Consider the following 60948-nt stretch of genomic DNA (forward strand, 5'->3'; position numbering starts at 1 on the left):
TTTCTCTTTCAACCAATAAATTCATCACTAATTTTTCTAAAGAAAGATCCAAGAAAAGATTTTTCAGCTTAGTTTGTACTCTCTCAAAAGGTAATTCATTTAAAAAAGAATGATTTTAATTTAATGTAATATGGTTTTTAAATGAAAGGGATATATATATAATCATATTTGAGAGTTTTAACAAATTAGAAGACCTTTAATTGTTTAAAACAAAATCTTCAAAGAAAGCAATCAAAATTTTTATAGGCTAAATCTATGTTTTAATATGTTACTATCACTTATAAGTGAAATTAATAAATTAACTTATCGTTTTAACAAACTAAAAGAAAATGATCTAATATGTAAAATAAGTTAAGTGATTTTAACTGGTAAAAACTTGATTTAACATATTAAAAGAGATGGTTCAGAACATATTATAGTTTGAAGCGATTCTAATTGATTAAAATGATAATCTAATTGATTAAAATGTTTCTAGTAATAATTCAAGACCAGTCAATAATATTTTAAATAACTAAAAACACCTTTTAATAAATTAAAATATTGTCTATCACCAAGAAAAACTCAAATATATTTATATATGATAAAAAAAAGAGAAAACTTATAATGATATCCTAATAATAAGCTAAATCAGCCTAAAACCATCCAAGTCTTCACGAGTCATTTCAAATCTTCAAAAATTTCAAAGAGAATTCAAATGAATTCCAAAAAAAAAAAAATAGTTGGATTCATCAAATATTTAAACTACAGATTCGACCAAAAACTACGCCATACAATGGAAAAATATATCTTTAAAAATTCTAAAAGTTCTTTCAATAAGTTTCTAAGTGAAAAATATCTATGTATAATAATTATTTTGATATTTGTAACCTTCTATAGGAATAATTTTACAAATAATAATACAAAAGTTTATTTAGTTTGACTAAACCTAGATTTGGCATAAAGGCTACATCTCTAATATAACATTTTTCTATATCTTTGAGTCAGACATATTAATTACACATGTGACAAGAAATTCTAAATTATAACAATAATGTATATTACTTAACATTAATTAAATATATTCTTCAAAATTTTAATGAATATTTTTTATTCAAAACATATTTTAAAATTATAGAATTAATGTTTCATTCTCATAGGTTAAATATGTGTAAAAAATCACTATATATTAGTTTTGGTATCTTTATACGAGTATGTGTTTCATTATTACTCTATTGAAAATTCTTAAAAACACATTTCAATATATTAGTTAATTTCACAACTATATAAGTCACATCAAATAAGTATAACTTGTTAAATTAATTAGTATTTTACCTTAAAAAAGAAGTTCAAAATATGCTATTATTAAAAACATTCACATCATCTTGTAATTTTAAAAACAAATTGCAAAAATATTGAAAATAACAAATATACATGTAGTAAAAATATCTAGACCATTCTGTATTACCTAAAAGAATATATTCAAAGATTATGATGAAATTATAACTTATAAATTTCTTAACTTAGATATATTATAAAAGTAACCATTTAAATATCATTTAAAAAACAAAAGTGTGATTATTAGAGAACCTAACTTAGTTAGCTGACATATTTCTCATATTGAATTTGAAATATAGGAAAGCAAATGCACAATGGAGTGAAATTACTTATTCACTTAGTTTTAGACCAAATTTAAACAAGAACTCTTAGGAGTAACTACTTAGTTAATAAACAAAAATATAGTATTATGATCATTGAGTAAAATAAACAAAGAACAACTATCCCATGTTTCTTTAGTATGTAGTTTAGTACAATTTTGTTCATATAATTTTAAACAATAATAGACTAATTTAATAAATAACAATGTACTTTCGATCAAGTCGATAATAATTTAATTTTAATAATATTAACATATACATCGACAATTATTTAAACATGGTAATAATGTGATGATTAAGAGTGATCTAAATTTAAACCAAAAAAACTAAAAATAAAAATGTAAAACTAAGATTAGTTTTTTAAATTTGGAGAATACAATATTCTTGTATATCATTTCTTTATACAGACTCTCATACTCTTTTTTTCACATTTCACAACCCTACTTCTATACCTTGCCGAACTACACTAAACCATTGTACCCACCCATTTTTCTCCTCATTCTCTCCTTTCTCAATCTCTATTGAATCAAAAGGAAAAGAAACATGAATGAATGTGTTCCAGTTTTGATAAAGTTAAGATACTCTCATTGGTCATTACAATTTCTTTTGAGAAATTTCTTCTGTGGAGGCTGAAATCCATATATTGGATGTGGCAGAAAGAGGTGTAAAGAGGGTATCACAAAATTTCCTGGGACAAACACAATAAAAAATGTATTGCTCACAGTAACAGGTGTTGGAACATCCCAAGACAACCTTAACTTGCCATCATATTCTTTCATGTGGACTGTAGCAGAGAAAATTACCCTTCTGCCCTTCTCAACCGGACCAATAACAGCACATTCGATAACCCACTAGAGATAAATTAGAAAAGAAAAAAAAATAAAAAAGAAAGGAAAGAAAGAAACAAACAAAGAAACTGGTGTTTGTCAGCGAGAGAGATCAGAGAGAGAAAGTAAAAGTCAAATAAAAAGCAGTATATGGACCAGTCAATGCTGGTGACTCACTTCCCAAGGCACCAATCTCCAGTCTCATTCTCCACACGTCGCCTCACCATCCTGTGACGTTATCATTCTCCCTGCCCGCACTGCCCGTTCTGCCCGACCCCTATTAGGTAAGTACCCAAGTACACCCTTCACCCCCTTTACCCACACGCTTTCTCTCACTCTCTCTCTTCCATCTTCTTTCTCTCTCTAGATTGTCGCATTTTCCCCCTTCCCACATCCAAAGGCGGCTCCCAATTCGTTCCTTCCTTCTCTCCATCGATTGTTCCTCTTTTGCATTTTTCTTCGGCTGGATCCGATTCTCCTAATTTCAATTTTCAGAACTCAGTCCTTTTTAGGGTTTCGTGGGAGCATGGTGGTAGAGTTAGGGTTTTGCACGGATCTAGGGTTTCGGTGGTTCTGAGGGCTTCGGGTGTGGAATTTGGAGGGGATTTGATGGTACGTGTTGGGGAAAATGCAAGGCTATGCATGGACGTGGAGGTGAGAAGGGCACTCGGCACATGTGGAAAGCCCCCGCACTTGGCAACTCGTCTCTGAACGCCGATGTTTCTTCGTCTTCTTCTTCATCGTCAGTGAAGTCTTTCTTTAAGGTATTGTAGTTGTAGTTGGGTCAGGATTGCGTGTTAGGTTTCGGTTTCTTCTGTGTAAGGAAAAGCTGTACATGATTATGTATGTCTGACAGCACATATGTGTCTTAATATGGAAATAAAGTGTAGCTTTTTTTGAGTGTGTTCTGTGTAAGTATGTGTCTAAGGTAGGATTAAGATGGAAAGTGCTGAATTTGGAACCAAAACGTGTTTAACCCTTTTCTAATAATCAAGAATTTATGATTATATTTTTATTTATTTATTGGAGGATGAGTACTTTTCAATTAGTATCTTTAAATGGAATGGATCATTTTTCTTGTCATTACTACAAGAGGTTAATTTTAATTGTTCTAATCTCTAATGGAATAGATCATATTTCTTGCAATTTTTAATTTTTAATTGTAGCAAGCTTATGTGATTTTGATGTAGTAGTAGTAGGAAGAAAAGAGGTCCAGATATTTTTCTATCCATTGAAAGGACCTACAATGAGTTATGTAGTCAATTGAGGGGCTGATGATTTACAGTTGGGGGGAATGGATGATGTGAGCAAGGCTGGATTTGGGAGGCTGGCTGTGTGTGGGAGTATATAAAGATTTTATAGATTTAGATACAGGTACAAGCTGTGTGAATCAGGATTGTGGTTTGTTAGGCTTATAACTAAGCAGAGAATATATATCCCTGATGAGTTTAGACTTGGGCCTTTTTTGTCACTGTAAAAGCTCTTTGAGCTCCTTTATAAATTTAATGAAATTATCTTAATTGAAATTCCATTCTTGGTTTAGGTGTCATACTGCTGTGCTTTAGTGGTGATTTCTTGGTTCTTTAATTAAATTTATTTTAATTCTAATGCCAAAGAAGAATGTGTACTTGTGAATATTCTTTTTAAGGGAGCAGTTGCCAAATAAGTGTAAAATAAAATATTCAAAATACCTAATATGACTTATTCTAAATGCAAAGCACTTAGGCATTCTGTTTCTGTTGATTGAATTTTAATAGTTCACTAAGGATTCCCTGTCTTCTCAAATCATAGGACCGTCGCAAAATTAGTGTTGGTGAATGTGCTCTCTTCAAACCTTCTGAAGATCGCCCACCATATATTGGTATAATTCGTTATCTGACAATTGGCAAAGATAAAAAATTGAAGTTTGGTGTTAGTTGGCTCTATCGATCAATTGAAGTGAAACTCAGCAAGAGCGTGCCTTTGGAGGCTGCTCCAAACGAAATCTTCTACACCTTCCATAAGGATGAGATTGATGCTGAAGCTCTGCTCCATCCTTGTAAAGTTGCATTTCTTCCTAAGGGGGCAGAACTTCAACCAGGGATTTCTTCATTTTTGTGCAGGAGGGTTTATGACATTGCAAACAAGTGTTTATGGTGGTTAAATGATCAAGATTATATTAATGTAAGTTTCTGCTCTCAGATGTTCCTGTATGTTATGAATTTTTTGTGGTGCTCAGTCTTTTCCCAACTTATTTTGTCCTCATCATCCCAGGATTGTCAAGAAGAAGTAGATAAACTATTATACAGGAATTGTGTAGAAATGCATGCAACAGTGCAGCCAGGTGGCCGTTCTCCTAAGCCTATGAGTAGTCCAACTTCAACATCTCAGTTAAAATCTGCTTCAGATAGTGTCCAGAATAGTACTTCTTCCTTTCCTTCTCACATTAAGGGGAGGAAAAGGGAAAGGGCAGATCAAGGCTCTGAGTCAGCCAAGCGAGAACGATCAATAAAAACTGAGGATGGGGATTCTGGTAATTTCAAGCATGATAACATTTTCAAGACAGAGATTGCAAAAATTACTGAGAAGGGAGGGCTTGTTGATGGTGAAGGAGTTGTAAAATTAGTGCAGCTGATGGTTCCTGATAGAAATGAGAAGAAGATTGATTTAGCTAGCCGGTCATTGCTTGCAGCTGTTGTTGCAGCAACAGATAAGTTAGATTGTCTTAGTCAGTTTGTGCAGCAAAGGGGTTTGCCTGTATTTGATGAATGGCTCCAAGAGGTCCATAAAGGGAAGATTGGCGACAGTGATAAATCTGCTGAGGAATTTCTGTTGGTATTGCTACGGGCACTTGATAAACTTCCAGTAAATCTTCAGGCTTTACAAACATGCAACATTGGAAAATCTGTGAATCATTTGCGAAGTCACAAAAACGCTGAAATTCAGAGGAAAGCAAGAGGTTTAGTTGATACATGGAAGAAACGAGTTGAAGCTGAAATGAATATAAATGATGCAAAGTCTGGTTCAGGTACCAATGTCCACTGGCCTGCCAAATCACGTCCTTCTGATGTTGGTCAAGGTGGGAATAGACACTCAGGTGCATCATCAGATGTTGCCATGAAGAGTTCAGTTACCCAGCTTTCTGCTTCCAAGACCACCTCTGTGAAGATTGTCCAGGGAGAGAATATTACCAGATCTGCATCAACATCTGCATTTCCAGGGCCTGCAAAATCAGTGCCGTCACCTGCAGCTGCTACTGCAAATTTAAAAGATGGGCAGCCTCGTATTGTTGCTGTCAATGGAGGTTCTGATCCTCCCATGGCAAATGCAAGGGATGAGAAAAGTTGTAGTTCTAGTCAATCTCACAACAACAGTCAATCTTGTTCTAGTGACCATGCTAAAACTGGAGGTCACTCAGTAAAGGAAGATGCCAGAAGCTCTACTGCAATGAGTGCCAATAAGATTTCTGGAGGCTCTTCACGGCATCGAAAATCCATTAATGGATTTTCAGGTTCATCTCCATCTGGGGGGCAAAGGGAAACCGGATCAAGCAAGAATTCCTCCTTGCACAAAAATTTAACTTCAGAAAAAATATCTCAACCTGGATTAATGGATAAAGCAGTTGATGGAACTTCTCTTGAGGGCAATATTCCAAAGCTGATTGTTAAAATTCCAAATCAAGGTAGAAGTCCTGCACAAAGTGTCAGCGCTGGTTCTTTTGATGATCCTACAATCATGAATAGTCGAGCTTCATCTCCTGTTCTTCCTGAGAAGCATGATCAGTCTGATCACAGCCCAAATGAAAAGAGCGACCTTTATCGAGTAAATATTGGTTCAGATATTAATACTGAATCTTGGCAGAGTAATGACTTTAAAGAGGTATTGACTGGCTCTGATGAGGGTGATGGATCACCTGCTGCAGTTACTGATGAAGAGCACTGTCGGACTGGCAATGATTGTAAGAAGGCATTGGAAGTATCAAAAGCTGCTTCATCATCATCTGGAAATGAAAATAAAGCTGGCAATTTGCAGGATGCTTCTTACAGCTCAATAAATGCTTTAATTGAAGGTGTTAAGTACTCTGAAGCTGATGATGGTGGAATGAATCTTCTTGCTAGTGTGGCTGCTGGAGAGATATTGAAATCTGAATTGTTAACTCCAACTGGATCTCCAGAAAGAAATACAGCTGCTGTTGAACAGTCATGCACAGACAATGGTGTTAAGTCCTCTGAAGAAAATCTTGTTCGTGATGAATGTCACTCAAATGATGCTCTTGATGTTGAACATAAGAATCTGGCCTCTGTAACAGGTGATCTAGGGGCAAATGGTGAAAGCGATTCTGATTTTCAAGCTTCAGGAGGAAAAACTGCAAGAGAGCTAAATAAGCGTGTTGATGCATGTAATATGGATTTACAACAGGTTGCTGAAACTACTTTGGAAAGCAAAGGAAAATTAAATGAAAAATCTGGACCTACTTCTCTGGGTGGCCTTGCTGAAAATTGTGTACAAGAAGCTGGAGATGGTGATGGAAGCAAGCAACTACAGGAGGTTGTTCAGGGAGTCAATGCTGGCGAAATTCATGATAAAATCAATTGCGTTGCTGAAGTTGAGGCAGAAGCAGCTAAAAAATTGTCACATACAGCTGCGGAAGTGGATGTTCAGAGTGATAACTATACTGCTGAAGGATCAAGTGGCAGTGGACAGACAGTTAAAAATCCTCCTGCTGTACTTGTTCAGTCTGATTTGGCAAGAGGAAAAGATGATAAAGCGCTCCATTCTTCTGGTTATAGTGTTGACAAGGTTCTTAAAGACTTCCCTGAACGGGAATCTGACAAAATTGATGATGTTGATGCTGAGAATCATGTCAATCAGTGTAGAAGTAAAAGAAGTGAGTCTGAAAGTGACACCTTGACCATGCCTGAGAATAGAGGTATATGTTCTATTGTGACTGGTCTTGTTGCTGAACATGTAGAGGAGAATTTAGAAACGAGAGATGTTCGTGACCAACCTTCTAGAGAGGATCTTCCTGAAGACTCACCTAGTGTTCTTTCACAAGAAATCGATAAGCATCTCAATTCTAAAAGGTTGAAATTGACTTCCTCAGAAGCAGAGGAGGCTGAGGAGTGCACCTCTACCACTGCAGATGCTTCTTCCATGTCTGCTGCAGCTGTGTCAGATGCGGATGCAAAGGTTGAATTTGATTTAAATGAAGGGCTCAATGCAGATGATGGAAGATGTGAGTTCAACAGCATTGCCAATTCAGGATGTGCACCTTCTGGTCGATTGATCAGTCCTGTTCCATTTCCTGCTTCATCTATGTCTTGTGGTATTCTTGCCCCAGTCACTGTGGCGTCTGCTGCTAAGGGGCACTTTGTGCCTCCCGAAGATTTATTGAGAAGTAAAGGTGAAATTGGTTGGAAGGGATCAGCTGCCACCAGTGCATTCAGGCCAGCTGAACCCAGGAAAGTTATGGAAATGCCTCTTGGTACATCAACTACCCCTATTCCTGATGCTCCAGCTGGAAAGCAGAGTCGAGCACCATTGGATATTGACTTGAATGTGGCCGATGAAAGAATACTTGATGACATTTCTTGTGCTCGACACACAAATTCTATATCTCTTGCAACTGATAGTCATGATCCTGTATGCAGTAAAATACCTTCACCTGTCCGCAGCTCTGGAGGGCTTGGTCTTGACTTAAACCAAGTGGATGATGCTTCCGACATGGGCATTTGCTTGAACAGTAATCATAAAATTGATGTGCCAATTATGCAGGGGAAATCATCATTGGGTGGTCCACCAATTAGAGAAGTGAATGCCCACAGGGACTTTGATTTGAACAACGGACCTTCTGTGGATGAAATGACCACCGAATCCTCATTGTTCTCTCAGCACTCCCGGAGCAATGTGCCATCTCAATTACCTGTTTCTGGACATAGAATGACTACTGCTGAGCCAGGCAACTTCTCTTGGCTTCCTTCCAGTGGCAACACCTATTCTGCTGTCACAATATCTTCAATTATGCCTGATAGAGGGGATCAGCCCTTTTCAATTGTTGCTCCAAATGGGCCACAAAGGTTGTTGACTCCTGCTGCTGGTGGCAACCCATTTGGACCTGATATTTATAGGGCCCCAGTATTGTCATCTTCTCCTGCAGTGTCATATCCATCTGCTCCATTTGAATATCCCGTCTTCCCCTTTAACTCCAGCTTCCCTCTTCCATCAGCTTCTTTTTCTGCTGGGTCAACTACTTACGTATATCCAACATCAGCCAATCGGCTTTGCTTCCCTGCAGTAAATTCACAGTTAATGGGGCCTGCTGCCACAGTTTCATCTCATTACCCCAGGCCCTATGTTGTTGGTCTTCCAGAAGGTAACAATAGTGGTAGTGCTGAGACCAGTAGAAAATGGACAAGGCAGGGTTTAGATCTTAATGCTGGACCTGGCTGTTCAGACATGGAGGGGAGAGATGAGAGTTTGCCTCTTCCATCTAGGCAACTTTCTGTTGCTAGTTCAAAGGCCTTAGCTGAGGAGCAAGCGAGGATCCAGCTTGCCGGTAGTGTTCGGAAGAGGAAGGAGCCTGATGGTGGGTGGGATGGCTACAACCAATCCTCATGGCAATAGCAATCTATATAATCATACAATCTGATGACCACAAATGCTTGTAAGTGTTTAGTTTTGTATATTCAAATGTTTGCAACACTTGGTCACTTGTGGGAGAAGATCTGAAAATATATCCTGTGTCATGCTGATGTAATTCAGTGGAGGTTGTTACTTTTTTCGTTAAGAAATATATTTAAATGATAATGGAATAAATGCTATTGCAATTTCTCTGTGGGCAGTCTTCTGTCCCATTTTCATTGAGAAATCCTGCTCCGTTTCAGCCTGCTGTGGCTCTCATATATTTCCGTTCTTCTTGCTAGTTTTCTTTTTACTATCTTTTTTATGTTTTCTTAGGTGATCCTCAATTGAATGTTGTCATGCCTCTTAAGTAGTTGTTTGTATGCTAAATGTGTCGTCTTCAGTGATTTGTGGATGGGGGATGGTCAATTTCCATAGAACATCTAACATTTGCTTTTGGGAGAATTGGGTGGTAAGTGGGCGCCTGATTATGTTAGTCGCAGGTCCTCATTCCCTTAGTTTATCATATATATTTTACAGGAATATTTGAAAGGGGAACTAGTTATTTTTCCTTCCTAAAGAGGGGACCATACTTGTTGCATCTATATCTATATCTAGTGGACCATAACTTTCCCTTATCAGCACTTCATGTAGAAATCCTCTTTTTACGTTCAGAAACTAAATTAAAATCTTTTCCTATACACACATACATACATAATAGGGACCAACAAATTTTGGCACCAAGTTGCTTCCTCTGCTGTGATCGATATATGTTTGCTGTGTATCGGATTCCTTCACATTTAACGTTTCTACCTGATTTTGTTGATATTTACAACTAGTCGTGTTTTCATTATCACACTGGCTTTGTTTTTGTATAGAGTCGTGCAAATTTGGCGTTGCTAATTTTTTCACTCGATATGTTAATCAAAGCCAGAACTTTGATACGTTGTCGTTTTCTTGGAACTGTCTAATTCCGTGTCATACAGAGAAATCTCTGTCCACACTCGCCAGTCTGTATATCATTACTTGTTCTTGTAATGTTGTGTGATGGACTAAAAGAATGTTTGGTGGCATTTCGGGGTCGGTGTTAAGTCGGAAAAGGGTATAAGCGGAATAAGGTTGCATGCTTCTGGTTTGTTTAGAAGATGGGATTAGCCTATGTTTTCAATCAAATAATTAAAACAGAAAATTAATTTTAACTGAAAGCTAACAAGTTGGTATGTTTTTATTTGGATAAGTAATTTCAAATAGGGTAGTGAGTTAATGTAACCTGGTTTACATGATTGACTCATCATAAGTTGTTTTCTTGTTTGTGAACTCTGCTTATCACATATTTGTGGGTTAGTAGATTGATTTCATTAATGATATTTTTGCTTTATTTATTTATTTATTTATTTTATATATTTTTTGCAGTAAAATAAAATATATTTGACTTGATTATTTTTAAGTGTTTAAATATTTTATAGTAGTTAAAATTTAAAATTTAAAATTTAAAATGTTAATTTATATAGTTTACAAACATAAGTTAAATATAATCACCTTCAACTTGACTCATTAATTTGTGGATTAAGTCAGTTAACTTACATCTAAAACAATTAATTTTTTTACAATCCATCACAATTCGAATTGGCGGTAAATCGGTTGGTTTATACGGTTGACTTCATTTTGATATCTCTTATTTCGAAGAAATTTTCTTTCAATTTGAATGGACTACAATTATTGGATTTTGATAGTACCGTTTTTATTTGTTTTTGTAAAAGTTGTTCGATTATTAAAATAAACGTGAATTTTCTAATTAGAACTAAAATTATTGGATTTGGAAAGTACCGTTTTTATTTGTTTTTATAAAAGTTGTTCGATTATTAAAATAAACGTGAATTTCCTAATTAAAACTTTTAAATATAAAGGAAAATTAGTGAAGGGAAACTTGAATTAAATTTCTTTTACCGGTGATTTGAATAATTGAGATTGAATATAAAGAAAAATTATTTTCAAAACATTTTAAAAGTAAGATGAATAAATTAATAAAAAGCCATGCGAAGTGAAGTCTTTATGTTGAGTAATGGATTTTTTAATAAATTTATTCGAGTAATTCTTGAAGAGATAAAAATAAAAGATAATATTTACCAATTCAAATTAACTTTTGTACAAACTTAAAAATTAGAAATTTAAAGGAGTTAAATTTCTACAAATCAAATTTTCTTCTAGAAATTAGTTTATATTTATTTTTATTTATAGAAAAACATGCTGATAATCGTAACCTTCGTTCTCTTACCTGATTCAGACAATTGAGCAGCTAAAGTTGGAGAAGGTGAAGGGAGAGGGATGGTGGGATCAAACGTCATATCATTTGAGAAATAAGTACAATAAAAGCATAGGTTTTTCAAATAGTTGCTGATATTGGTCTATTCTGAATAATGAACCACCCAACGAGTCCTTTTATATAGAGATTATGAACAATACAACAATTCAGCACGCTTTAATTAGTAATAATTTGAAAAGCTAGTTTAGTTTGAATATCAGATAATGACACCTCATATCATATATATATATATATATATACACTGAAACTAGATCAAATTCAAATAAAATAATTTAAATAAATGGTAGCTAGCCAACAAACTTCTTTGTGCTTTCTTTACATGCTTATACGGTGCAACTGTTTCATAACATTAAAACCTACCTGAAATCAAATTCAAAACAACCAAATATAAGTAACAACACTGCAAACTCCAGCCAAGTCATTATAATTCAAGTTTCATATTTCTACAATCAAACCTTTGGACGAAATGCTAATGTAGTCTTTCATTTAAGACGAACAATGTTCCTTCCACACAACACGTTTCTGCATTTTCACTGAGATAGATTAAATCCAATAACCAAAAGTCACAGGAACTAATATTATAACATTCAAAACAAGCCAAACTATAGTACAATTTTATCATGTGCATATATATACATATATTTTTTTCACACTTTAACTGCCACCGTGTATTCTCTTTAATAAACTATGGTGGTTTAATGCGAGTTGCCACGTTATTCATTATTGTTTTCCTTAAGTATTGGTAACCTAACCTGACCAGTTATTAACTATTTTATCAGTTCTTGATACACAATAAATTTTGGGTAAGTACAACCAACTACTAAAATATTTGAATACTCAAAGTGGGTAACTTTTCGATAGGGATAATATAAAATTGTTGAAATGAAAACAGTGAGGTGTCAAAGGAAAAGTGTTACCCCAACAGAAAAATATGTATAAAACTGTTAGATATAATATAGAAAAGGTGCACTGACAGGAAACAGCCTCGTGGTTTTTTCTTCCTCTTCTCGTTTTGCTTTTGTGGAGGCTTGATCACCATTCTTATTGCAGCATCAAAAACCCCCTTCACATTCTGCAATAGTATTGCGAAAATAAGTTTGGTTTCAGGCAGAATATTTGTTAAAACATCAAAGTAAGTATCTCCAAAAACTGATGAAAAATATCTGGCATACCAAAATTGAGAGATACCAATAATAGACCCTTTAACAACAAACACATCACATGAGCAAAACCAAATGATATTGCTACATTTCACAATTTTTTACAGCTATGAAAGCATCTCATTGGAGTAATGGTGTATTGGCACCTTTTGGATAATTTAACAAATTTTCACATTCTATGCCAGGCCATCTCCATCCCAACAACTGAATTTTACCTTTTGAGGTTCTTAAATTAATTAAGTGGATTCCATGATTAGATATTAGACAATTTTACCTTTTATAATGTAAACACTTTTCTTCTTTCACTTCACAGTTTTCTTGAACCACTTTCCATGCATTTCAGATCATACAAAATACATTCCAGGATCTGGAAAGCAGGGAAAGTGCTACGGATCAATCGGGTCCGTTAGGTAACTCACTTCTCCAGCCTAACAACTCTAAACTTTATTAACTGGGTCCACAAGTCCCACATCCTTATTTTACATTACATTTAATCATTTTGAAGTCATAATTATTTGATATGTGAAACAAAAAAATAATAAAAACATGGCCCAACTTCATGAATTAGATTTTACTTAAAATTTAGAAAAAAAGTTGTTAAAAAGGCTATATCAGTAAGGCATGAGTAATTTACATTATTGCACATCATCCAAACATGATCCACCTACCATAATTTATTTTATTTTAAATTGCATTCCTCTAAAAGATGAATTATACTGTGTGGTATTTTTTTCATGTACAAACAAACAATTGCAAGAATAAGATGGTACTTAAATATACCTGCTGAGTTTTTGAGCTGCACTCGATATAATAAGTTGCTCCAATCTGTTTACGGAGTTCCTCACCCTAGTAATGAACAGAAAATCCAATACTTCATAAAAATCATTGCATGCGAAACTCTACACATTTGCATACACATTTGGTGATGAAAGATTTGTACTTGCTCAGTAGTCACGGGCATCAAACCTGGATGATCAGCCATATAGTGCTTGTCTTCTCGGAGATCTGCATGCCCATCACACATAATAGCAATGCATGTCATACTACTGCCACCATTAATTGAACATTGATGTCAAAATTGTTTTCCTTTTTCCTTTTACTTTTACAATCTTGTTCTAACACTAACTTGCTGTTGAAATAAAAATATTATCTTGAAATAAAACTTATGCATAAGTAATGTTTTAGGATATGATGAAGTAAAAATTAACAAACTGTTAGAACTAGAGATGGATTATGTCTGCTGTATGAAGCAAGAGACAAAAACTATTTGATCAAAATACTAAATTATGCAAACTGTCAAATGAATCAAGAAAAAGTAAAGGAGATCAAGATTAATGGTTGACTAATGAATTCGTGATTATGTTGCTCGTTATTGTCATAGTTTTTCAAATCTTGAATAAAGCTTTCTTTCATTTAATTCAGTGGTAGTAATATTAGAGTTGATGTGAAGATTATGCATCATGAAGCAATTGTCATGATGCTTACGTATCATGATCCAACTTCTTTATTTTTAAATTCTAAATTTTGGTAAAAAAGATTAGGCATCCTTTTGTGAAGATGATCCAATATTTATTGATCAATTAATAAAAGGGATTAGAACATTTAAACTACACTAAAGAATAGTCTTTAAAGCTTATAGCACTGAGTTCTTTACTTCAATTAAAGTAGATGGCATCAATGATACAATTATGTCATCCTTGCAGTAGAATTTTTTGGTCAAGCAATCTGCATTTGTAATATCTGAATACAATTTCCTAAGTAGATTACCAATAAGTGATGAAGGAGATGTAAACTAAAATGTGTCCTCACTATAGTAGGGATACATGGACAAGTTAGAAGCTGCACATATAAGCCCAACCCATATGAAAGCCAGTCTTCACAAATTTATGATGAATGAGTTTGTTACGTTTAAAATATATACTATGGCACAAAACTTTGTGCATATTCTTTTACTGAATTCTATTGTAAAAGAATTGATACACAGAAGGGTCTATAATTAGAAGACAAATTAGCACGAGACTAAGACAGACATTAACACAAGTGAAGGATGACTTACCCAATTTGGTACCAACCAATACCAATGGGATGCCAGGGGCAAAATGCTGGAGTTCAGGGATCCACTGGAGAGTGCATACAAATTAGAGAACAAAAGAGAAATCTGCAAGACATCAAAATACCAATTCAGAGATACAAGCACTGAAGCATACCTTCTTCAGCACATTCTCATAGCTTGCTCGACTAACTAAAGAAAAAGCCAAGACAAAGACATCTGCCCCCCTGTAGCTCAATGGCCTCAGCCTGTTGTAATCCTCTTGCCCTAAGGAAGGTATTGGAAACAAATACAATATAACAAACTTTGCCTTTCAACATACAAAACCCTCCCTTGGAGCCAATTAGACTTATACCACCAGTGGTTTATTGAAATTGCTTCTGAATCACTACCTTTTTAAGGTTCCAGAAACTCTCCTGTTGGGAGTATTTGGTGTAAATAAAGTGTTTTAGGACAGCAGGTGTCAGTTTAATATACTCTAAATGAAGAAAAAAAAGGAGTATTGTTTGAAATCTCAAGAAACTTTAATTCAATCTTTTCAGTTTTACACGAATCCTTCCCCTCCCCAGATAAAATAAAACAACAAAAAAATTATAACAAGTCTCAGAGGGTATACCAGCTGTATCCCAAAGGCCTAAATTGACAGTTACGCCTTCAACAACTACATTGGCACTGAAATTGTCAAACACAGTGGGAATATAGTCCTGACGATCAACATAGAGGGAAAGCCAAATCAGATGAACTCAATGGTGAAATTTTACAAGATAATAAATGGGTAACCTTCTGTGTCCAACACACACAAACAAAAAAAACATGTTTTAAGCAAATTAAGATGACTTCAACGGAACTGAGCGGAATTCAGGATGCATATGCACACACAGTGAACAATTACAGGATAAGAACATTAAATGGAAGCAATTAAAAAAAATGATCTCTTCAAAGCATAAAGGATTTGGAAGAAAGCATGCACACCGTGGGGAATTTGTTGCTGGTGTAGCAAATGAGCATGCAGGTCTTCCCTACAGCTCCGTCCCCAACGGTCACACACTTGATGAATCTTGGGGCAATAGCAGCCATTGGAAGAAACACAAAGAAGAAGAAACTCTGAGAATAGCTTAACCAAAAGGGAAACAGAAGTGGGTGTTTTGTTGGATTGTAAAAGATTAAAGCTTTTGATTGACCCAGCCACTGATGGAGAGAGAGAAAGAGTGGCGGCACTTCACATGATTCTCACTCATTCCCTCTTTCTTGTACCTGCCAATTGCTTTTCTTTTTTAATCTTAGTCTTTGCAAAAGCAATTTTTTATTATTTTTTCTTTTGTGCTTTTATTTAAAGTCAGGTACAATTTTTTGTCATGGTACGTTGGAAGAGAAGCAAATGACAAAGAAAACCATTTTTTAACTGAAGAGAAAGCAAAAGATAAAAAAAGAAGTTGAATTTAGAAAATTAAATTTTTTATTCTTCTTACTTTTTAATTAAGTTTTTTTTTCCTTAGATTCCTAGTTAGCATTAAAATCTTGGTCTGAGTATTTTTAATTTCTTAATCTGCTCATATAGTTTTTCTACATACACATTAAGATTAATTGGAACAAAAAATATTTGAATTATATTAAACAAATTAAAATTATCTTTGTGAAATTTTATGAAAAAAGTGAAACACTAACATGTACACAACAACTATTTTTTCCTTTCTGTTGATGTCGCACAAAACAATTCCAAATTGGAAGAATTATTTTTTCTCCTAAACTTTAGATTCTGACTCTTTTAATGATCAGTTATAGCAAGATCGTACATCACATGACTTGTATGTATTTATTAACACATTAGTGCCTTTCTTTACACATTTGAGATTCTTTTTTTATTTATAAATTTAAACAAATAAAGATATAGGTTTTGTTTTGTTTAGTATAACTTTATTATTGGCATATTTATATCACTTTTAAATAGCTACCAAATTTAAAGGGATGTCGTAAGTGTTAATAAACCTTTACAAGTCACATGATCGATTTTGATTTGTTCATGGACAAAATGATAGATGTTGAAAAAATGAGAGAAAAAAAAGTAAAAAGTAGTTATCATGAAATGCCCTTAAAGTTTACAAAGAACTTTCTCACATAAATATTTACTGTTGATTATTTTAAAATTAGAAAATTTTAAAGGATATTTTCACACTCTTATTAATTTTTTTTTTCTATAGTGAATTAGGTTGAGTAGCTTTAAACTCATGGGGTGTTGAAGATGAAATTTTTTTCTGATTTGTTTATTGAAATAATAAGTTATAATTCACATCTTATTCCTTTTTAAACGCTTTAAGTCACACACACATATACATATACATATATATATATATATATATATATATATATATATATATATATATATATATATATATAATTTCAGTTCAATTGTTGTATACACAGACTCTTTTCCTAAAGAATTAACTCAATTATATAGAAGATGTTTTTTACTTGAATAATATTTTTTCTTATAAAGGATATAAGTTGTCTTTCAGAAAAAGAAAATTGCCTACCTTCGATATTGTACTTCAAACTTTATTCAACTTATTTAATTAAATTGTTATACAAAGACTTTTATGTTATTATTGCAAGTGTAATTGAAAATAATTCTTTGTATTTTTATTTCACTTTTTAAATAAGATTCACTGACAAATAAGATATATATATTTTAGAAATAAAATTAATAACAAAAATAGTTATACTATTGTTTTATTTCTTTTTAGGCTTAATTAATTATACTATTGGGTGTGAAGCTGGTGCATTAATTATTCTTACGCGTCATGGACCCATGAAAAGGGTGTTTGGTGGTCCAACTCTGTGTAAGCTCTCACCAGCATTTGGTTTGGAGGTAATTTTCGTCCTTGGATTTATCGTTATCTATAACTGTAAATGATACATTTCTTTAATGTCTTTTTTTTTAATTTTATTTTTAGTAATTACTTTTAAAATCTAAATAATTATTTATAATAAAAAATTATCTTTCAATTTTATTATTTTAGTAATTTATTTTTTAATTCAAATAATTATTTATTATAAAAGACTTATTTACTTTTCTTTATCATTTTATAATTAATTTTTCAACTTTAAGTAATTATTCTTAAAAAAAAATTATTTACATAATATTATTTATAATATTTTTTATTTCAATAACAAACTATAATTATATCCGTAATCATATATTTATTTCACGCCTGTGTTTATCTTAGTTATTGTTTAATTTTGAAATATTACTAATATAAAAAGTTTACGTATCATTTAAATAGAAAATATTTAAAATAATTACTTAAATAAAAGTTGTTCATCTCATCATGTATATTAATTTATAATTAAATGAAAATATGTTTTTTATATCATTATTATTATTATATTTTAATTCATTTTACGTAATGTATGGCTGAGTTTTATGGTTGAATCTTTCATGGGATATTATGGGTACGTATCAAAACAGTTAATGAGAGAGATATTTACATGATAATCACTTCGTTTCAAGAATATTTATGTTTATTATCAATTAAAAATATTTTTATTATACACATCTGCACAAAATTTCATAGGATTAATAAAAATTATATATTTTTTAACTTAAATTTAGGTAAGTGTTGAAATAAAGAAGAATTAAACTCATAAGATGAAAATAATTATTGACAAGGAGCTAAACATCAACATTAATGTTGCTTCAAATCTGGTTAATTTGTTTTTACTATGTTTAAATGTTTTTATTAAAATTAATTAATTATTAAAATATGTTAAAATACATGTACCGAAGAATCAGGTTATTAATTAATTGTTAGCTCTATTAAATATGTTAATAAAGAAGTTTGTTTTCTATTTAAATCAATTAAGTTATTATCTAATCGATTAAAATGGTATATATTGTTAAATTTTTTGAAAATGAAAATTAGAAAGCTAAATTTTCTGTTTTAATCCATTAAGTTATTTATTTAATCGATTAACACAATATATATTGTTAAATCTCTTGAAAATAAAAATCAGGAAGCTAAACTCTCTGTATTAATCCATTAAATTATTTATCTAATCGATTAAAACAATATATGTATTGTTAAATCTCTTGAAATTGAAAATTAGGAAGCTAAACTATTTGTTTTAATTGATTAAATTATTTACCTAATTGATTAAAACTAACAGGATTATGTTTTTGCTATATATGAGTTTGGTTTCTTTACAAAAAAAACAAAGAACATTACAATATTGTTGAGAAAGAACATCAATTGAGTGAAATCAAGGCATCAAGTATAGTAGTATAAGTGGAAATGGCTAAAGAGAAACATTTTCTTATTTCTTCTATAATACCTGCACTTGAGGTGTATTAGTTTTTTTTTTTTTTACTTTTCTTGTAAATTCTAATTATTACTATATACAACTGATAATTGAAACACAGATAAACTCTAGAAAGTGAGTTTGAATAGAGTTTAAAACTTTTTCGCAAATAAGTGTTAGACGCTACTGCATGGGTTAAACGGTTTGCAAGCAGTCTTGAAGACTTAGAGTTCTTCAGAAGCATTTAGAAAGCTTTTAAAACGAAAACACGGATGCAGACTTATTTCACACTTGTTTACTTCAAACTGAGTTACATCTAGTTCTCCCTTAAACACACTTAAGGGGTTCTACTAATCTTCAAAAGATTACAAACGAGTTTAACCACTCCTAGTTTTACAAACTAACCCAATTGGTTAGACGAGTTTCATGACTCATTGTTTTACACTAGTTCAACTGACTAGATCGTTTAATTACACAAAGTTAAACTAACAAGTATTTTAATTCACTTTTGAATATACAAAACCACAAAGTGTTTTTTGAATACAAGAACAGATGATGACTCTTGTAGAGAGGATATATTTTCAACATAATGAATATCTGAAAACTTGTAATAAAGTCTTTATTTTTCAAAGAAAAAGTCTAGATGATGTAAGCGAGAGAGAATATTGACAGCGTAAGAGCAATAATAAATTTTGTTCTTGTTGTCTTCTCTTTATGCAATCCTTTTTATATAGACTTCTTCGAAAAAGATCTGTTACTCAGCATTGACTTTCACACAGAGTAGGTAGCCTTTAGGTACGAAGTTAGATGCTATGTTGCTTCTTTTAGCCAATTGTGCTGCTTTTACAAATACGTCAAATATAAAGTATTAAGGAAACATTCCCAAAATATCTTGTTATCTCTTAATGGTCTTGTGATCTAAAGCATAACTTTTGAATAAAGCTATGTATTTTAATGATCTATACGAAAAATAGAGTATAACAAAACAAAAATAAAGTACTATTTCATGCATGCGTTAAAAGTGTTAGACGTTCTTAAGCGTTTAGATATGATACATATAATAACGTTTAGGCAAAGTTTGATTGGAGTAACATTTAACATTTAGGATAATGTTTAACGTGTTTATCCTAGACTGTTCATATTGGATTTAATTTATTTTTCGTTCATATCTGTTCATTTATGTTGATATATTTATATTTTATTTTTATATTTATATTCCATTTTTATATTGTTTTAAACAGTTGTATATATAAATTGTACTTTCTCCTTATCATTGAATAAGATATACAATTTTCATCATTTCTTTTCTCATAACATGCTATCAGAAGAAAATTAATTCTTGATCATGTTCTTCCGCAACCAATTGTGTTACTGTCAAGATCTTCATCTTCTACCTTTCGTTCTTGGCTTTCATACAATTTCTTCTCCTTTTATGGCTACTCCCTCTGTTACTCTCGCATCGTTATGTTTCATGTTTTGACTTTGTTTTTTAGGGTTTTCAATGAGAAATAATTGAGTGATTTAATCACTCGTAGCCCTGGATTGATTTTTGAGGAATCTGGAGGAGTTTTCGGAGATTTAGGTTGTGAAATTTTGTCCAATTTGAGGTTGTGAAATTCAATGGCTTCTGTAGTTGTTCCTTCTTCTAATAACTCTCAAGCACAACCACATTCTTCAGCTCTGGGACTTTCTCAAGAACATATTCATGGTCTATTGACACTTCTTCCTCAATTTAATCCCACAGTCACACATTCTACCGATCTAGTGAGTTCTCATAATGTTTTCACTTCTTCTCAGGATCAAGGTAATATCTATTGCCAATGGATTCTAGACACATGTGTTACTGATCATATATCCAGTTCTTTGTCTCATTTTATTTCTTATCATAAAATCTCACCAATTACAGTATCACTACCCAGCAAGAACTCTTCATTTGCTCATTTTTCTGGCACAATTTCTCTTAGCCCACACCTTACTTTACATAATGTCTTGTTTGTTCCTAATTTTTCAGTCAATCTTATTTCGGTCAAAAAGTTAACTAAATCTCTATCTTGTAAAATTACCATTATGAATTTTTTGTGAAATACAGGACAAGTCAACCCTGCAGATGATTGGAAAAGCTGAAGAAAGAGATGACTTGTATATCATGATAGTTCCTACATCCACACCCTTGGTTCACCAGCTTCTATTGCTCTTGATAATTCTGTTGCTTGTTCTACTATAAGACATAACATATTTGACACTCTAGACTAGGGCATCCTTCTTCTTCTTGTTATATCAAATTACGCAACATGTATGCCACTTTACCTGATACAAAATACTCACTGTGATACTTGTCACTATTCTAAGCAAAGAAAATTTCCTTTTCAATTAAGTACTACTGTTTCAAAAGCTCCTTTTGATTTAATTCATGTTGATATTTGGGGCCCTATTGTACTTCTTCTATTGGTGGTTTCAAATATTTCTTAACTATAGTGGATGATATGTCTAGATACACATGGATGAAATTGATGACAAGTAAATCATATACAAGATCACAATTTATTGGATTTGTTTCTTATATAAAAACACAATTTGGCATTGATGTAAAAGCTGTTAGATCAGATAATGGTAATGAGTTTGCAATGACAAATTTTTATGGACAAAAAGGGATACAACATGAATTATCTTGTGTTGAAACACCTCAACAAAATGGAGTCGTTGAGAGAAAACATCAACACATTCTCAATGTTGCTAGATCTTTAATGTTTCAATCCCATTTACCCATAATTTTCTGGTCTTTTGTTGTTTGTTATGCTGTGTAACTCATTAATATTTTACCTTCCAAAGATTTGGCATATTTTTCTCCATCTTAGCTGTTACACAATGTTAAACTTGACATTACTTACTTACGAGTTTTGGCTCACTTTGCTATGCTTCAAGTCTTGAAGCTCACATAACAAAATTTCAACCTCGTGCAAGAAAATGTGTTTTACTTGGTTTTAAAACAGGAGTGAAAGAATACCTTTTGTTAGATTTCAACTCTAGGGAATTTTTTCTATCAAGGAATGTAGTATTTTATGAAAACATATTTCCTTTTCTTACTAGTGACAGGAACTCACCTATTGATACATAAAATTCTTTGGATTTTGTCACCAAAATTATTTCATCTTCATCACCTCTTTTCTCAAAAGTTACTAATCAACCCTTTTTACCACCTACCTCTCCTCCTTCTATTGTTCCTAACCTTGTTATTTTTTCTTCTCAACTTGTTTCTGTTGAACCTGTCACTGCTACTCCACAAAGGAAATCAACCAGGATAAAACATAAACCATCTTATCTACTGGACTAACATTGCAACATGTTATCTACTTCTCCCGCCACTTAGTCATCCACAGGTACCTTATATCCTACTCTTCATATCTCTCATATGATGCATTATCATCTCTTCATAAATCATATGTCCTTAATCTTTCCCAAGTTAGTGAACCTAAAACCTATAACCAAGCCATCAAACATGATTGTTGGAGAAATGCCATGGATCAAGAAATTGTAGCTTTAAAAAATACCAAAACTTGAGTTTTGACTGATCTACCTTATGGAAAGCAACCTATCAGATGTAAATGGGTATACAAAATAAAGAGGTATGCTGATGGGAGTATTGAACGATACAAGGCAAGGTTAGTAGCCAAAGGCTACACACAACAACAAGGCTTAAATTACTTTGAGACTTTTTCACCTGTTATCAAACTCACAAAGGTAAGATTGGTTCTAGCTTTAGCAGCTACTAAACATTGGTATTTACATCAACTAGATTTAAATAATGTCTTTTTACATGGGGATCTAGATGAAGAAGTATACATGTCTCTTCCTCTTGGCTACAAAACTGAAAAACCAGGGCAAATTTGCAAGTTGTTGAAGTCTTTATATGGACTCAAACAAGCCTCCAGAAAATGGAATTACAAGTTGATGACTAGTTTACTCTCTTTGGGCTACATACAATCAAAATCAGATTATTCATTTTTTGTCAAAAGTGATTATGCCCATATTACCATCTTACTTGTTTATGTAGATGATATAGTCTTGGCAGGTGATGACATCCAAGAAATCCAAACTGTGAAGGCTCTATTGAATGCAAAGTTCAATATTAAAGACCTAGGCCAACTGAAGTATTTTTTGGGCTTAGAAATTGCAAGATCTCAACAAGGCATTAATTTGTCACAAAGGAAGTATGCTCTAGAGTTATTGGAAGATGCAGGATTGTTGGGATGTCAACCTGTTTCTACTCTCATACAGCCAGACACAAAATTTTTCAAGACAGAAGGGAAACCTTATTCAGATGTGCATGCCTATAGAAGACTTCTTGGCAGGTTACTATATCTAACCAACACAAGACCATATTTATGTTTTGTTGTTATTACTCTCAGTCAATTTCTTTCCAATCCTTTGGAAGATCACTATGCAGCAGCAATAAGAATCCTGAGATATATCAAGAACAATCCAGGACAAAGATTATTCTTTCCCTTCAACACATAACATGCTCTCAAGGCTTTTAGTGATTCTGATTGGACTACTTGCCTTAACACTAGAAGGTTTGTGACTGGTTTTAATGTGTTCTATGGTGCATCATTAATCAGCTGGAAATTCAAGAAGCAAAGTACTATATCTAGATCATCAACCGAAGCAAAATATAGAGCCTTAGCTTCCACAACATGTGAATTCAATGGCTTATGTATTTGCTCCATGATTTAAAACAACCTCTACCATAACCAGTTCCTCTGTTTTGTGACAATCAATCTGCTATACAAATTGCACAGAATACAACCATACATGAGAGGATAAAGCATATTGAAATTGATTATCATCTCATAAGGGATAAAGTTCAAGCTAGTGTAATTAAGCTCCTGCCCATTTCTACTTCAGCACAACTTGCAGACATTCATACTAAAGCTTTGCATCCAATACAATTTCAATCTTTGTTGTCCAAGCTGAGCATTAAGGATATATATGTTACAACTTGAGGGGATATTGGATTTAATTTATTTTTCGTTCATATTTGTTCATTTATGTTCATATATTTATATTCAATTTTTATATTTATATTTTGTTTTTATATTGTTTTAAATCGCTGTATATATAAATTGTACTCTCTCCTTATCATGGAATAAGATATACAATTTTCATCCTTTCTTTTCTCATAACAGTTCATTTGATAGACTTTATTTTGTAAACAATTATGTTAAACTTTAAAACAAAGTTTGCTTAAACGATCTTGTCTTAATATTAAAACTGTGAACATTATTTTATATTTTTTTATATAATTAAGAAATTCAATTGGTTTATCATTTTCCAATCCTATAATTTTTTTTAGATATTTAATTTTGAAAGTAAACTCTTGTTTTGATTAATATTTTCTAATTTTCTACCATTTGCTAATGTAAGAGGATATTTAAATCCTATAATTTTCTAATTCAATAATATTTTGCATCCCAAATTTTCACTTGCTAACAAATTTTATCCACTTATTTTGTATATTATGCCAAGGTAATGGTTGTGAATTTCATCATGATTAATTCGACTAATATATTCTTGCATAATTGGATCAAATTCTGCAATCATTTCAATTAGATTTAAAAAATTTCCATTAGTTTCTTGATAAATGTTTTCATAGTTTCCACGGAAGGCCAAGTTATTTTTAACAAGAGTGTTAACAATTGAAATAATTCTCAACAGCACCTTTATGTAATGTTTTCTATCTCTATTTCTTTGTTCTTAAACATATTTGTCTATTGTTTTTTATGTTTTGCAAATCTGATTTCCGAATCAATGTATTCATGTTAGTAATATGCTCATTCATTATTTCATGACTCTTCCCTTAGCATGATTTACTACCTTCATTAGCTAGTTTACTTGAATAAGAAAACATTAAATTGAATAAAAACAAAAGACTTTATTCAAATCTCTAAAATAAATTAGCCATCTTTTTTTAGTGTTTCTCTCTAATGGGTAATATTTGAATATAATTTGATGAAAAAAAATGCCTAGAATATTTATTTTCTGAGAAAGTTTTATTAGTGATTTTAATAGGCCCTTTTTTATTAATAAATCTCTCAAATTTATGTGAATATTCTTCGACTTGCTTGGATCATATATATTTTCATTATGAGTAGAATCATGATCTATCATAAGCGTAAGAATTAGAATTATCCTCGTTACTAACTATTCTCTTTCTCTATTGTTGCTTTGACCTATATCTATATTGTTATTATCTTGTTCTTGTGAATTTTCTAATTGTTTTTCTTATTTATTTTTATAAATTTGTCTATAACTCCTTTTCATCAACTCTTTTCTTCTTCTAGCGTTTTGAATAGTCTGATTCATATATTCTTGTTGACTTATCTATATATTTTCATATGAAATAAAAAATGATGATATATAAAACACTACTAAAGATAGGTATATAAAAAAGAATGAGTTAAAATAATAAATTTTGGTTATGTTTGTTAAGATATTAAACTTGACCGTAGACTCTGATAGAGTTGGTGTAGAGTAATATCTTGAGAGAAAAAGCTAATATCAGTGGAGGTGCAAAACAGAGAATGGAGAAACGATTATTTCTCATTAACGTAAAAACCAGTATATATACAGAGTAGTATAACTGTCATTTTGACAGTTACAGCAGTTACGTAGTTTAGGTTTACATTTTAACATTCCCCTTTAAAGCTAAACTACTAAAAGATCTAACTCCAAGTGAATCTCTCAGCCTCTCAAACCTGTTCTGACGCAGGGCTTTAGTGAAGATATCTGCTGTTTGTTCGTCAGTGCTGCAATATACCAATTCCAGTTTTCCTTTACTGACTTGATCTCTGAGATAATGAAACTTGGTCTCTATGTGCTTGCTTCTACCGTGTGAGATTGGATTCTTAGATAAGTTGATAGCAGATTTGTTGTCTATCATTAAGCGTGTTGGTTTGCGGTGCTCAATTCTTAACTCTTGTAGAATGGCTTCCAACCATGCACACTGGCAAGCAGTTTCAGCCGCAGATATGTATTCTGCTTCACAGGATGATAGCGCTACAACGTTCTGTTTCTTTGAACACCATGATATGGAAGCTCCCATTAGTTTAAACACATACCCAAAAGTGCTCTTTCTATCCACTTGATCGCCACTCCAGTCTGCATCACACCATGCTTCTAAAATATCATTCGTGCAGTCAACTTTCCTGGAAAAATAGAGACCATAATCTGTTGTTCCTTTCAAATAACGTAGAATGTGCTTGGCAGCCGTGAGATGAGAGTGTCTAGGATCGTGCATGTATCTGCTGAGGAGTCCGACTCCGAAACTGATATCTGGTCTGCTGTTGCATATGTACCGGAGGGTTCCTACTATTTGCTTGAACAATGTTGCATCAACTTTGGCTTCTTCTTGTTGACCAGAGAGTTTCAAATTTACCATGACAGGGATGGATGTGCAGTTACAGTTCTTCAAGTTAAATCTTTCCAGGGTCTCTAAAATGTACTTCTGTTGATGCATGAACATTCCATCTCTTGTTTGCATGAATTCCAGTCCGAGGAAGTAGCCTAAGGTGCCAAGATCTGTCATTTCGAATTCAGTCTTCATTTTTGCTTTGAATTCTTCAATCTCCTGTGTGGAGTTTCCTGTAACCAACAAGTCGTCCACGTACAAGCACACTACGAGGGTACCTAGCTGCTCAACAAATTTTATGTAAATTCCATATTCAACAGTACATTTTTTAAAGCCATACCTGATAAGCAGCGCATCAATGTGTTTGTTCCAAGCTCGTGGTGCTTGGCGAAGACCATATAGTGCTTTGTTCAGTCTGTACACTTTCAGCTCTTGTTCCCTTTTGACAAAGCCAGGTGGTTGATTTACGTACACTTCTTCTTCGAGAGGGCCATTCAGGAAAGCAGATTTGACATCCATTTGGTGAATGGTCCAACCATTGAAGTTGGCTATTGCAACAATGAGCCTCACAGTTTCTAATCTTGCAACAGGGGCATAGACATCAGTGAAATCTATCCCAGGTTTCTGCAGGAAACCTTTTGCAACCAACCTAGCTTTTAACTTTGCAATACTTCCATCCGGTTTGTATTTAGTTTTAAACACCCATTTTACCTCTATGGCTCTCTTGTGTTCAGGCAATTCAACCAACTCCCACGTTCTGTTTTTCTCAATAGCTGATAATTCTTCCAACATAGCTTCCCTCCATTGTTTAATCTCAATGGCTTGTTCCCATGTGAGTGTTTCTGCACCTGCCAATAAAGAACAATGGACTAAATCACCTGTATCTGTAACATCACTGTCATTAAACAGTTCATGATCTGCGAGTCTTGTGGAGGGGAATCGCGTTCTCTGTGATCTTCTGATCTCAGCAGTTTCATTAGTATCTGGCTGTTTGATCTCCTTGGTTCTATCTTCCTCGAGCCAGGTAGTCATCTCAGCACTAGATTGTTCCATATGATTATTCCTTGCATCATACCATCTTGGCACAGCTAACTCATCTACTATCACATCCCTGCTAATTGCGATTTGTTTCTTTACTGGATCATATAACCTGTATGCTCCAGTTGGATGATATCCAACGAGGATAAAGGCTTCACTTCTGTCGTCCAGCTTCTTTCTTTTCTCTTCTGGGATGTGTTTATAGCAAACTGAACCAAAAATTTTCAGGTGTTTCACATCAGGTTTCCTCCCTGACCAGGCCTCTTCTGGTGTGCATGTTGGTAGTGCCTTGGTGGGACTCCTATTCAGCAGGTAGGTAGCAGTCGAGACAGCTTCTCCCCATAGGTAGTTTGGTAGATTTTTCCCTTTGATCATACATCTGGTCATGTCCAAGAGCATGCGGTTTCTTCTTTCTGCTAATCCGTTGTGCTGAGGTGTGTAAGGTGCTGTAACCTCATGTACAATTCCTTTGTCATTGCAAAACTTGTTCATTTCTCCAGAGTTGAACTCGCCTCCACCATCAGTTCTGAGGATTCTAACTTGCTGACCCGATTGTCTCTCAGCCATGGAACAAAATTTAACAAAGTGTGTGTAAGTTTCTTTCTTTTCTCTTAGCAAGTATATCCAAATTTTTCTGGAAAATTCGTCTACAAAGAGTAAGAAATACTTGTTACCTCCTAGAGATGGTACGTCAAAAGGGCCACATACATCTGCATGTACCACACTCAACAGCTGTTTTGCTCTCTTGGGTGCGTAACTCTTGAACGATTTTCTTATTTGTTTTCCAGTAACACAACCTTCACATACTTTGTTTGGTATACCAAATGTAGGGATGCCTCTCACAAGATCTTTATCTCTCAGTTGACATAGACTTCTAAAATTGAGATGCCCATATCGAAAGTGCCACAACCATTCATTTTCTTTCTTGTCACTTGTTGCAGTCAAACATTGTATCTCTGTTGCATTCAGATTTACTCTGAATGTTCGATTTCGCGCAAGGGGAGCCTTGAGAACCATCCTCTGTCTTTCATCGAATACCTCAATGTGTTTCTGTTGCATTTTCATGGTATAACCCTTTTCAAGAAGTTGGCCGAGACTGAGGAGATTGCTCTTCATCGCTGGTACATATAGAACGTTGTGCATGAATACAGATCTTCCATCTTTGCGAGTGATTAACACTTTACCTGTGCCTTCAGCTTTAATTGTGCTATTATCTGCAAATCTTACTGTGCTCTTGACACTTGTGTCCAGATCAAGTAACCATTTTCTATTACCTGTCATGTGATTGGAGCAGCCCGTATCCAAATACCACAAGGTTTCTTCCTCTGCATGGTTTGTTTTCCCAGTGAGTGACACGTACTCTGTTTGGTCGGTCTCCTTTGCACTTTTGTCTGTTTTCCACATCTCATATTTTCTATCATGTGCACCAATACTCATCAACAAAACGTGATCTGAGTCTGTTTCCAGTTCTTCTTCTTTTACAAGATTTGCTTCATTGCTCTTTTCTTTCTTGTTGTTTTCATTGTGCCAACACTCAGATGAGTAATGACCATATTTACTGCACGTAAAGCATTGCACATTTCGTTTGTCAACACCTTTTCTGCCTCCTCTTCCTCTGAACCTTCCTCTAGCTTTATTTCCATCTCTGTATTCATTGCTGTTATCATCTTTGGATTGCTCAAAGGTATTCATGAATCTTCCTCCATTTCGGCCTCCACGTCCACCACGTGATCTTCCTCTTCCTCTGCCAGTTCCACGGTTCTTGTAATTTTGATTACTTCTAGCTTGAAGCGCTTGATTTGTGTTTTGCGTTGCATTCTGTTCTGATGTTCTTCTTTCTATCAATCGTTGTTCGTGTGCTTCAAGAGAGTTTTGGAGCTCTTCTACTTTCATTTGCTCCAGATCTTTGCTTTCTTCGATGGCTACGACAATATGATCGTACTGAGGCGTTAACGTTCTCAATATCTTTTCAACTATCTTCTTATCTTTTACTACTTTATCACACGCTCTCATTGCATTAACTACTACCTGTATTCTGCTGATATAATCTTCGATGGTTTCTTGTTCTCCCATACTCAAGAGTTCATATTGTCTCTGCAGTGATTGAAGTTTTACCTTCTTTACTCTCCCTGAGTTTCCATATCCATCTTGTAATATGTCCCAGGCTTCTTTGGCTGTTACTGCTTTAGACACCTTTTGAAATATCGTTGCAGAAATACACTGGTGTAGAAGCATCCGTGCCTTACAATCCAGTCTCTTGTTTTCTTTGTAAGCCTTCTTGACTTCTTCCGTGTCACCTTTTGTAGTTTCTTTAAACCCTTTCTTGACAATTTCATCAACTTCTTGAAATCCCAAGATAGCATCCATCTTTACACACCAATCATCATAATTCTTCCCGTCGAATACCGGCAAACTGCTCTGGATCATTCCTGCCATCACCTTTCAACGTGAGTCCTTCTTCACCAAACAGCTCTTTTTGTCTGTTCGACGCTTTCACCAGGTTCAACAACCTGTAGCTCTGATACCACTGATAGAGTTGGTGTAGAGTAATATCTTGAGAGAAAAAGCTAATATCAGTGGAGGTGCAAAACAGAGAATGGAGAAACGATTATTTCTCATTAACGTAAAAACCAGTATATATACAGAGTAGTATAACTGTCATTTTGACAGTTACAGCAGTTACGTAGTTTAGGTTTACATTTTAACAGACTCGTAATATCTTGAAGTCTTAAGTCTCTTTCACTTTTTTAAGTAAGTGTTTAAATTTAATTTTCAAATTTTAACTTTTTCATAAATCTTCACAGTTTATTTTAAGATGAATCATTAATAAAATAATTAAAAACAAGTTATTTTGAAGATCAATCATGTAGTTGATCAGGTACAAGCTTAATAATTAATATATATATATATATATATATATATATATATATATATATATATATATATATATATATATATATAACTTATTTGTACAATGCAAAATATCATGACATTATATTGAAGATTATTAAATTAACACTTTTTTTAAATAGAAAAGACAATTATAATTTGATAAAAAAAAATACGTAACGAGGGATGACTTAAGGTTGAAACAGGTAAATTAAATGAATAATAGTACTAAAATAAAATTAGCCTTTTACATTATATGACACACTCTCACATTGAAAAAGAAGGAATATCATATAACTTATTCTACAGCTTAAATAGAGACATCGAGACACATACACAACAAATGAGAGATAGAAATAAACTAATAAATTGACTAATTTGTCAAATACTGAAGCAATGCTAAGAAAAATAAAGATTCTAGAAATATAATTAGTAGATGAAAAGTCACATAGAAAGAAAAAAGAAGATAGAAATCAAAATTGATTATTAAGGTAATAGAGATAACTAACCAATCTCTTTTCCCCAAACAAAATTATGATTTATTAAAAACAATTGTTAACTGATTAATTATAACTTTTAACACCAATAAAAATTAACAATCACTCATAATATTTTAATTAAAGTTTATTCTCAAACATAATTTTACAATTAATTTAATATAAGTATATTAGTAATTAAAAATATTTTCTTTTTGGGCATCATTTTGTCTTTTTTTAAGAGTTTTACATGTTTAAACCTTAAGTCGATCATATTTTGACAACATCGATTTAAACATGCAAATTTAAATTATTATGTTCTATATATGTTATAATCATCTATTAGATGTATTTGTGGACAAGTTTTGTAACTTGAAATATTTCACATTTTACAATGCATTGTTAAATAAGTTTTTAAACAAAGTTTAAACACACTCAAATTCATACAAATATAAATAAAATTATAAAAAATAAATATTAAAATCATGTTCAATATAATAAAAGTTCTTTAATTAGTGTTTGGATCAACAACCTCACTCTGTACAATCAATTCTTAAAAAATAAACGAATCAAAATCACTAACAATTACTATTGTTTTTTATTTTTGAACGAAATTTTAAAAAAATTATCAATGTCCTCATCTTGCAATATAAAATTCATTGTTGTCCATTTTTAGTCTTGAAGAGTCCGAAAAGCTTAACAAGTTTATTAAAAATATTTAATTAAAAGTGTTAATTTCATTACCATATATATAAAGGTTTATTGTATTTTGTGTCTTCTTAATATTACATCTTCTTTTAAAACTTCATGTCGTGTTGTTGATTTCTTCATTATGTGACGGATGGAAATATATATCTAACATTAAGAACTGTCTCAATATTTGGAATATCTTACTTGAAAAGTTTGTCTGAAATAAATATATATCTTATTAAATTCGATTTCGTCTACTAACTATTTCTACTCTAAAACAAAGTTGCTAAAAAAGGGACAGGGTGTTTCACTCTATACTTCCAACATTTCATCTACACTTCCAACTTTTTCAAAAATTCTTTTTTAATCTTAGTAAATATTTTATTTTATTTTTTTTCTTTTTTTTATTAAAATAACCTTGTACTCCTTTAATTTTGCACAAAATTTTTTAAAACTTTAATTTTATTTATAATTTAATAATTATTTAATTTAATTTAAGAATATAATATTATTTAATATATTTTCATATTTTAATAATTATTAAAATATAATTTGTACTATTATAATAATTGTATTAAAAAACTTAAAATTAAAATAATTAAAATAAAAGTAATAATAATAAAAATAAAAAGATAGGAATAATAAAAATAAAATACAATAATAATATAAAATCTGATTTAATATATAAATATATTAAATTATATTAAAATATTATTAAATTTTAAATAGTAAACAAAATTTTAAAAAAAAATTATTCATTGGATTTTGGTATCCGTTAACATGTGTTAACGGATTTACAATTCCGATTAACAAAAAAATTTAAAACTTTGTTTTTTTATTTATAATTTAATAATTATTTAATTTAATTTAAAAATTTAATATTATTTAATATGTTTTTATATTTTAGTAATTATTAAAATATAATTTATATTATTATAATAATTAAATTAAAATAATAAAATAAAAATAAAAGTAATTAAAAAATTAAAATGTCATCATTTATTTATAGATTTCGAAATTTGATAATTTTTTTATTATATTTTAAAATTTGATTAAAATACATTTAGATTTTGAAATTTGATGAAAAATAAAATTGGATTTTAATATCTGTTAAATATTTTTTTTGGGATATAATAGGTATTTTAGGAAAATTTGGAAGTGTAGGTTGGAGGTCTTGGAGGTGCTGAAACATCCAAAAAGACAATAGAGAGTTACTCTCCACCACGACACAGTGTTTCTTGGATCTCCTCATTCCTCTTTTACCCTTCAGTATTATTTAAACGGATATAAATATGCATTGGATTCTTAAACCGATATCAACATTTGTTGAAGGGCAAACGGATGTCAATAGATGTTGACATTCGTTGAAGAGAAAACTCATTCCAATTGCATTCCCTAATTTCAATAATCAAATTCATTTCATGTGAAAACTTACCAAAATGAAACCCACGTGACAAAATTTCATGAACTGTTGTACCAGTTCTCCTTTTTTTGAATTTGTGTTATAATATCAACCCAAAGTTCTTAACCATTACCTGGATGATACACTTTTACTTCTTTTTTACCTTAAATTATCAGGGAGATGATGATGATTTTACACATTCTCATAGATGCACCATCTGCTTTGTATAAAAAGACTTTCAAATTTTGATCGATGAAAAAAGTGGCAAACCTTTAGCCTCGGTTTCAACTCATCAAACTCTTTGTCAATCATAATTGGATTTCCAGACACATAGGCCATAGAAGCTTCTAGGAACTTTTGCTCATCAGTACCTGCAATCAACAAATAGAGACACTTGAAAATAGAGTTCTCGTGTTAACACAAATTTAATGATAACAACCGTTTCAACTATTATGGTCGAAGTTGTCTCATACTTAGCATGACAATAGTGCTCCCTTCCCACATGAGTTCTTCCTTAAGATTATGAAATTCTTCATTAGACATGATATAGACTTTTCCTCATAATAGAATGCCTATCGAAGTATTCGAAAACGAAACTAATAAAAAATTTAATTCACATACACGAAAAGACAATTCCTGTTTTCTGTACAATCATCGCCGATCACATGTAAAAACATATAATAACTAATATGACAGAAACAAACTCAGAACTTGTGGGACCATACTTGTAGTGCCTGAAGAAACTCCTGCTCAAGTTCACCAATTGATTTCTCTCTTTTCTATCTATACTTGTAGTGTAGGAAGATTTAGAGTTTTGAAAGTGGTAAATAAAGTTAGATAGTAAAAATTAGGTTTAATACCAATTTTATCCCCAGTTTGGTTGACAAATCTCAATTTAGTTCCTCGTTAGAAAAATGTTTGAAATGGGTCCTTACTTGTAAATTTTTGAGTTAAATTAGTCTCTTCCGTTAAATATAACCAAACGGAGTTGATGGGATGATGATGTGGCAGTAGTTAGTCATTACGTGATGGTTAATTAGAGAATAAAGGATTTTATTAAGAAATTGAATTTTTTTAATTGGGGATAAATTGTCAGCAATGGTGGGTGTTCTTCTTCTCTAAAGTGAATGACACATTCATCAATGACCTCACAGACTTCTCAACAGGGCACCTATAAAACCCTTTGCTCTCATCAATTGTAGTGTACAGAATCTCAGTCTTCTTCTAATTATTCTTTTCAACCTCCACCAACCCCCCTTCTCCAACAAATGCTCAAAAACCAACCCATACATGTAGATCCCGTAAGAGGAAGGGGTGTTGTAGAGTAAATTGTTATCACCGTGGATCTTGAAATCAAGCATCATAGGAGTGAGACCCTGAGCATTCCCAATGAGGTCCTTCCTGATGATCACAATGGTCACACCAGAGGGCCCCACATTCTTTTGGACGTCGACATAGATAACTCTAAACTTTGACACATCCACAAGCTTCGAGCAGAAATTTGATGACATATCAGCAACCAAAACACCACTCTGAGGAACAGGGTACTCCTTGTACTCAACCCCGTGAATAGTCTCATTGGCACAAATATGCAAATACCTGGAACCCGGATTCTGCTGCAAATCGCCAAAAGACGGAAACTTTGTGTACTTTTCGGATTTTCCAAACCAGATGACGTTGGGTTTGCAATACTTCTGCACCTCCTTGGCAGCCTTGTCGCTCTAGGAGCCAGTGACGATGTAGTCGACGGCGTCGTCAGGGGAGCAGAGGTTGAGCGGCACGGCTACGAATTGGGTTGTGGCGCTGCCTTGGGGGAAGAGGCGGAATACTCCGACGGGATCTGGAGGAGGGTGCAGAGATCTGATTCGACCTTTTGGATTATGGAGAGAAACTCCTTGCCGTGGTGACTCATTTCCATAACACTCATGTCGGATCCGCCCCAGTTGTAGAGCTCAAATTGGGCAGCTGGTGTTCTTCTTCACCTATATTGCACAAAATTAGTTAAAAACCCTAATTGGCAATTTATCCCCAATTAAAAAAAACCTAATTTCTTAAAATCTTTCTTCTCTAATTAACCCACATGTAAGCACGCACACAATTATATTTTGACACGTAACCACTAACTACTGCCACATCATCGTTCCATTAACTCCGTTTGTTTATATTTAACGGAAGGGACTAATTTAACTCAAAAATTTATAAGTAAGGATCCATTTTAAATACTTTTTTAACGAGAGACTAAATTGAGATTTGTCAATCAAATTGAGAACAAAATTTGGTATTAAACCTAAAAATTAAATTAATGTAAAATACTTTTGGAATAAAAAAAATAATGGAGAAATGTAGGGAGTACTTGGGATGATGGTGAGCGCAACTCTCAGACCAATATGGTATTGGGCTGAGTTCGAGAAGGCCCATTAGGAAGATTTTTAAATGTAGAAAGTTTATGGATTACGTTTGACTAACTTGATAAACTGTATCTCTGTCTTTTCTGTTATTATAAGGGACATGTGTTATCCCACGCCGGAGTTTTTATATGACCAACGTTATGAATAAGATGGCAGAGAAAAAGATTTTCTGTTTTTATTTTGTCGCTTTTACCTTTTCTTTATCACAATGGATATTGTTGCTACAATCAAAACATGTTTATCTTATGACATAAACATTGAGTTATTATTTTCCCTTGTTTATGTGATTAGGGTTCTTTCGAATCTGTAGGAAGGAGAAATGGCAAAGATACCTCTTCCAAAGCTGCCAAGGAAAGGAAACATATTACTCCTCTTGTTACCTTCCACTGTCATTCACAGTGTCTTCTCATTACCACCACAAAAGATAACAAGAAGATTTTCTAAAGAGCACTGTCAACTTATTATTTATTAATTATATTTACATTTTCCAATGTTGGCTTTTAAGCAATTCGATGTTGTTTCCATCACACCACGTGCCGTCTCATTCTTCACTAACTTTTCATCTCCTTAATTTTAATCAAACACAGAACTGATCTTAATAACAAAATTATATTGACTAATTCATCAAAATTAGTTTTGAGATTTGAATAACATTAAAAAGTATTATTTAGAACAGCAAAAAAAAAACAGCCTAATTGAAAGTATTCTTTAGCTTTTAATCTCGATTTAATATTTTCATCATTTATCTTTCCTTTCTAGTTGCAAAATCAAGGAGTTTAAGTTTGAGATGTATTAATGCATTACTAATATTTCAAAAAACATTCATATTATACATTCTTATGTACTATAATATTTCATTTAGGCTGTTATTTTAAAGTACAATCATTTATCATCATATAAAAATATTATTAAAATAATGAAAAAAAAACATAGAATTTGATGAAAGGACATCATTTCAAATCTTGAATTTTTGAACTGAGAGAGATATCGAAAGAAATCAAGAATTTTCGCTATTTCTTAGATTCATGGATAGGTTGGGGCAACAATATCATAAGAAGATACTTAAAAATAACTATAATACTAACCATTTGAAACGAAATATAGTTTCAGATCCATGTATTCTTTTTGTACTAGATTCAATTAAATTAGAACAAAATCTTTTATCATTTTTTGAATTCTTCTTTTTTATCTTATTTGTTTTCATCTTTTTCTTATATTCGAATCCAAAAAGAGTTATAAGTTAATTAAAAGCAACCCGCGACACCACACTTTGTTATTCTTGCTCTATTTGTTCATTTGTTCTCCACTTTAAGGAAGATCATTTTGCAATCCAAAAGATCTATGACAAGTTCAAAGATCAAAACATGTCCCTTGAACCTTATAATGGAGAAAACTTAAAGAACATGAAGATTATCAAAGCAATTGAAGAATAATTTAGGAAATTAAATAAATTGTAATGTTATTTTGATTTTAAAAATGTTAAATTTGCTCGGTAAGTCATATTACATGCATTTGCATTTGAATTATAACTCTCATCCTTATAAAAAATTAACATATTTGTGTCGAATCTTCACTTAACTTATCAATTTGTTAGATTATGAGGTTTCCATGCTTTTCTTATTCTACATTCTTTTTTTGTTTATTTTGTTGTGCTTCTTCAATATTTAAATTGAAAAACAACTATATTCCTAGGATAATTTCAAAATTTTTACATTATATATTCAACTCTACAATATATTCAACTCTACAAGAACATGTAGCCTTCCTTCCTATTCTAAAGATAAAGACATTCAAAATGTTACACTTATTTAATAATAAATTCGCAAGATAAGGTTTTTCATGAATAATAGAATAGAATGAGTTTCTATGAACAAATCTATCACCTAGTTAAATAACAAAATATTAGGTTCTATTAAGTGAGATTAACGTATTTTTTTTATTACATCAATCTAATCCAACTTTCTCTTTACTGACTTGGATTAAATTGAATTAATTGAATATTTTTTTATAAAAGTTGTAATTTGAAAACCATTTTTTTTGTTATATTTTTAGAATAATTTATTTAAAATGGATTATATTATATTGAATATTTGAAGAGTTGAATAATTTAACATTAAAAAATATGCATATAATTAGTAAAATAATATAATAGTATTATTATTAATATTATTCAATATTTTCTTTTGTGAATTTCGTTAAATCTCATATTAAGTATACAAAACCTCACCCAATTAGTAGGGGATGTTGTTAGATTAGGCTGGATTTGATTTGACTTAATTTCAAAGCAAACCCAGTTTAATTATTTAGGATTGATTTGAAAATAAATATAAGGTTTAATCCTTTTCGACATCCCTATTTATGTATGAATGTCTCAATTGGGTCCTCGTTTTCTAAAGAGTATCAAAATGGTCCTTAATTTTGAAAATTGATATCAATTGAGTCCTTTCCGTTAAGTTGGCTGGACGGCGTTAAAAAAATTGATGAGTGGATGCTGATATGACGAACGAACGCTCGTCCACCAGCGAACGAACGTTCGTCGACCACCGAACGAACGATCGTCCAGTGTGGAACGAACGGTCGTCCAGCAGTAAGAGGTCGACGAGCGTTCGTTCTCTGGTGGACGAGCGTTCGTTCACTGGTGGACGAGCGTTCGTTCACTGGTGGACGAGCGTTCGTTCGCTGGTGGACGAGCGTTCGTTCGTCATCTCAGCATCCACTCATCAATTTTTTTAACGCCGTCCAGCCAACTTAACTGAAAGGACTCAATTGATATCAATTTTCAAAATTAGGGACCATTTTGATACACTTTAAAAAACGAGGACCCAATTGAGACATTCGTACATAAATAGGGATGTCGAAAAGGATTAAACCTAAATATAACGAAGACAGTTAAGAAATACTAAAAAACTATTAAAAGAGATGAGTTTGGAAAAATGTAAAAAATATATTTTTATGATAAAAAAATATTGTTATTTCATTTGACAAAACATTAAAAAAAATTCATTTTCCATTATTTTAAACAGGTTAACATTTTTTGTCTAAAAAATAATTTATAGTGCTTGAAAATAAAAATAAAAATAATTATAGTATTTCTTTTATGTCTATATAAAGTATATATGTTTGCTAATTTACGTTTCTGTTTGAAAAAAATATTTTTATATATTATTGATTCTAAATTTTAAGATTAAAAATATTTGAATAATTTTTGATTTTTTAATTTTTAATTTTAAATTAAAAAAAAGTTATAAAATTATTTTTTATGTTTAAAGTATGTTTTCTAATGAATAATATTTTTTTTATTAATTAAAATTTGATACACTTTAAAAAGGTTATTAATTTAACAAACTCTTATATTATATATATATATATATATATATATATATATATATATATATATATATATATATATATATATAGGAATAAATACAAGACCATTGTTGTTATTGTAATTCTAATAATGAAAATTGCAGAATTACCTTTTAACAACATTGAAGTATTAGTTAGCAACAGATACAGAACAAGTGGTCCGAATTTTGGTGTTGAAGGCTTGAAGCGCCTCGTACGTGGTGCACCGATTACGTGCTACTATTCGCATTCGAGCGAAGTAATGGGATTCGTAAAGTTGAAAAATTAGAGTGAAAGCATCATAAAGCAATAGTAAAAGGAGTGGAGAAAAGCATTGAGAGAGACGTGCGAGCTAGTAGTGCCACTGTGACCATTTCAAAATGCCGGCTGCAAAAGCTACTGTTCTGCCCTTTGGCTCGTTTCCAAGGGTTCTCAACGTCAATGTCATCCACAATACTACACAAGATGATTGTTTCGTATCTCCATTTGGCAATGTAATTTGATGCCTTTGCACATTGCATCTTATTTACTACAATACAGTTCAACCAATTTCCCTATTTTGATCATCCAAACCGCGACAGAGTATACTTTGAAACCAAAAATATAGGCACCAAACACAGTAAAAATGAGTGTAAAACTCATCTGGGTATTCTTCAATGCCATCTTTTTGTTTCTTCTAGTGGCCAATTCAGAAGAAGAAGGGACGATCAAGGCCCTGGTCACATTCATGGATAAATTGGCACCAGGGTATGTACCAACAGACCCTTCGTGGGGTTGGAACCTTTCGTCAGATCCCTGCATTGATAAGTGGTACGGTGTGAAGTGCCATTCAGATAACAAATACGTTATGAGTGTGACTCTTGAGAAGTTCAATTTTGGTGGAGGTTTTGACGCCGGTTCTCTTTGCATTACAAAGTCTCTTCAAATGCTTAGCCTGAAGGACAACGATTTACATGATTCGATACCAGAGGATATAGGAAACTGCAAGTCATTGACTCACTTGTTTTTAAGTGGGAACCAATTCTCTGGGGACCTTCCTATTTCTATTGGCAATCTAAGTAACATAATACGGCTTCATATTTCGGATAACAAGTTAACTGGAGAGCTACCTAAAATGGTTCATGTTTCAAGTTTGATATCCTTCGTTGCTCAAAACAACAACTTCACTGGGGAGATTCCTAGTTTTGACTTCTCCAACCTTAAAGACTTTAATGTCTCTAATAACAATTTACATGGTCCAGTTCCTGATGTCGGAGGTAAATTCCATGCAGACAGCTTTACTGGGAATCCTAACTTATGTGGGGAGCCACTTTCAAATGCATGTCCTCCTCCTCCTCCTCCTCCTCCTCCTCCTCCACCATCACCACCACCACCACATGAAAAGGACAAAAACTCGTTCCCTAATGATTTATTCATTTATTCAGGTTACTTAGTCCTTGGTTTGATTACGCTGATTTTCTTGACCTTTAAACTGTTATGCAAGATCAAGACTAAAGAAAAAGTGTTGGATGTTGAAAAGAAGGAAAAGGCAGAAGAAAGTGTTGGTGTTGTTGGCATGGCTAGTGAAATATCCCATTCCAATGGATCAAAGAAGTACATTGGGATCAGATCGGAGTATTCATTGACATCTTTGGAAAGTGGGATGACAACATCAGGTCTTGTTCTTCTTTCAAGTCGAACCCTTAGAGGATTGCAATTTGAGGACTTGCTTGGTGCTCCTGCCGAATTGATTAGAAGGGGAAAGCATGGAAGCCTCTACAAGGTTATGCTCGATAATGGGGTGCAGTTGGCAGTGAAGAGGATTAAGGATTGGGGGATTTCTAAGCAAGATTTTCAGACAAGGATGAATTTGATAGCCCAAGCCAAGCATCCACGCGTATTGCCACCTGTTGCATATTATTGTTCTCAGCAAGAGAAGCTCCTAGCATATGAATATATGCAGAATGGTAGTCTCTTCATGTTGCTCTATGCTGGTAAGTGGTAACTTCTAAGCAAAATAAGTGTCGTTACAATCATTTTACATTGCAAGTAATGAAGCATGTGTGACCATAGTTTGACATATTATATAACTAGTCTGTGCTAAATGGAAACACTATTAAATTAGGAAAAAAGTGCCTGAGATATGAAAACTAAAATTCCGTTGCCAAACTAACCAAATGTGTTTCTTCACCTTGAATGATTTTAGGATCTGAAAGTGGCCTCACGTTTGACTGGGGAAGAAGACTAAATGTTGCTGCTAAGATAGTTTCGGCTTTGACATATATGCATGAGGAGTTTGTTGATAATGGAATAGCACATGGTAACTTAAAGTCAAATAACATTTTGTTTGACAAGAATATGGATCCATGCATAAGCGAATATGGCTTAATGATGGCAGAAAATTATGATGAGTTTGTCATTTCGCATAACAAAGGCATCAAAAGCAAAGATCTAATTGCAGCCACCTTCAAAGCTGATGTGTATGCCTTGGGTATGATACTTCTGGAGCTGTTGACAGGGAAAGTGATTAAAAATGATGGATTTGATCTAGTTAAATGGGTGGATTCAGTGGTCAGAGAGGAATGGACCATTGAAGTTTTTGACAAGTCCCTAATCTCACAGGGTGCTTCGGAAGAGAGGATGATGAATCTGTTGCAGGTAGCATTAAAATGCTTAAATCCATCTCCAAATGACAGGCCAAGCATGAGCCAAGTTGCAGTGATGACAAATGCTTTGATAGAGGAGGAAGAAAAATCCATATCCTTTGACACATGACCAAGACTTTAGTTATATACTTCTACATATCAAATTACAGAATAGAAAAAAGAAACATCTTTCAGGAATTATGTAAACTACTCTAATTTTGTCAGTTTGAATCATTTTCAGAACTCACTAATATGGGAACTCATTTAATATGGTAATGATCCGAAAATTGGTTGTAATTTCGATTGGCAAGAGTGTCTTTTCCTTTAGTGAGAACAGAGGGTTTTACATTTCTACACCTTATCTTTCATTACTGTTCGCAATGATACTTATGACTTCTACATAATTTCATGCATCACAGATGAGACAAACTGCAGGTTACTTCAACAAATGTGTAAAAGATTGGTATATATTTTTAGAAAATTTTTACATATACACCCAAAATAACAAATGACACAGAAAGAGAAAAATATGTAAAAACTTTTTAGTGTTATTATGTGACAAAAAAAAAATGAAATGATAGGTGTTGATTACTATGATAACATGCTCTTACAAAGTTGTGCAGTGTAGCAGTTATGTATGATCGAAAGCAGTGGTCATAATTACATTGGTAAAAGATGCAAGCAAAGTTTAAAACTCAAAATTAAGTATGAAGATTTACATCCAAGATAAGAAAGAAAGATGACTTAAGTTGAAATATCATAATGAAATAAGAACATAAGAACTTTAACAAGAGAAATATAAATAAGAGATTTGCATTTTAGTGACCATTATTTCGACTATTAAAACGCTTAAAATCGCTTTCGAAAACTTTGGTGGCAAACTCATTAACCACCAAATTGAAAATTTATTGCTAAATAACTCCTGAAATTTCAGTCGTTAATCTTCGCTCAGGCTTTGTTAATTTGAATGAAGAGAGTAATTGAGTGGATTTGAAATTTGAAGGTGAATTTGGAAATAAATTTTTTCAATCTGTCACGTCAATCAAATTCTACACTAATTCTCAAAAACGTTGTTTCCAAATTCATTCTTACTTACTTTTAAATTCACTCAAATAAACAACAAAAAAATTTATCTTCAAATCCTATCAAATCCACTCAATCACTCTCTCTCAAATTCATTCAAATAAACAAAGAATAAAGGACTAGTCACTTTGGAACTCCACCTTTCAACTTTCATTAAGAGAGAAGCTCATGGGTGAAAACAAAAGTATTAATAATATTTATTCTCACTATGAATATGAATAAATGTGATCCTAATTCTCGCCACTTTCAATGAAATAAATAAAAGAACTATCACAATTTTCCAACTTCTATTGTACGATAAGGTCTAAATTCTAATATTATTGGCTATAAGGTCTAAATTTGGATAAAATTTGTATCAAAGCTATACTATTTATTTTAATTCATTCAATTTTTATTTTAGTTGGTCTTCTTCTTATTTTTTATAAGTACAGTGTTGTCGTAGTAAATTTAAGTTTAATAACTAGTGTGTAGTTTATATTATAAATAAATGTCCTGTAATTTTGCAGACTTCTGAATGGAAAGAATTAACTTCTTCATCTGTAGGTTATTTAGTGACATGATTGCAGTTATTGACATATTTTTCTTGGTTTTATTTATGGTCCACTAGCAAGCCAATATATTGTTGACAAAATGTATTTCTAGACTTGCAGTCTTCTTGAAAAAGACAACTTTACTGGAGATCTTCCCTCTAAGCTGTCTCTGAGATGCCAAGCTTAAAGATTTGTATGATTTATTCATGATTCCTTTTTCTTTTTCTACTCTTGTGATTTTATTATAAGTTTGAACATGAGTGTTTTGTATTTATTTGTTTCATTATCCGTTTTGCTTTTACCAATTAAAGGGTTTCAACAGTTGAAGGAACTCTAAGGAATAAGCTATTTTACCACCAAAACAGACATAGTCTCTGTCATGAAAGCTATTTGGGAAGCAATTCATAATCCTGTAAACTACTTTCCCTGTCGCATTGTTTTTCTTTCTTTTCCCTATAAATTGGAGTTGGTGTTAAGTACGAGATTTCTTAAGGGAAGTTTTCAAAATATCATTATTTTGTAAATGTTTCATCGTGCTTGTACACAATTTGATATTATTAAAATCCAGAGCATATTCAACTGTGTATGTTTATTCTTTTGCATTGTTTAAGTAGTACATCACCTGTAAAAGTAATCAATTCTTATTATTTAACAATTTGATATTGTTTTTGACAATTTATCAGTTTTGTTTGACTCTTATCAATTATACTGGACAACTAGCTATTGAATGCATACGTGAGATCACCTATAATTTTTTTATAAAATCATAAAGTTATATAACATATTTTTTTTCATATTATTAATGTTTCTGTTATTATGGTTAATGCTCCTAACAGCATTAATTTGTCCTTTAGTGTTATTTGTGTTTTAGGGTTTTCTGTTAGAGTTTTAATGTTTCTTGTTAACTTTCTTGATCTTACCGAAACCCTATATATACAGGGTTTCAGTGTGTTGTCTAAGTCAAGAAAGAAGAAAACTGAGTTCAGCATTTTTCATTCTATCAAAAGCAATAATAGAAGTGTTTCTTACCTCTGTCACTACGCCTCTCCTTCCCTGCAACTGGGCTCTGGATTCTGCACATCCATCGCTGCTGCGAGTGGAGCTGGAACACCATGGAGTTCTTCCTTCGCCTCTTTCTTTCTCTCACGAGCAGCACGAGTTGGAATCCACCAACTCTCTGACAGAGGAAAGCTTCCAGAGCTTTCTTTTAGACTCTCAGACCTGAGCCTTTTTGGGCCTCAGTCATTGGGCCTTTGTTTTAATATGGTACCAGAGCAGGTCCTGTACCTGTTCTGCCCCTGTTTCTGCTGTGCTTAAATCTCTCTTATATTTTTTTTGGATAATCTTTTCTTGTCTTGCTGTTATGGAAAATATGGAACAATCCAACAACCCTTCTAGCCCTTTTTACCTCCATCCAGGAGAGAATCCAGGCACCTCCCTTATTTCTCAGATTCTTAATGAATCCAACTACACATCTTGGAGCAGAAATATGAGAAGAGCCCTCCTTTCCAAGAACAAGCTAAAATTCATAGATGGAGGAATCAAGAAACCTCCAAGAAATGACCCTCTTTTTGATTCTTGGGAAAGAAGCAACATGATGGTACTGTCTTGGATCATCAAGACTCTTTCTGCCCAAATAGCAGAAAGTGTTATATATGTGGAATATGCTCAAGAGCTATGGGAAGAATTAAAAGAAAGGTTCTCTAAAGGAGACTACTTTAAATTTTCAGATTTGCTCCAAGAAATCCACTCTATTAAACAAGGAGAAAGGAGTGTGAGTCAGTATTTTACTGATCTAAAGATCTTGTGGGAAGAACTGGAATTTCTCAGACCCATCCCAAGTTGTAGCTGCAAGATTCCCTGCAGCTGTGAATTGTCTAAGATTTCTCATAAATACAGAGAAATGGAACATGTTATTTGTTTCCTAAAGGGCCTAAATGACTGTTATAATACTGTGAGGACACAAATATTGTTGATGGAGCCCCTACCTAACATCAACCGTGTATTTTCTCTCATCATGCAGCAAGAAAGACAGGAAAAACATGACTCTGGCCTCACCAATCAAAGTGATATCAAGATACTTGTCAACACCACTGAAAAACAGAATTGGAAAGGTCATGGACGTGGATCTGCACCTCGCAGCCAAGGAAGAGGGAGAGGAAGAAACCCAAACTATGGGAAGCAATGCTCCCATTGCCATAAGATGAACCATACAGTTGATGAATGTTATTCTAAACATGGATATCCACCATGGTACAAGAAAAATGACAGTAACAGTCAGAGTAATATGGGACAAAGTGAATGGGGTTCTGCCAATGCTTGCTCTACATCTACTGTCTCACAGACCAATCAACAAAATCCTACTCAGAACCCTACTCAAAGTTCTGTTCAGAGTTCCTTCACTCCAGAACAAATGCAAAAATTGCTACAAATGCTTGAAAAGGTGGACAATCCCTTCACAGTGTCAGTCAAATACACAAAGATACTGCAGATAACAAACAAGGTATGTCCTCATGGATTATTGACACAGGGGCCACTGATCATGTGACCCATGACAAGAATCAATTCTTAACATTCAATAAAATCAAACCAATATCTGTCAGAATGCCAAACAATTCCATTGTCACTGCACATTATGCAGGGACTGTACAATTTTCTAATGAATTGATAATCTTTAATGTTTTATATATACCGGAATTTACTTTCAATCTCATATCTGTCCAAAGTCTAACTAGAGATATAAATTGCACACTGACTTTTTCCTCTAAGATATGCCAAATTCAGGACAGCTCTACATTAAGGATGATTGGATGTGCTAATGTGTACAAAGGGCTTTACTACCTACAGTCTTTTGGAAAGAACCAGACACACAGTTTTGTTTTCTCATATGAACATGTAAATATAAATTTGTGGCACTATAGGCTAGGCCATTCTGGACACAAAACTGTTGAAAGAATATGCAAGATTTTTCCTTATGTTCAAACTACTTATGATAATGCTTGTGACATTTGCCATTATGCTAAGCAACACAGATTGCCATTTCCTAAGAGTAATTCTGTGTCTGCTAATTGCTTCGATTTAATACACTGTGATATATGGGGTCCTATTTCCATCCCATCTATCCATGGGCATAGATACTTTCTCACTATTGTTGATGATTGCAGTAGGCATACTTGGGCTTTTCTCATGCATAGTAAGAGTCAAACTAGGGAACTTCTACAAGCTTTTATCATAAAAATTAAGACCCAATTTAATAAAACTGTCAAAACTGTTAGGACTGACAATGGTCCTGAATTCAACTGTTCCAGCATATATGATTCATATGGGATTGAACATCAAAGAAGCTGTGTTGAAACTCCACAACAAAATTCTGTTGTGGAACGTAAGCACCAACACATAATAAATGTTACTCGTAGTTTGATTTTTCAGTCTAACATTCCCTATGCTTATTGGTCTTATGCCTTGTCTCATAGTATATTTTTGATAAATAGACTTCCCTCTTCTGTTATTGAAAATAAAACCCCCTATGATATACTGCATGGTAATTCCCCTACTTATCTTGACCTAAAGGTTTTTGGTTGCTTGTGTTTTGCCTCCACTTTGGAAAGTAATAGAAATAAACTTGATTCTAGAGCTAAAAAGGGTATATTTCTGGGCTGCAAAAATGGTGTTAAAGGATATATTGTTCTTGATATAAATACTAGGGAAATCTTCATTAGTAGGAACGTTATCTTTTATGAAGACATTTTTCCCTATAGGAGTGGGCAAAGCAATAAAGATAACAGCAATGATAGTGAAGACAAGATGTTTTTCCTTGATAATTTGCCCTATAGCCGTAGAAGGGACTTGGTTGAGGATAGAGGAAACAGTGAAAGACCAGCTGAGAGCACCAGTACCACTGCTGAAGGCAGTAATCTTATAGAAGAGGCACAAGAAATGAATCAGAGAAGATCTAGCAGAATAAGGAAGACCCCTGAATACTTGAAGGACTACATACATCAAACCGATCAGCTCTCATCTGCATCATTATGCGTCAAAAATGGTTTGAAAACTCCTTATCCTATTACTAATTTTTTATCCTATGAATCTTTGTCCAAGAAACATTTAAGGTACACTCTTGCCATGACTGCTGACAAAGAACCCAGCTGCTATGAGGAGGCTAAGGACAGTCCTGAGTGGGCTGATGCTATGCGAAAAGAAATCAAGGCACTACAAGACAATTCTACCTGGTTTTTGACTCAACTTCCCCCTGGAAAGAAACCCATTGGATGTAGATGGGTTTACAAAGTAAAACACAAAGCTGATGGTACTATAGAAAGGTATAAAGCCCGACTGGTAGCAAAGGGCTACACCCAACAAGAGGGGATAGACTACTTGGATACTTTTTCCCCTGTTGCAAAACTTACCTCTGTTAGGTTGTTACTTGCTCTTGCTGCCTCAAGAAATTGGTTTTTACATCAACTTGATGTAGACAATGCTTTCTTGCATGGAGATTTAAGAGAAGATGTTTACATGGATCTCCCACCTGGATTAGACACTAACACCAAGGGACAAGTCTGTAAATTGACTAAATCCCTATACGGATTGAAACAGGCTAGTAGACAATGGTTTGAAAAGTTATCTACCTTTCTTATTTCTGCTAACTATGTTCAATCTAAATCTGATCACTCTCTTTTTGTCAAGAAAACCTCTACAGAATTCACAGCCTTACTTGTATATGTAGATGACATTGTCCTAACAGGAAATTCAATGAATGAGATCACTCACATAAAGGCCCTTTTACATCGACAGTTCAAAATAAAAGATCTAGGAGAACTCAAGTACTTTTTGGGACTTGAGGTTGCTAGATCTAAAGAGGGGATACATCTCTGCCAGAGGAAGTATGTCCTTGACATCCTTGAAGAAACAGGAATGTTGGGAAGCAAACCATGCTCTACACCCTTTTTGAGCAACACGAACTCATTATACAAAACAGAGAATTATATGGATGATCCCAGTGCCTATCGCAGATTAATAGGGAAGCTTTTTTATTTGACTAATACTAGGCCTGACTTGTGTTTTACTGTTAACTTATTAAGTCAGTTTATGCAGGAACCTACTAACTATCACTATCAAGCCTTGCAACATATTCTAAGATATGTCAAATCCAGCCCCTCAGAATGACTCTTCTTTGCAGCTGACTCTGACATACAAATTAAAGGGTTCAGTGATTCGGATTGGGCCACTTGCCCCAACACAAGAAGGTCAACTACTGGTTACTGTGTTTTCCTAGGATCCTCATTGGTTTCATGGAGGTCAAAGAAGCAAAGTACTGTGTCAAGATCATCTACTGAAGCAGAGTATCGTGCTCTTGCTGCTACTGTTTGTGAGATGCAGTGGCTTCACTACCTCCTACAAGACCTCCAAATTCAGCCCACTGCTACTGCTGTCCTCTATTGTGACAACAACTCTGCCAGACACATTGCCCACAACCAGAGTTTTCATGAGCGAACCAAGCACATTGAGCTGGACTGCCACGTGGTTCGTGAGAAGATTCAGGCCAAATTCCTATGCCTTCTTCCGATTCGATCAGAAGAGCAGCTAGCTGATGTGTTCACTAAATTTCCTCACCGAACACATTTCAAATCTATCATTCCCAAGCTTGGATTAGTGAACATCCATAATCCAGCTTGAGGGGAGAGTATTAATGTTTCTGTTATTATGGTTAATGCTCCTAAGAGCATTAATTTGTCCTTTAGTGTTATTTGTGTTTTAGGGTTTTCTGTTTTCTGTTAGAGTTTTAATGTTTCTTGTTAACTTTCTTGATCTTACCGAAACCCTATATATACAGGGTTTCAGTGTGTTGTCTAAGTCAAGAAAGAAGAAAACTGAGTTCAGCATTTTTCATTCTATCAAAAGCAATAATAAAAGTGTTTCTTACCTCTGTCACTACGCCTCTCCTTCCCTGCAACTGGGCTCTGGATTCTGCACATCCATCGCTGCTGCGAGTGGAGCTGGAACACCATGGAGTTCTTCCTTCGCCTCTTTCTTTCTCTCACGAGCAGCACGAGTTGGAATCCACCAACTCTCTGACAGAGGAAAGCTTCCAGAGCTTTCTTTTAGACTCTCGGACCTGAGCCTTTTTGGGCCTCAGTCATTGGGTCTTTGTTTTAATACATATGTAATTACATATAGATTTTGTTGTATATAATTATATATAAATTTTTTTATATAAATTACTTACAAATAAATTTGTATGTAATTATTTACAAATAAATTCGTATGTAATTCTATAAATAATTTGTATGTAATTATTTATGGATAAATTTATATATAATTATTTATAGATATTCGTATGTCATAATATTTATGATAATTTTATTTATAGATTTTAATCCGTATGTAAATAGTATGTAACACTATATTATTTATGAATTAAACCTTACATATGAATTTTGTCCGTAAGTAATAATATTTTTTTGTAGTGAACTCAGACAAATCTATCAATATTTCTTTAGAAATAGCACATCACCGAAACAAACTTGTCAATATATTTCTACTCAAACAGAGACATGCAATACCAGTTAATTACCAAATATGCATATATTGCACAATTTTCTACAAAACTATATCACCACATAGGGTAAATTATTCAATTTGTAATGTAACAACATTATGAGTACATAATAAAAAGTCCCAATAAAGTAAATATAAATATTGTTTGAGTATGTACCTACTAATCTACATAATCATTAGAATTTTGACGGACTTTGTTACTTATTGTTGAAGGTCTTGTTAAGGTTCTTTCTGGTTGGTACTGAGATTGTGGGTCTTGGGTTGGGCTGACCTACTGTTGTTAGGACAGTGTTGGGCTAGCTTTTCAATTTTGAAATAGAATATTAGAGGTTATACTTATATAAAAGAAACAAGTACTTATATTTTATTCAATAAATAATGCAAAGTGAGTGATAAGGGGAGGGGAACCATATTTTCATCAGATGACTTAAGTCATTAGATGATCCAATTCATTAGATTGACACAAGTCAGACGACCCGTCGGTCTTTGGGTAATATGAGGCGTTATATGGTCTAAGTGATACAAAGCATCAGAATGAACTATAACACATACTGATCTTCTATTGAATGTTTTAATCTCTGAATTGATCATGTGAATTAATAATCTAAGTGTTTGAAACAGAGAATTAATTATACGTGCTATAACATTCAAAAAAATTATCTTGTGATAATTTCATTTTAGAAAAAGAAAGTTGTTGAATCAAACATTCAAATCAAGAAAACTAGAAAATGATTAATGAAGGAACTGTTTGATTGAGTATGAAATATTATTGCTCTGAAAATTCAAATCTCGAACCATATTACACAAAGTTTCTTTAACAAGACAATCGTGAATGTTGAAGTAAAAGTAGAATTCTAATCAAGTGTGAACTTATTCATAAAAGAAAGAAGATATCCTAAAAAGTATAAACATATTTAGAATTAAAATCTTGAAGAATCACATTGAAAATTCAAACTGAAAAATCAAATTAAACAATTAAGTCATTTCATATTAAGATTATGACCAAATACTACAATTTAAATTCTCAATGGCTAGTAAATGCAACATCTATATAAATTCTGCAAAGCAAAACCATAGGAGAAGTAAAAAAGAAAGAAGCTACTACAAAATATCAAAGTGTTGAGAGATTTTCATATCATTAGTGATTAAAAACTTGGATTCTCTATCTCAACCATAAATTATTGTACCCAGAATGAGGACAATTCCAGGTGGAAAAACATGTGGATTCTAGGTGCAATGTCTCTGTTTTGTCTAAAAAGCTTATTTCTTTTAAATAATACCATTGAAAACAAATACACCATGTGTTATTTTTTTTAGGTTTAATACCTCTTTTGGTTCCTCGAAAGGGGACAAATATTCAATTCGGTCCTACCTTTTTTTGGAAGTTCAATGTGGTCCCAACTTTTGTAAAAAGTGTGCAATCAAGTCCTTTTTGGAAACGGCGTTGAGTTTTTAACGAAGCAGCTGACATGGTGGACTGAAGTTAGCTACGTGGCTGTGTGTGGGTAATACGTGGCTGTGAGAGGGTCATACGTGGCTGTGAGAGGGTAATATTACTGAGGTTAAGAAATTAGGGTTTGAGTTAGAGAGAAATTGGTGTTTGAGATACGAATGACTTCTTCTGAAGGGTGTTCGTCGTGCTCGAAAAGTACCGCGAGGCCAGCCCTCCACCTGCAGAAAACCAGAACCAAAAACAAAAACCAAAACCCAGAGATCCAGCGGCCAACCTCGGCGAAGTTTCGTTGATCTCCGCAAACCTGTCGCTCGAGACCCACCGCGCGAACCACCATCGAAACCCCAAGGGTCGCGCCTCTGCCGCTGTGTCGCTCACAAGCTCCGCCGCCGCAGACCACCCCAAAGCTGTCGCAAGTTGTCCCAACGTGAGAGAAAGGAAGCTGCCATATGGTTGCAGAGCAGCGCCGAAGGAGAAGAAGAGAAGGGAAAACTATATCTTTCCCTCACATGAGCGTGACGAAGCAGACATAAGAAGAAGAGGGTAGAAAGAAATTGGGATTTCCAATTTAGGGTTCATAATCCTTTCAGATTGGGAGTTTTCCCTCTTAATTCTAATTTTAATTAGGTTCCTAATTTTCAAATTTAGGATTTTTCGAATTAGGAAAACCACGTATTACCCTCACACAGCCACGTAGCAAACTTCAGTCCACCCTGTCAGCTGCTTCGTTAAAAAATTAACGCCGTTTCCAAAAAGGACTTGATTGCACACTTTTTACAAAATTTAGGACCACATTGAACTTCTAAAAAAAGGTAGGACCGAATTGAACATTTGTCCCTTTTCGAAGGACCAAAAGAGGTATTAAACCTTTTTTTTATGATAAAAAGAATAATAAAATTGTTATTAGTGTTATTATTACAATTATAAAATTAAACATGAATCATTTTTATAATTTTATTATAAATAATTTTTATGTATTTTGTAACTAATTTTTAATTAAGAAATGATTAAATTTAAAAATCTGATTAAATTGAGAAAATAATTAAATTTAGAAAAAAAATCACTTAAATAATAAAATTGATAAAATGAGTATTTTAATTTTAAAAAATTTTATTTAAAAAATAAAATTGGAAAATAAATATGAACATAAAAAAAATCCCCTTTATATTAGGTATAGATTATATAATGACTATCATTATTCAAGGTGGGTTTATAAAATGGTCCATGAAAGTTGAACGAAAGGAATAGATATACAGTAAGTAGTACCAACCACAAACGGGGTCGGAAGTTGCAGGTGCTGAAGTGTTTTCTTTTTTTGTTTTTTCTTATACAGTGCTATTTCTCATTTTTTTTCAATTTTGTTTTCTTTAAATTGAATGTGTATTAAGAATTGTTTCATGATACAGAATACTAAGTTAATTCCACATCCTTGAACTATTAAGTGTTATACAAAGGAACTAAAATAATTAAATTAGTATTTTAATTTCTTATTAATTTAAGAGTAAATAAAGGGAATATAAAATCATATTATAAGTTAAGAGTTGCTTAAAATTCAATCATTGGAATTAAAGTGGTGTCGTACATCCAATAAAGCAATTTAAGACACACTCAATTAAGTTTTAGGATAGTGGATGCTTTTAGTGTCTTTTGTTTGCAGCTCACATATATCTGGATCACTATCCAATTATGTGAAAGCAAGTTTAAAAATTCAAATAGCACCATAAAACTAACACAAACCATACATCACATCATCATCATTTTTACATTCATGATATCTTACATAAATCCAGAAATGCCTTATTTAATTTAAGGATAGTATTCCTGGCATGATAGGTTTAGTTAACCCGATTTAGCATACCAAATAAGATGACCGTCAGGGAACAAATGACACACAGGACTGGTCCCAGGCTTGACTTTGAGAATTTGGAATGCAATATAGTTTGGATCCCATTTTGATGTGTCTTTGTGGCACACTGCTACAGCTTTAACCCTACTTCCATCTTCTCCCTCCAATGGCATAAAATGTGCAGTGCTATTTGATATCTTATGGCAGTAAAACACAACATATGGGTAATTCATTGGGTGACATGCAATTATCTCTTCTTCTGCTAAAATCTTCACTCCATCTTTAACTATGAACTTTTGGGACTTGCTTTCAATTTCTGTAGAAGTAACATGGGCGTTATTGCCAAGTTTAGAAGTGACAAAGTCTACCATGGATTCTACTGAAGTTGCACAGTGTTTTTCTTCACCATTCATTGCAGGCTCTTCACAGATCTTCAGAGTTTCCTCCACATTCTCAGCATTCTTAGAATCTGGCTTCACAGCCAAAATCTTTAATATTTCATTTATCTTTTCTGATGAGAATGGTAAGTGTTCTGTAATTTCGCGGGGCAACAACGGGGTTACAAATTTTCTTTTAGGTAACTCCACATCCAATTTTGCGCCGCGCCTCAATCCTTCTTCTGAGAAAAATATATTTGGTTTTGAGTGATCATGATGATGATGATTAGCAACTGGACCTATCCCTCGAAGAACAGCATTTTCCTTCGATTGAGGGTCATAAGGTGTCTCATCTTCCGATGGAATTCCTTTGGAATCATCTTGTGATGAAATCTTTTTGACATCATCTTCCAATTCATTTTTTTTAGTACCATCTGGTGATGAAATTTCTTCGACACCATATTGTAATTCATTTTTCTTAACACCATAAAAGAGAGGAAACCCTTCTGAAATCTCTTCGACACCATCTTGTAATTCATTTTTCTTAGCACCATAAAAGAGAGGAAACCCTTCTGAAATCTCTTCGACACCATCTTGTAATTTATTTTTCTTAGCACCATAAAAGAGAGGAAACCGTTCTGAAATCTCTTCGACACCATCTTGTAATTCATTTTTCTTAGCACCATAAAAGAGAGGAAACCGTTCTGAAATCTCTTCGACACCATCTTGTAATTCATTTTTCTTAGCACCATAAAAGAGAGGAAACCGTTCTGAAATCTCTTCGACACCATCTTGTAATTCATTTTTCTTAGCACCATAAAAGAGAGGAAACCCTTCTGAAATCTCTTCGACACCATCTTGTAATTCATTTTTCTTAGCACCATAAAAGAGAGGAAACCCTTCTGAAATCTTTTCGACACCATCTTGTAATTCATTTTTCTTAGCACCATAAAAGAGAGGAAATCCTTCTGAAATCTCTTTGACACCATCTTGTAATTCATTTTTCTTATCACCATACCGGAAGTGAAGGAACCCGTCTTGTGATGTAATCTTTTTCACACCATCTTGCAATTCATATAAAGTATTCAATAGTGGTGTAATTGCCTTCTTTAATTTCTCTACATTTCCTTTTATGTTTTACATCTTTGTTCATATTTTATCATGACTAACTTAGACAATCAAATTCGTGTCTTCCATAATATTGTTTTTATTTGAAAAGTCTAGCTTGGCTGTTTGAAATTTTAAAATGAACTAATTAGTTCGAAACTCCATAAATTGTTGAGAGTAAAAGTTTACATGACAATTTGAGAGATTATTTGGAAATCCATAGTGACCATCAGTAAAATGTATAAATTTTATTTTCATATATTAAAAGAATATAATATTCCAGTGTTTCTAAAAATAAAAATAATATATATTATACATATAGTTTATATAATTTAACTAGTTTGAAAATTGTTACGGGTTGAAAAGTTAGAATAAATTTACAAATTTATTTTTTCTGAAAACAACAATAGATTTGCAACTAAAATAGAAAAGAATGTATAAGGATAAGATCTCTATAGAAGAGAATGGTGAACTAGTTGTTTTTTTTATAAATATAAAGGATATTTTAATAATAAACTTTTTAATGGAAGATAATGAAATTTTAAAGGACAACAAAATTTTAAAAAAAAAATTAAAGAGTCCTATATTCAAATATAGAGAGAAGATAGATATATTTCAATATGAACAAAAATTCTCAAAAGAACTATAGTGCCCTTAAAATGTATACTAACCTAGCTTGGAAAGTTCTCTGATTACTTTGGGGATTGGTGTGTTTGGAAGCATCCTTTCCCAGTAAACTTCTGGAGGTAAGGCAGCCTGAGCAGCCATCAGTATCACCTTTTCATACAAATATCCATAGCTTAAGTTAAATATATAAAAACATAATAGAAATGAGAAGAAATGTAAAACTAAGTTAAATCTCACAATGAGAGAAAAAAACAATGCAAGGCAGTGAAACTCCATAGCAGAAGCAAAGTGGTTAATGGTGAGAAGCTGATACGAAGAAACATATAAACTTCAAGAGATATTTATAGACAGGAGATAGAAACTTTGTAAGTGGGCGCCTGATTATGTTAGTCTCAGGTCCTCATTCCCTTAGTTTATCATACATATTTTAAAGGAATATTTGGAAGGGGAACTAGTTATTTTTCCTTCCTAAAGAGGAAATCCTCCTTTTACGTTGAGAAGCTAAATTAAAATATTTTCCTATACACACATACATACATAATAGATGCTAGCCTGGGGACCAACAAATTTGGGCACCAAGTTTCTTCCTCTGCTGTGATCGATATATGTTTGCTTAGTATCAGATTCCTTCAAATTTAACGTTTCTACCTGATTTTGTTGATATTTACAACTAGTCGTGTGGATTTGTTTTTGTATAGAGTCGTGCAAAGTTGGCGTTGCTAATTTTTTTACTCCATATGTTAATCAAAGCCAGAATACGTTGTAGTTTTCTTGGAACTGTCTAATTCCGTGTCATACAGAGAAATCAAAGCCAGATTATTAAAATAAAGGTGAATTTTCTAATTAGAACTAATGTTATTGGATTTGGATAGTACCGTTTCCATTTGCTTTTATAAAAGTTGTTCGATTATTAAAATAAACGTGAATTTTCTAATTAGAACTTTTAAATACAAAAGAAAATTAGTGAAGGGAAACATGAATTAAATTTCTTTTACCGGTGATTTGAATAAAGATGAATGAGATTGAATGTACAGATCTCTATAGAAAAGAATGTATAAGGACAAGATCTCTATAGAAGAGAATGGTGAACTAGTTGTTTTTTTTATAAATATAAAGGATATTTTAATAATAAACTTTTTAATGGAAGATAATGAAATTTTAAAGGACAATAAAATAAAATAAAAAAAATTAAAGGGTCCTATATTTAAATGTAGAGAGAAGATAGAAATATTTCAATATGAACAAAAATTCACAAAAAGCCCTTAAAATGTATGCTAACCTCTTGGAAAAATCTCTGATTACTTTGGGGATTGGTGTGTTTGGAAGCATCCTTTCCCAGTAAACTTCTGGAGGTAAGGCAGCCTGAGCAGCCATCAGTATCACCTTTTCATACAAATATCCATAGATCAATTTAAATATATAAAAACATAATAGATGAGAAGAAATGTAAACCTAAAGTTAAATCTCACACTGAGAGAAAAAAACAATGCAAGGAAGTGAAACTCCATATAAGAAGCAATGTGCTTAATAATGGTGCGAAGCTGATACGAAGAAACATATAAACCTCAAGAGATATTTATAGACAAGAGATAGAAACTGTTATGTATTTAGTTTATTGAGCTTATTTTTAAATTGCTATATTAGTATAAACTATTTCGGTTGAATTGGTCCGAGGGTCGGTTGTCCTTATTTGCTATGCTCTCTTTTAATCTTCAATCCTCCTCGAGAACGCGATCCACTCCAATGGGTTGTTGACCTGCAGAAGACACTCCGACGTTCAAGTCAGATATGTTTCATATAGAGGTCTATATTTTATTAGGATAAAAAAGGATGATTGTACCTGGACATCAGTTGTCTACTTATAAGGTTTGTGATAGCCACGTCCATTGATTAACTATTAGTACAATATATTTTGGGTAATCAAATCCAATAATTAATCATTAATATCGTATATTTGTAGAGCTTAAGGCAATCTGACATATTAGTACCTGCTTAATGACAATCAATTCCGATCGGTATACTTCATATAGTACATAAGCCCCCCAAGTCCGAGCAAGCTCCTTATTAAAAGAGGTTTTTAGGGATTATTATGAGCTTTAAAAGAGGTCGCTCACGTTGTATTTAGGGAGTCTATCTTCTATGCTTTAAGTCTTCATTGCTCTATGTACCGACGGCGAACTCTAGGAGTTCTCTTTGGACCTATTCCTTAGACTGAACAAAAAATGCTAAGAGTTCTCTTTGAAAACTTTTTCCTCTGTAAGAGATTTTCACTCCAAAAAATATGCTTCTAAATAAAGTAAACGCTTCAATATTTATTTTTATAATGAAAAGGCATTCGAACTTGACAAAACTGAACCTATTGAGTAGCTGACTTATAAGAGTTCTTTTTCGAACTTCCTCCGTTGAGTGGGGATTTCTGAATCCATTTTTTTGACTTCCCCCCAAGCGGCTTAAGGCAAGAGTCATTTTTCTGACTTCCCCCGAGTGGCTTGAGGCATAAGTCATTTTTCTGACTTCCTACGTTGAGTGGGGATTTCTGAAGCCATTTTTCTGACTGCCCCCGAGCGGCTTGAGGCAGGAATCATTTTTCTGACTTCCTGCGTTGAGCGGGGATTTCTGAAGCCATTTTTCTGACTCCCCCCGAGCGGTCCTGAGCCAGGAGTCATTTTTCTGACTTCCTGCGTTGAGTGGGGATTTCTGAAGCCATTTTTCTGACTTCCCCCCGAGCGGCTTGAGGCAGGAGTCATTTATCTGACTTCCTGCGTTGAGTGGGGATTTCTAAAGCCATTCTTCTGACTTCCCCCGAGCGGCTTGAGGTAGGAGTCATTTTTCTAACTTCCTGCGTTCAGCGGGACTTTTTAAGCACATTTTTTTGACTCCCTCGAGCGGCTTGAGGCAAGAGTCATTTTTCTGACTTCCTGCATTAAGCAGGGATTTCTGAAGTCATTTTTCTGATTCCCCCGAGAGACTTGAGACAGGAGTCATTTTTCTGACTTCCTGCGTTGAACGGAGATTTTTGAAGCCATTTTTCTGACTTCCCCCAGAGCGGTCCTGAGGCAGGAGTCATTTTTCTGACTTCCTGCGTTGAGCGGGCATTTCTGAAGCCATTTTTCTGACTCCCCCTAGCGGCTTGAGACATGAGTCATTTTTCTGACTTCTTACGTTGAACAGAGATTTTTGAAGCCATTTTTCTGACTTCCCCCAGAGCGGTCCTAAGGCAGGAGTCATTTTTCTGACTTCCTGCGTTGAGCGGGGATTTCTGAAGTCGTTTTTCTGATTTTTCCCCGAGCGATCTTAAGACAAGAGTCATTTTTCTGACTTCCTACGTTGAGCAGGGATTTTCGAAGTCATTTTTATGACTTCCCCCGAGCGGGCATTCTAAACTGACCAAGTTGAGGTCTGAACCTTCCTGCACATAATATTTTATAATTTAAAATTAAGAGTCATTAGAACCTGACAAGGTTGAACGCAGCTCTGAACCATCCTGTGCATAATATTTTATAATTTAAAATTAAGAGTCATTAGAACCTGACAAGGTTGAACGCAGCTCTGAACCATCCTGTGCATAATATTTTATAATTTAAAATTAAGAGTCGGTAGAACCTAACAGGTTGAACGCAGCTCTGAACTATCCTGTGCATAATATTTTATAATTTAAAATTAAGAGTTGGTAGAACCTGACAAGGTTGAACGCAGCTCTGAACCATCATGTGCATAATATTTTATAATTTAAAATTAAGAGTTGGTAGAACGTGACAAGGTTGAACGCAGCTCTAAACCATCTTCTGCATAATATTTTATAATTTAAAATTAAGAGTCGGTAGAACCTGACAAGGTTGAACGCAACTCTGAACCATCTGTGCATAATATTTTATAATTTAAAATTAAGAGTCGATAGAACCTGACAAGGTTGAACGTAACTCTGAACCATCTGTGCATAATATTTTATAATTTAAAATTAGGGTTAAATATGTTTTTCGTCCCTTAAGTGTCACACGATTTTGGGTTTAGTCCCTACTCGAAACTTTGATGGTTTTTAGTCCTCATAGTTTTAAAACTCTTACTATTAATCCTTAAAATTGGACGGTGTTAACTTTTAGTAGATGTGGCAAACGGCGAGGTCATGTCTTAGTCAACGCACTCCAGGAAGCTGAGCCACGTGGAGGACATAGACGCCGTCGTCATCGCCCCCCTTGTCGCGCTTCACCAACACCTTCGATCGTTCCTCCGCCCCCTCCTTCAGACCTCAACCGTTACCCTTGCCCAGAGCCATCGACTCCCGTTTACCCTTCTCCAAAGATGCTGCCGCCGAGAAATCCAATGCTGCCGTCGACAAACCCAATGCCGCCGTCGATTTTACCCTCCCCGCTGGTTTTCAAATGCGCATGTAATTCAATTCCTTCTGTCAACTTCAACACTCGTTGTTTCATTTGTAGTTTCCGTTTCCTCGTGTACTATATCGGTTATTCAAATCATTTTCATTGAATTTCTTAATTGTGCTTTGTCGATGATTTTGTCCGCACCAGAGATGCCAACATCCGGCCCTTCAGCTGGGCACCCACCTCCTGCTTTCTTTGATTTATCAACACTGCGCACTGATACCACCCTTTCTCCTCCCCATCAAAGCCCGCGGGGAAAAAGCCCCACCAAACACCCCAAAAGCCCCAAAATACCCATTCTCCTTCTTCTCCTTCTCCTTCTCCATCCATACACTCCATTTTATCCCTTGACACCTCAATGGCACGTCGGGAAACCATTCTTCCTTACTCTGTCCATCCCTTACCCTTGCCTCCTTGGGCTGGGCTTGGAGCTCCCATAGTCTCACCTCGTGCTATCTTTTCCCTTCCTATTGCTAAGACGAAACCCTTCCCAATGAAAAACCAGTGGCAAAAAGGAAAACTTATTGGCAGAGGTACCTTTGGATCTGCCATGTGAAGTGTAAACATTGAAGAAATTAGGGGGTTGTGTGCAAATTTGGAATAAAAAGAAAAGAAAACGTGGGAGAGAATAAACTCATACTTGGCATCAGACGTGGGCTGTCCGTTAGCCATGTCAAACAAAAATTAATGCCATCCAAAATTAGGGACTATTTATAACAGTTTCAAAACTATGAGGACTAAAAGCAATCAAAGTTTTGAGTAGGGACTAAAACCAAAATCGTGTGATAATTAATGGACGAAAAACATATTTAACCCTTAAAATTAAGAGTAAGTAGAACCTGATAAGGTTGAACGCAACTCCGAATCATCCTGTGCATAATATTTTATAATTTAAAATTAAGAGTGGTTAAAACCTGACAAGGTTGAACGCAACTCTGAACCATCCATCCTGTGCATAACATTTTATAATTTAAAATTAAGAGTGGTTAAAACCTGACAAGGTTGAACGTAACTTTGAACCATCTTGTGCATAATATTTTATAATTTAAAATTAAGAGTTGGTAAAATCTGACAAGGTTGAACACAACTCTAAACCATCTGTGCATAATATTTTATAATTTAAAATTAAGAGTCACTAGAACCTGACAAGGTTGAACGCAGGTCTAAACCATCATGTGCATAATATTTTATAATTTAAAATTAAGAGTTAGTAGAACCTCACAAGGTTGAATGCAGCTCTGAACTATCTTGTGCATAATATTTTATAATTTAAGAGTTGGTAGAACCTGACAAGGTTGAACATATCTCTGTACCTTCCTGTACAGGATATTTTTACTCACAAAAATATGAGTTAAACAAATATATTATATTTTGTAAATTATAATGAAAATGGGAACCTCTCAAGGTTGGACGTAGGACTGAAGGTTCCTGAAAGTTCTCAAAACAAAAGACATGCCTTTAGGAATTATTACGGAAATTTTTACTCTTGTTGCAAAACCTGGTGTTGATCCGAAGTAGCGATGTCGAGACCGAGCGCGCGTCTGGTTCTTCGTGGCTTCATGGGGATGCCGCTTGGCCCCACGGTGGACGCCAAAATGTTTCGGTTGAATTGGTCCGAGGGTCGGTTGTCCTTCTTTGCTATGCTCTCTTTTGATCTTCAATCCTTCCCGAAAACGTGATCCACTCCAATGGGTTGTTGACCTGCAGAAGACACTCCGACGCTCAAGTCAGATATGTTTCCTATAGATGTCTATATTTTATTAGGATAGAAAAGGATGATTGTACTTGGACATCAGTTGTCTACTTATAAGACTTGTGATAGAC

General features: G+C 33.5%; 5 protein-coding genes and 1 pseudogene across 7 annotated transcripts; 3 read left to right on the forward strand and 3 right to left on the reverse strand.

Moving 5' to 3' along the window:
* The first annotated feature begins 2766 nt into the window (after positions 1-2766).
* LOC124842096 (uncharacterized) lies at positions 2767-9308 on the forward strand. Its single transcript, XM_047318504.2, has 3 exons — positions 2767-3225; positions 4253-4624; positions 4715-9308. The coding sequence occupies exons 1-3, from the start codon at positions 3100-3102 to the stop codon at positions 9062-9064; spliced, it is 4848 nt and encodes a 1615-aa protein (XP_047174460.1). The 5' UTR covers positions 2767-3099; the 3' UTR covers positions 9065-9308.
* A 2161-nt stretch (positions 9309-11469) lies between these two features.
* On the reverse strand, positions 11470-15863 carry LOC124842098 (rac-like GTP-binding protein ARAC8). Of its 2 annotated transcripts, none has more exons than XM_088106206.1 (9): positions 15567-15863; positions 15211-15298; positions 14752-14861; positions 14601-14664; positions 13485-13549; positions 13325-13390; positions 12359-12456; positions 11840-11917; positions 11470-11744 (listed from the first exon to the last, which is right to left on the reverse strand). In XM_088106206.1, the coding sequence occupies exons 1-8, from the start codon at positions 15669-15671 to the stop codon at positions 11854-11856; spliced, it is 660 nt and encodes a 219-aa protein (XP_087962332.1). In that variant the 5' UTR covers positions 15672-15863; the 3' UTR covers positions 11470-11744; positions 11840-11853. The 2 variants fall into 2 exon arrangements, with proteins under 2 accessions (XP_087962332.1, XP_047174466.1); XM_047318510.2 differs by having other exon boundaries at positions 11840-11906; positions 15567-15857.
* Positions 15864-33494: 17631 nt separating this feature from the next.
* On the reverse strand, positions 33495-35591 carry LOC124823307 (phosphoserine aminotransferase 1, chloroplastic-like; annotated as a pseudogene).
* Positions 35592-39168: 3577 nt separating this feature from the next.
* Positions 39169-41297, forward strand: LOC124823306 (putative inactive receptor kinase At2g26730). Its single transcript, XM_088106348.1, has 2 exons — positions 39169-40516; positions 40729-41297. Exons 1-2 carry the CDS (start codon positions 39169-39171, stop codon positions 41295-41297), a joined length of 1917 nt encoding a protein of 638 aa, XP_087962474.1.
* Positions 41298-44377: 3080 nt separating this feature from the next.
* On the forward strand, positions 44378-46906 carry LOC148203456 (uncharacterized). Its single transcript, XM_088107609.1, has 3 exons — positions 44378-45283; positions 45565-46822; positions 46890-46906. Exons 1-3 carry the CDS (start codon positions 44378-44380, stop codon positions 46904-46906), a joined length of 2181 nt encoding a protein of 726 aa, XP_087963735.1.
* A 5603-nt stretch (positions 46907-52509) lies between these two features.
* On the reverse strand, positions 52510-56280 carry LOC124823279 (uncharacterized). Of its 2 annotated transcripts, XM_088106207.1 has the most exons (4): positions 56217-56280; positions 56025-56128; positions 54790-54895; positions 52510-54075 (listed from the first exon to the last, which is right to left on the reverse strand). In XM_088106207.1, the coding sequence occupies exons 1-4, from the start codon at positions 56251-56253 to the stop codon at positions 52628-52630; spliced, it is 1695 nt and encodes a 564-aa protein (XP_087962333.1). In that variant the 5' UTR covers positions 56254-56280; the 3' UTR covers positions 52510-52627. The 2 variants fall into 2 exon arrangements, with proteins under 2 accessions (XP_087962333.1, XP_087962334.1); XM_088106208.1 differs by lacking the exons at positions 56025-56128; positions 56217-56280 and adding an exon at positions 54983-55482.
* Positions 56281-60948: the final 4668 nt, after the last annotated feature.

This window comes from Vigna umbellata, chromosome 2 (assembly GCF_029865625.1).
Source record: "Vigna umbellata cultivar VRB3 chromosome 2, Vumbellata_1.0, whole genome shotgun sequence".
Lineage (NCBI taxonomy): Eukaryota > Viridiplantae > Streptophyta > Magnoliopsida > Fabales > Fabaceae > Vigna > Vigna umbellata.

Coding starts and splice junctions, on each gene's coding strand:
- LOC124842096 (XM_047318504.2), top strand. CDS start 3,100: ATGCATGGACGTGGAGGTGAGAAGGGCACTCGGCACATGTGGAAAGCC. Junction 3,226..4,252: donor CAGTGAAGTCTTTCTTTAAG/GTATTGTAGTTG, acceptor CTCAAATCATAG/GACCGTCGCAAAATTAGTGT. Junction 4,625..4,714: donor ATGATCAAGATTATATTAAT/GTAAGTTTCTGC, acceptor TCATCATCCCAG/GATTGTCAAGAAGAAGTAGA.
- LOC124842098 (XM_088106206.1), bottom strand. CDS start 15,671: ATGGCTGCTATTGCCCCAAGATTCATCAAGTGTGTGACCGTTGGGGAC. Junction 14,862..15,210: donor AGGCCTTTGGGATACAGCTG/GTATACCCTCTG, acceptor TACCTTCCTTAG/GGCAAGAGGATTACAACAGG. Junction 13,391..13,484: donor TGCCCGTGACTACTGAGCAA/GTACAAATCTTT, acceptor GTTCATTACTAG/GGTGAGGAACTCCGTAAACA.
- LOC124823306 (XM_088106348.1), top strand. CDS start 39,169: ATGAGTGTAAAACTCATCTGGGTATTCTTCAATGCCATCTTTTTGTTT. Junction 40,517..40,728: donor CTTCATGTTGCTCTATGCTG/GTAAGTGGTAAC, acceptor GAATGATTTTAG/GATCTGAAAGTGGCCTCACG.
- LOC148203456 (XM_088107609.1), top strand. CDS start 44,378: ATGGTACTGTCTTGGATCATCAAGACTCTTTCTGCCCAAATAGCAGAA. Junction 45,284..45,564: donor TACTGCAGATAACAAACAAG/GTATGTCCTCAT, acceptor TGCCAAATTCAG/GACAGCTCTACATTAAGGAT.
- LOC124823279 (XM_088106207.1), bottom strand. CDS start 56,253: ATGGAGTTTCACTTCCTTGCATTGTTTTTTTCTCTCA. Junction 54,896..56,024: donor ATCAGAGATTTTTCCAAGAG/GTTAGCATACAT, acceptor TTGTATGAAAAG/GTGATACTGATGGCTGCTCA. Junction 54,076..54,789: donor CAGAGAACTTTCCAAGCTAG/GTTAGTATACAT, acceptor ATGAATTGCAAG/ATGGTGTGAAAAAGATTACA.